The 65,235-nt window shown below is 49.9% G+C and overlaps 1 protein-coding gene across 2 annotated transcripts; it reads right to left on the bottom strand.

Annotated features, from left to right (window-relative positions):
• Nucleotides 1-4,392: 4,392 nt before the first annotated feature.
• On the bottom strand, nucleotides 4,393-47,862 carry FLI1 (Fli-1 proto-oncogene, ETS transcription factor). Of its 2 annotated transcripts, XM_010219714.2 has the most exons (9): nucleotides 47,802-47,862; nucleotides 46,021-46,103; nucleotides 24,526-24,740; nucleotides 20,359-20,513; nucleotides 17,662-17,865; nucleotides 14,182-14,250; nucleotides 7,737-7,799; nucleotides 6,773-6,820; nucleotides 4,393-6,006 (listed from the first exon to the last, which is right to left on the bottom strand). In XM_010219714.2, the coding sequence occupies exons 2-9, from the start codon at nucleotides 46,057-46,059 to the stop codon at nucleotides 5,477-5,479; spliced, it is 1,323 nt and encodes a 440-aa protein (XP_010218016.1). In that variant the 5' UTR covers nucleotides 46,060-46,103; nucleotides 47,802-47,862; the 3' UTR covers nucleotides 4,393-5,476. The 2 variants fall into 2 exon arrangements, with proteins under 2 accessions (XP_010218016.1, XP_010218017.1); XM_010219715.2 differs by lacking the exons at nucleotides 46,021-46,103; nucleotides 47,802-47,862 and adding an exon at nucleotides 39,967-40,023.
• Between the last annotated feature and the right edge of the window lie 17,373 nt (nucleotides 47,863-65,235).

The raw sequence follows: 65,235 nt of genomic DNA on the forward strand, positions 1-65,235 counted from the left end.
TGTCAGTGCATTTTCTCACCCTTACTACTACTGGCTCACCAGGGAACCTTGGAAGACCAGTGGTCTCCCCAGGAGTCTATCCAACGGGCACAGACAACTTGAGACTCAGAAGGTTTTAACATGAAATCAAACCATTGCAGGATTAAGGCCTAGAGAATTTAGCTCTGGAAGTATGAGGCAAGCTACTAGGCTTGGAAATAGCGTGTCTACACTAAACTTAATTTATCTTCTCATTTCACAAACAACATGTTTCTTCTACTGTATTTATTTCAAACATTCATTCACGCTGTGCATAATATTTCAATCATTTTGAAATATATTTACCCTCCTGCCGGCAAATGAATAAGGCATCCTGCTGACTGCTGGAGAGAGGGCCATGAATTGAAATAACTGCTTTTAGTAAACTGAGCTGTCTCCACAAAATCTTTGCTAGTAATGGGGTAGAGAAAGGCACTCCTAAGTAATAATGCAAACTCTGGCAAACTGTTTAGATACTCATACTGACTCGCACTGTAGGAATGTAGCAGACGGCTGCTAAGCAGCACGCAGCAAGGGCCTGGGTAGCTCCTGCGCGCACGCACGTCTTGTAAACCCAGCCACGCACCCATAAACAAGTCAGCAGTGCACAAAGCGCCCGTATGAGCGAGCGCAGCTGAGGTGTCGCAGCCGCCTCGCTCTCTGCCAGAGCAGAGCCGCGTGGTTACACTCACGTGGACTCAGCTGGGAAGGGACAGGGCAAGTTCCTACACCCTCCCACGAAGCTGTGCCGCTTACCGTTGCAGCCCAAGGGATGCTGCCACTAACCCCAAATCAAGCATAACCCTGCGACAGTTTTGTTGGAAACAAGAGTGAGGAGGTTCAAGCCTTCTCTCCACGGCTGCTAGAATATACAGTATGTCTCCTGAGGCCAAGTTGACATTCCTGTGGTGGGAGCATCTGCCTGGGGAAGCAAACGACTTGAATGAACTGCGCTGCACAAGGAAGAAATAAACCCCCCTGCTCCAGGGAGCTGAAGGAGCAAGGGGAAGCTGGAGATTAGAGCCTCACTTCCCACTGCAATCTGCAGACTGCATCACTAATTAGCGTTCATCACGAAGCGCCGGGGCCTTCGCCCTCCTGCATGACTGTGTCCCAGGCAAGCTCGGCAGCCCCCGTGACAACACACTGCCAAAATGAAGATGCTGAAAACCACACAGGAGCCTCAGACTGATCCGAGAGCTCCACCAGTGTCTTCTGTCTTGTTGCCGCTGGATGGCAGCCCTTACCTCCGGATGGACCCAGCTTCCACCTCGCATCTCAGGCAGCAACCCTCAACTTGACATTGGCAGTGCAGCAAACCTAACAGTGCGAGCTACGGCAACGCCGAAACAGCAAAGCAAAAATTTATTGGGACTGCTCCTTGTTTTATGACACGGAGCTTAATGCATTTAGTGACTTGTTTTTGGCACGAGCTCTGCTAGCTGGGTATATTTAGCCACTTCACTGAAGTGTTGGGAGAGTTAACTCACTGCAGTGAATTCAGAGGTGGGATGTAAGTGGGCGGTTGGGGGCTGTAAACATCATGTCTGCAGTGGCATCTAAGGCACCCTTAACAGTCTGAAGTAGGAGGGGTGGGTTAGCAGCACTGAGCTGGGTCTGGGGAGACCTATATTCCATTTGCAACTCTGCTCTGCAACTTCAAGCCAGGCACATTCCCCTTGCAGAGCCTCAGTTTCCCCAGATGTTTAAAAAAAAAAAAAAAAAAAAACAGGCCACCTTGGGAAAATCGAGTTCTAGTTCATTGGTTTTGCAACTGTGCCCAAAAGCACCTGTTCAGCTGAAGCCCCCTCTGATTTCAAAGTGTTTTTGCTATCTTGCAGAGCCTACAAAAACCTCACACAAAGGGCCTGCAGCCACCGCTGCAATGTCTGCAAACCACGGCATCACCTGACAGCGTCTAGCAGCCCAAATTTATGGCTCTTCATGGCATATAGCTTACAAACACAACAAGAGGGGCCCCAAATGAATAAACCCTACAGGGTTACTGCTGTAGCTACAAGCAGACTTCTACCAAAGCCCTGAGAGGTTTCCCACACGCTCCCACCGCTGCCACAGCCCCACCAACCTCACAGCGTGCCCTTGGGCACATCGTTAACGCTGAGAACTGGCGCCTAACCCCCAACTCAGCACACCGCACACCCTTCCAAGGGCAGAAGGGGCACTGCAACCCCAGAGGGGGCTCCCCACGATACCTGAGGGCACCTGGCTGCCAGGGAGAGAGAAAATTGGTGAAAAACCCCACAGACGGCAGGAAAAACAACAACCCACCCCAGGCCGCGCAATGAGGCGACCGATCACCTCAGGGCGCGGCGACTTTTACCTCAGGGCGGCGCGAAACACGCGCACGCGGAGAGGCACCACCCCCCGCCCCTTGCAGCCAATCACGTGAGGCCGCGTGCCGGGCTCCCCCAATCACGTGCGGCCGCGTGCCGGGGCCCAGCCAATCACGCGCCGCACCGCCGCCACGTGTGGGGCACCCCCCTCTCACGTGCGCGGCACCCCTCAATCACGTGCGCCGGGAGCCCATTTTAAGGAAAAGATCAAAAAAATAAGGAAAAGGCCCCCAAAACGCCCTTTTTTTTTGCAGTTTCTGGAAAGGGAGAAGCAGCATCTTTGTGCAGAAAAGCAGCACACAAAATCCGGGACAAATCCTGGGTGAATAACAGCTCTCCAGAGCCGAACAGCCAAATTCTCAGTGATTTCCGTGAAAACGGTTTCCCTGTTGAGGTTTCGCTCCTGAACTTCCACAGGGAGCGGGTTTTCTGCCGTCCCTGCTGGCTCACAGTGCACAGTCATGTGATCCCGACCATCTGGTTTATAAAGTTTCCGATATAAGCCTAAAATACTTGCATTGGGAAAAGCAAAAACTCATGACCTTCTATCTTCAAGATACTTGAATATCTTTCGAGCTGGGCAGTCCAAAACGGGTGTTTCTGCGATCGCTGGTTGTTTTCCAAGGTGTGTTTTCACCAAGGATCCTCCTGGCCAAGCTTTGCCGTCAAAATCGCCTTGTAGATTTGGCCTGAAGTCGGTTTTTGGCGAACTCGGTCTTCGGATTTTCCTTCCGATCCTGGCAGCTGGGCAGGCACGTTGTGTTAAAAAGGCAAATACTCGCTATTTCTGTGGATGAGGCACAGCCGGGATGAATCCGGATCATGCTACAGTGAAAACCAGTAGAGATAAGAAGCAAAACACTCTTACGACACGAAAAACACAGGCCCCAGCGACACCGATTTGCTGCAATAGGAGGTCAATATTATTTTATAGCCATGCCAAGCGTCACTGCTTCTTTATTTTCCTTTTAGCCAAGTTCAATTTAAATTTAAAGTTCCTGCGTTATCAACAAGTCTGAGAGAGGAGGGAGAGAGTGGGACACTGTGATGCCTCGAAGGAAACCACCATTTATTTGTCACATTTTTTTACATCATACTCCTCATACAACAGTTTAATTGTAACAATACATTTAAAAAAAAAACACCAAGATTACTTGCAAAATTATATATATTTTAATATCCAAAACGTACATTGCATATATATAGTAGCAAAAGCCCCAGTTCTGTGGGTAATTTCTTCATACTTCTTATTTTTGCGATTATTGCAGTAATGTTACTTAGAAACACCCCAAAAGCACTAAGCCCTAAACTGATTAGCTCAATATTTTTTTTTCCTTTCTGTTAAATAACGGCATCAGTGCTTCTGTTTAAAGTTATAAGCAGACTATAATGTCCTGGTTTTAGGCTCTCGTGCTGCAATTGGAGGCACGTAGACCAAACCCGGCACCCACGCGCAGGCCCAGAGGTTACGTCTAGACGAGACGTTTGCGATCCTGTTAATTGGTTCCCGGTTAAAAAAGTGAATTAAAGGGTTGTACATGTAAGCCTGACCCCCACCCCATAGACATCTGTTCCAAAAACACAAATGTTTGTGGTTTTTCCCTTCTGTTCGTGGCGCTAAACCACCATTTGCAGCTCACCAAATCAACAGCTGCCAAATTCAGACGTCTGAAAACTCTAAAATGTTTAAAATTTAAGTTAAATGTTTAAAATTTACGTGTAAACCCTTAGTGATAAGTTTGCAGAAGCAGACAGATACTTCCAAAGTTTTCAAATCTGATGAAAAATAATCCCTGAATATTGCAAACGTTGCTTTAAGATGGTGATGCCTGTTCCTGCTCAGCTTTAATGCAAACATATTAGCCAAATGGAGTTAATTTGCAGACAGTTTTGACAGGCTAATACAAGAAAAATCTCTATTGTCGACAAACGCAGAGAAGTCTGGAAGGTTTCTGGCTAGTTTTGGGGTCAGGTAGGGATCCAATTGCAGCACGGAGGCTATCTCCAACAGATACATTACTCATGTCTAATTTTTTTAATTTTTTCTTTTTTAGTAAAAAGTACAAAGCTACAGCCCAAATGTACAGATTGAAAAGATGTACAAATTACATTAAAAACAAAACAAAAACAACCCACAAACAACTGAGCTGATAGTAACAAAAAAACAAACCTGCATTTGTGACCGAGGTCAACTCGTTTTATTTAATCTTTCTTTTAATACTGTGAGATATAGGGAAAAAAAAATAACTCTGCATAACTTATACAGTAATTTGCCTTCTGATTTGTTGACCCTTTGGATGACGGTCTGACAAACGCACAGCGTTCGCGAATCGGTAGCACTTAGCGATCCCTTTAGCCCTTGGCAGAGCTCAAGGACCTGCTGTCATTTATTTTACTTCACTTCTGCTTTCAAGGAATGTCCTGACATTAGGTTACTTTATTTCGTCTGGTCTCTGATGTGTCTGGAGTTAATACACAGTCTAAAGAAGTTGTACAGTCTAGAAAACTTCCTTCAATGCCCTTCTTAAAATATACATGTACATATATATATATATATATATGAATATATATATATTTAATTTCCAGTTGGGTGAAACTCCTCGTTTGCCTTAAAGCTAAGATTCCAGTTGCAGTCCCCTGCAGCCCAAGGTCCTCCTGACTTAATGGTCAAATTGCCTACCCTCTCCAAAGCGAGAAACAAACCCATGTAGTCATCTTTTCCTACGACCCACAGTTGGATCTATGTCTTCTAAGAAGCCTTTGAATTCTTAAAAATTCTGTGATCGAAACGCTAATAATCATTCCAAGTCGTGGTGAACAATCTTCATGGTCAGCTCCTACAGAGGGCATAAGCATTAAAAACCCAAAGAAAAGGCAGAGTACTGGCCCAAAGAAGCATCCATCTCTCAGCTGAAGACACAAGAGACAAAGTTACAAAAGTTAAAGGTTTGATCCAGGAATAACCAATATCCAGTTTTAACTATCCCCCAGGAAGGCCACAGTTATCCATTAAGGGTCCCGGAAAAAAATAACAGCAAATAAAAATCCCAGAAGTAAAGAAGGTGTCCAACCAAACTGATAAGGCCCCTTGAAGATAAAAGCATCTAGTAATAGGTGCCCAAGTGTGGTGATACGTGGGCGTTGGGATGGCGAGGGACGTTGGGGTTTGGGTAGATGCTTCCAGTAGGGGAGGTCCAATAAGGGGAGGCTGCTCCGAAGAAACTGGACGATGTGACGGGCATGGAGGAGGGGTGCGGGGGTACAAAGTTCACCTTCTGCTGGTGGGCATGGTAGGAAGGCATGTAGGAGAGATCCGACGGATACTTGTACATGGAAGATTCGGTGGGATGAGGCTGAAGAGCCTGGGCGATGCCATGGAAGTCAAATTTGTAGGCATACCTCTTGCCGTGCACCTTGGTCATGATGTTCTTATCGTAGTAGTATCGCAGCGCCCGGCTCAGCTTGTCGTAATTCATGTTGGGCTTGCTCTTGCGTTCCCCCCAGCGCCGGGCCACCTCGTCAGGGTCCGTCATCTTGAACTCCCCGTTGGTGCCTTCCCACGTGATGCAGCTGGCGTTGGAACTGTCCGAGAGCAGCTCGAGGAGGAACTGCCACAGCTGGATCTGCCCGCTCCCTGCAAGGAGCAAGAGGAGAGGAAATGACACCGTGCTTCCTGCCCGAAAGCAAGGACAAAGGCAGGAAACAGAAGGACTATCTCGATCCGCACTGGGAACGGCTCCTTGAAGCCTTCGCAACTCTTACGTAGGAATGGATAAACTATTCCCAGCAAACAAGTTAGTCAACCCTTTGTTCTGTTTATGAGTTGGAGGTCAGATTAGATTTCATAATGGTCGCCTTTGGCCTGAAAAATCTTCGGGCTGTTCATAAACAGGCTTTTTCCAAGCACACTGTTCTGCAAAGCTTTTCCCCAAATGGTTGACATGGTGTATTTTAACTCCTGCTTACTGTTTGCCATGGATATAGCCTCGGATACCTAGATACCTAGTTTCCTCTCCAGGATTATTTCTTCCCCAGACGGGGTGACTCCCAGTCTGTGGTTATACTATTAGCAAAGATAAAGAACCTTATTAGGGTCCCTCCTCACAAGCAGTCAAGCCCATTCCAGCAATAAACACTTCTATTTGCAATCAGTGTCAGTACCTACCTAGACAGTTTCTAATGATGTAGTCGTTCTTTTGAACAGCCCTGACTGCTTTGAGGACGGTGATTTTGTTCAGATAAAGACACTTTCCTCGTTTACGGTAAGGATTTTTGTGCTAAAATCCCTGGCCTAGCAGAGGACAACAGCTACTCATCTAGTACAGTGGAACAAGAAAGAACAGGAGAAGGAACCCCTCTGGAAACAAAGGATTGCCTTCAAAGTGGTGGTCTGAACTCACCTGGATTGGCAAGACGGCTACTAGTGGGCCCCAGGATTTGATAGGGATCTATAACAGCAACAATAAAAGAACAAAAGCGATTTTAACAAATGCTTCAGCAAAGATAAAGCAACAAAATCTTCACTATTAATTATTCTTGAAACCTGAGCAATTTTTCACTTTCTTTCTTTACTTGCACTGCTTCTTTTCCTAGCAGTCCTGGAACAGTCCTGTCGTCTCCCTTTTTTCTTTTTGAACAAACAACCACCAATTATTTAAGGAATCCAGAATGGCACCGTGGTTCTGGCACTGGCTGCAGAGTGGCCCATTTTCAAAGATATTAATCTTTCCTGGACCAACCTTCCACATTCTGTGTGTCAACAGGAACGTTGAGTTGCATGGAACAAACCATGTGTGTGAGAGCACAGCAGTAATAAATGAGAAGTGAATATATTCCTCCTAATAAAAAGAGCTCATGAGCAGATGGGATTTGCAAATTCACTTGTTAACAATTCAGTTTGCTCTCCAGTGAGGTCAATGAAATGCTCGCCCAACTCTCCTTCACTGAAGCCAACAGAGCATCAGAGAAATGAGAGTAACAGGACTTTTCTCAGTGGCTCCAATGAGGCCGAGTGTCTCTCGAAAACCCCACGGTACATTTGCTGGGAATGAATCCCTTCCCTTTCTGTGGGGCCTCTGCAGCCCTAATCTCCACCCTTCTCTTTGCTTCTCTCTGTTTCTGGTGATTTGGATCTCTAGCATTTGCTCGTGGATTGAATTGATGCCAAAAGAACCAACTCCCTAAAAAAAGGGGAAGAAAAGGATAGAAAGCAGCTGTGCAAAGCAGGGAAGGGGGTATTTAGCTTTCCAAAAGGCCCTCGGGAAGCAGGAAACACGACTGCTCGCTGCCCACCAGGGCTTGGCCCTGTTATTTGGGTTATTGCACGGATCAGGATGCAACGGAGGCACCGAGCAGCACAGTTACCTGGTTGGGGCCGTTGCTGCTCTGTCGTCTTGTTCACATTTTGCGTCCCTGCAACAGGAGGGCCTGGAAAAACAGAGAAAGGTCTTAGACGTGTGGGGGCAGAAAAGCAGGAATGAACAGAACAAGGAACAGAAAGCACACACCAAACAGGAATGAGACAGAGATTGGGATGGGAAATGTTTTCTCATCCTAAAAGCTGACGTTTTTGAGATTTCACTGGACACGTATTAAAAATCTCACTATAACATGAAAAAGCAAGTAGTCTAGGCAAGGAGAAATACTATGTAGATGTTTTACTCATTTTCCATCTTTTGTTATAACTTATTGTACATATTTACCTCCATGTTTCGAACAGAAAACTGGAAAAAGTAATTGTAAATTTTGACCTTCTTTCACACTGAAATGATTGTCAATGTCTTTTAGAAAGGGAACTTTTTTTTTTTTTGATCAACCCTTTTATGCGACACTTTGTTTTTATGCATTCAAACATTTCATTGAAAATATCACGGCCATTTCTCTAAATCAGGTCCATTAGTACCTGCTCCTCCTGGTCACATAATTCCTAATAGCAGAAAACTCCAAGAACAGTCCTCACATTCAGAGTTCACATGGTTCAGAAAGCTGCAGAGCGAATGAAATATAATCTGACCGCCGGGTTCTGCCACATTTATTCAAACCCTGTAGTATCTTGCTGAGATACCCCATGACCCGGAGTGTATTCCGAGCTCGGAGACACAATAATAACATAAAACAACCCAAAAAGCTCCTGCGTGAGTGAAGCAGACTTCATTTGTAGCATCTTGCTTTCTTAAAAGTAGTAAGAAATCCTCAGCCTGCCCAAGCTGCCCTGGTTGTAAAAGGCCTTGTGTCAATGTTTTGCTTTTCATAATAAATTCTGGCTCTTTTAGTGACTGTCCCCAGCTCTTGCACCGTTCTGGCTCTCACAATGCAAGAGGGCTAAACCCCCAGCCTCATTTGGATCGTTCCTTGCGGAATTTGTGATCCCCGTTGGGACAACTGACATTTGGAGAGGCCAGAATTCATATTACTGCCCCATCCTGCATCGCAGGAGGGATCTAATGGCAAAAGAGAACAGGCATAGAGGGGTTCACATCAGCTCTTCCCACACAAACTCGCAAGAACCTCGCTTGGCTCCTTGACCCTGGCTTGCTGTTTTCTATATGGACTATATATGCACCGTATATGTGTCCTATTGCTCAAGAGGCAGCCACGCGTTTCGGGCCGCGCTGCTCCCCACGGAAAACGCGGCGGGCGCCGGCGCATTCCTCCGGCTCTGGGAAAGCCGCTCCGGCTTTGAAATCGCAGCCTCGGAAAGGAAAACAGAGCAGAGGCGAAGCGGGGAGGAGGGAAGAGGGGAAAGAGGGGGGAAAAGGCGCTCCTTGAATGCACCCGCTTTATTTTTATTGTATTTTTATTTGTGTGGATATACTTGGGTTTTTTAACAAGAAAACACAGGCCTGGGACACAAACCACAACGGGCACCCAGGGTTATGTGCCCGGGTGGCACCGCTCGGCGCTGGGCACCCATCGCGCGTTCCCCGTGTCCCCTTTGCAGCCCGGCGCTGCCTTTCGTTTCTCCCCTGGGATTTCTTGGGCTGTTAGGGAAGTGCTTTGTATTTTAGCAAGGGATGTTGAAAACTTTTCCAGATTGAGGGGGAAAAGCCCTCTCTACAAAGCAGCAGGATTAACTTGGATAATTTCCATTTTTCTCTGATTTTGGGTGTGTAGGGGGTTAGAAACTAGAGGAATAACTGCTACAAACAGGTTGGTTGATGGAGATGCATGGGTACGTTTGGAGAAAACAAACAGGGCATCGTCTGGAGAGATGATCCTCCTCCTCCAGATGGAGAAGCTTTGGCACAGAGGAGGACTCCGCTTTGCTCACGGTGTCCTAGCAAAAACGAGTGTCAAATGCAGCTCCCGAGGGTGTTAAGTGACACTGTTGCAATCCGGCCAGGTGTAGGTTGCTGTGGCCGCTTTCAAGGAGCAAATCCTGCTTCTCCAGCTGGATTTGGCTCAGGCCTCCCTTGCTCCAGGTTTAATGCACCTCAATGAGCCGCTTTTCCGCATCCCGACTGGATCAACGCTCCTTCCCTACCCCTCTAACGTGCAAGTTTCTCTTCTCTCTCCTAAACCCAAATCCAGAAGCTATTTCGGTTTTGTTTTCACAAGAATTCGTGCAACGTGAAGGAACCGCATGAGCCCTCGGGGCTTCCAGGCACGGACTCTGGAGCTGAACGGGTTTGAAGCAGGATGGAGAAGGCAGGCACCTATCCAGAGCATCGAGTTCCTGGGAAAACAGCGTCGTTCGTAGGGCCCGACGCCTCGAGGAGCCTCTGCAGAAGCGCAGGCAGCCCGTTAGTTCCAGGGAAAGTCTTATCTGTCAGGAAAACCACTTGGATTTTGCACCGAAACTTAGGCGGGCTATGGAAATTCAATTAAAAGATTTGGCCCCAGTCCTCTTCTGGTGTAAATCAGCAAATAGCTACAGTGAAGTTAGGGGCCAATTTATACTGGTTAAGGATCAGGTCCCTAAGCCTGTTTTGGACTTAAAAGGCCCAGTGGAACAAGAGCCCTGTGACAAATGTGTGTTCAATACAAAATGGAATTAAAGAGCACAAAATAAATCATCGATGCTTTCAAGAAATGCCATTCTGCAGCTGTCTGGTTTATGTCCAGAAATTCCCCCGCATGAATGTATACTCTATTATGAGGAAGGTAAAGGATATTAATAATGCTTTGCACTTTCACAGCACCTTTCAAGTAAGGATCTCACAGCTTTGCAAACATTCACACTCACGGCGCGCCTGGGAAGAAGGTTAAATAGCATTTTATTTATTTACAGGCAGCGGGGCACTTTTCTGAGGCTCGAGCTGCCTTTTCCACACAAAGTGCCTTTCCCGGCGTCGGAACAGGCCATGTAGCCTATCAAATCTGGATCCCCTGTCCCTGCTTGGAAACAGCCTGGGGTCAATAGCTGCTGAGGTTTAGGGAATCTTCTTTCCAGACGGGATTGGGCTTTTCGGATTTCAGGGATGCAGATGAGGCTGAAAATGTGAAACGGGCGACGGGATCGCTGGGATCCTTCCTGCTGAACGTGTTGTGGTTTGGGCAGCGAGGCCTCCGTCTCCAGGAGGAGGAGAGCTCCTGGCTGGGTGGCTGGAATGTGAATTAGCTTCCCTAAATGGGGAAAGCAGAACCAGGTGTCCTGGGGGAGCCACACTCGTGATTAACCAAAGTGCTCACTGAGGGTCTAGTTTGTGGCAAGCAGTCGAGGGAAAGGAGGGCCGGGGACCTCGCTGCTTCTCCTAGCGGGCTGCGCGCGGCAGCACCATTCGGATATCTTGGAAAAGCCCCAGCGTGGGCACGCGGGAAGCCGGAGTCGCTCCCTATTTGCTTTGGGCCGCAGGCGACGGCCCCCAGTTGCGCGAGCGGGGCTGGAAAAGCATCCCCGGGGCCGAGCGGCCGGGGAGCTTCCTGATCCGCGTCCCCCTGCCCTTACGGAGCCACGTTGGGAAGCGAAGGAGGAAGCACCCAGAGGGCTGGGGTTGCTGTTGCCTTTTTTAATATTGCCTGCACAAGCCCCGACGTACGTGTCCTGAGAATCCCTCCCCAAGGCGCAGCCCCCCACGGACGTGCAGTTTTTGCAGCAGTTGCCCGTTTAACTCGTTCCCGAGGGGTAAATTTACCCCTGTCGTAGGAAAGAGCCCGCGCGTAACCTGCGCGCACGTGCGCGATAACGGCGCTCGCAGCGCACCCTGGGCAGAAAAAGCCCAGCTCTTTTGCTGGGAGAAAAGGAAGGATAATGGTTACTTAGAAAGTGCTCCAGACAAGCTGTCAGGTTGAATTCAGAGAACTGCAGTCTACTCTGGGACAGCGCTGGCTCGGCGGGCTCCCTTGTGAGTTGGGTTTCCTGCCTGCTCCAGCTCGAAGACAACGATTCTTTGTTTCCAGTTTTGCTGGTGAAAAAACACACGGCCGCCTCCGAAGAGGGTCAGGGAGAAAGCAGACAAAACACTAACTCTGGAATTTCAAAGGAAAACAATTAAAAAAAAAAAGAAAAAGAAAGGAAGGGAAAAAGCAAAACGCGAGCGCTGCAGCTACTGTGTCTCCTGCAATCGTAAATCCCGGCTTTGGCCACGCAGTTGCACCAAGAAACCTCCCCTCTTGCTGCTCCTGAGCTAAATATGGATAAGGGCTATTTCATCACCCAAATATCATCAGCAAACGCACAGGATACGAGTGGGGGGCTGCGGAGCAGGGCCTTTACGGACACACGAGCAGGTTTTGCTAGAACTGGGCAATATTTTTCCAGTGACAGCTTCTCAGATGTGAAAAACGGCCTTTTTTTTTTCCAGAGAGGAGGTTTATGCAGGAATGTGAGGCTCTTTTCCTGTGGGATCGGTGCTTACGCAATGGTGCTGCCCGGGTGTCTCTCTTGGCTCTCCCGCCAGCCCCCGTAGCCGTTGCTCCTGTCACCCACTTGCCACCAGGTTGGACAGGTTGGAGGGAGTAGCAAATTCTTGCTATTTTAGAAGAAACTGTTGGGGTAAGAGGAGGGGCTCATGTTGAGCCTGGGCTGCAAAAGAGCCTCTTGTTTCGGTGCCTACCGATTTCTTTCTCCTTTAATGCAAAGCACGGAAGCAAATCCCCCTTCTGCATCCACATTCACACACAACTCGCTTCCGTCTTTGCAGTCCCAGCTCCTGCCTCATCCTCCAGCCCGGGAGGATTTGGCCTTCAAAATGCTCTCGAATGTGAATAACTTCCCATTTCCCTATGGCGAGCTCCTGAAGTGCCACCATTCCGAAGCAAGCGAGCTAAAATCCCACGGGATCTTATGGTGCCGATAATGCGGCCTCGGAGGCTCCTCCCGTGTCTCCAGGATCTACAGCGGGACAGTCATTCCTCCAACCCGGCGCGGAAAAGGGAACAGACCATCTTTCCAGTGGAGCCCCGGGAGCGGGACACAAATCTTTCCATGCAGCAACGCGAGCAACCTCGTTTCGTTTCCCAGAAAACTGCGCCGCAGCCAGAAAATCCTGGTGATTTTCATTAGAGCAATTTCTTTCTCAAAGGCAGCTGAAGACAATTTGTACCAGTGACGCTAGAGACCGAACTCCTGAGTGTTTATGGGGCTGAGGAGCAAAGCAGCTCGGCCACGAACGAGTGCTCTGAACACCACAGAGGGACTCTACCTATGTGAGAGCAAAATGAGCATGTTTTGTGCACGCATTGCCTGAATTTACAGTCTTCAGTACTGCCATGAAAGCAGTTTAGGTCTCCCCAAACCACGTCGGGTCCTCGTGGCGCTCCTGGAGAGCTGGCACTGCAGAAGGGAAGGCAGAGGGAGGGTGGCTCGTCCTTTATTGGCACATGCTGAGCGCAGCACGTCCAGGAAAGACGCCCAACTGACACAAATCAAAGGCTGGGTTCGATCTGCTGAGCTAAAGAAACACTCTCAAGGGCAGTAAAAATGGGAGGGATGGGGGAGAAACACTTTTTCCCTCGAATTTCTATTTGTTTGAGTGACTCCAGGCCCAACTTGCCAAGATAAAGGGTATAAAAAAGCCTCGGAGGAGCACAGTTTTATCCACTGCACTTAATAAAAATTGCAGCTTTCTTCCCTTTATTTTTAGCAAGCACCTGGCCGGGGACAAAAAGAGCAAGTCGAGGATGTGCTCCTGTGTTTGAGGGCACGTGTGTCTGCTTTGTTCAATGAGCCCCTCACCAAGCTTTTATTAATTTTAAATAGATGACTGTGAGCAAGGAGGAGGCTGTCACAGAAGAGCCTCAGTGGCTTTGTGTCTGTAACGTGCTGTGTTTTAGCAACTAATGCCCGTCTCGGCCAAAAAGAACACTCTGAAAATCATTATTTTGCATCAATTTAAGGGTTTATATTCTTTCTGAGTCTAATAAACATGTTAAATTTGGGAAGCAACTGTTATTGGAAAAGTCAAAATGTTCCAAAATTAAAGGCTCGAAAAGATAAGTGCGGCCTTCTCCGCTCCTTGGAACTACCTGCCAGATTCAGGAATTGTTTCTGAAGACCTAAGTGGCCTTTATGGAATTTATTAGGAGAAAATTTTATCCTGCTGAACGACAGACTCACTTAGAAATACTGTCTCAGGCCTTGCTATATGGAGTGTCTGAGATTTCTGCTATTTCACATAAAATACAAAGCACGCAATCAGTTCACCAGGTCAGCTTCAAAATGACAAATCTGCATCTTAGGCAACAGTTTTGGATGGCAGAAGATACGTGGATATCGGGATGAACGTGGATTACTCCGTTTTAACCCCGTTGTCCATTCATAAGAGGCCATGACATTTTCATGCCAATGATATTAAAAGTCTACTTTTAACCCAATCGAAAACATACTGAGCACACAGGAAGCCAGGATATTAATGCAAGAAAAACTGACCTTCTTTGGTGGCGAGACGTGAGGAAGCCTCAGTGTGGGGTGGAGTATTGTAGACCAGCAACGAGCTGCCTGGAATTAAAAGAAAAGGAGTTATTGCAGTTTCACTGTAGTCTGCCACTTACTAGGATGCCAACAGCAAGCTTGGCAAGCAGTTGGGCTCGTGGTTGCCCGTGCTTATACAGCTACACTTGTCACAGCAGTGCCCAGATTACTGGGGCACGGACAGTATTAGAGGATGAGGAAGAAGCTTTGCCCTGTCTGCAGTGGAAATGTTCCTTTCGAAGCATTTCACCTTGATTCCCCTGCAAACGCCTCTGGAAGCGGCAGAGGAGGCCCCGGGAGCTCTCGGAAGCCGGCGTGTAATGCCCATTTCGTGGCTGTCTCGTTATACGTGTTTACCCTGCGCCTTCCCTACGCATCCCGTCCCCAGGAGGCTGTGTCCCACGTAGGGCACGTCACGGACCCGCTCCTGAGCAAAGCCCGGCGAGCTGGATATTCGGCACGTCCCCCTGCACGTCCCCAGAGCCTACGGCGGGAGCAAGGATACACCTTTTTGCTGGGACTACGATATTCAGTGATGAGGATCTTGTGACGAAGCCACACAGGCTCCTGTAATCCCCGTGATCCCAACCAGAACTAACCCCACGTGCCCCTCAGCAGTGTCACAGTGGGCCCTGGTGTCCTGCGAGAGCGCGGGATTAAGCCCTGCCTGCCGTAAGAGCCATTGCAGGTGTTGCCTTTTATTAGCCCTCTGTTTGTGTGGGTTTCTTTCCTTCCCCCCAACGCAAACGAGCCCGAGGACGTGCACGAAAGGTGGAAGGTGCTGGAAACACATGCTCAGAGCACTCGGGAGCATCCGGGTATCCGCAGGCAGCTCCTGCCCGCCGCCTCTCAGGTTCCTTTGCCGGAACGCCGAGCGCAGCCGGCCCCAGCCAGACAGGGCCGTGCTGGGGAATTCAGAAATGCAGTTTGCTATGACTAAATAGGCTGCAAATGCCTGGTTGCCCTGGCTGGCTAAGGAGAAGGGGGCAGGGTGGCGAGGGGAGCACGCCTGGAAGATCAACCTACAGCTACTTGATGCGAAAAAATGCGGCCCGGGCCGCTGCAAAGGGATGGCGCCTCCCCCAGTTTAATTGCTAAAAGTTCTCACCTTTGCCCGCCAGTCTGAGGTTTCTGGTGGGAACACCACAGAAAAGGAAATGTGTTTCCTATTAAGGGTTTGCAATGAAGAAGGAAAAGAGAGCAAGCCAGCGAGACAGCTCAGGACAGAGGGAAGCAGACAGACGGAGGCCAGGCTGCTCCCTCCCTCGCTCTGCTCATTCTTGGGCAAAACGCTGGCGGAGATGAATTTTCTTGTTGTTCTTATTCCCCCTGCTGCCCCCCACGGGGTCAGGGAGAGCAGAGATAAAATCGGCGCTTTCTGGAAACACTGGGATCGGTAATTAAGCGCAAGGTTATTCTCCAGTAATTAATACCAAACACGTTATGTAGGGTGCTCCCCCATCTTTCCCTCTCTTCTTATATTTCTTTTGTATTCTTAAAAAAAAAAAAAGGAGCTGGCAAGAGAATGAAAACCAGACAAGGAGAGTTCTTTGGCCATAGAGCCTCCCCCCTCACCAGGCAGCCCATCCTTTAGAGATGCAGGAATATTTTGGTTTCCCAGTCTTGCAACCTACGTCCCCTGCCCTTAGGGAGGGTGGCTGCACGTCCCCCCGTGTCTCATGTGGAACCCAGGCTCCAGGCCCTCGAGCACTGCAGTTTGGTTTGGCAGTCACATATAGGTCGGAACCACAAGGCAGTTTTGTGCTCCTACCTTTAACCACAGTCTCATTCTTTGCCCTGCAGCCTCTTTTCCTTCGCACGCACCGTGTACAACCGACCCTGGGAGGTGACAGTTCAGGCTTCTTCTGACATCCCTCCCAAACACAGCAGGAAAACCTCCCTTCCCACTGGCAGCTCTGAAATCCCCAAATATCAGAGACTTCCGACTTTCTGACTTGACTTTGATGGGAAACAACTGCACAGCTCTGAGCTGCACCCAAGTGTTGCCTGATGACTTTGTCTCATCCGTATTCAACAACTCACCTGAGCTTTCTACCTCCAAAACCCAGCCTGAGCTTTCGTTGAAGCCTGGCAGATGGTACCTATTTCTTTGCTGCAGTCTGGACTCAGGTGAGCCTATAGAGCAGAGTAAATAGACTCTGTACAGCAAACGGGGTCACAGAATTCCCATCAGCTTTGTTTCCTTCTTGGCTCACAAGCACCTAAGTTTGGGATTCACTGGATGTCCCAAACCCAGCTCTGTACCCTGAGATGTTAAACACATCACACAAGAGAGACTGGGCAGATGTTCTTTAAACTATAGACCTCTAGTTCCTGAAAGGTCTCCTGTGTTTTGTTGCCATCACCTCCTCTCCATCGCTTAAAGAGGAATAAGTAACTTCTTGAGTCCACAAAGTTGCCCGGGTTTTGCTTCATAGCATGGAAGAAGCATCCACCGAGCAGCACATTATATATTTAGGATTATTATTTTGCAGGCATTGCAGTAGCAGATGAAGTTGCAACTGCAATTAGGAGGTAGTCTCTTTAAATACCCCAAGGCATGAGAAATCCAGCCCTTCACACTAACCCTGGAGATGCGTCTGGAGCCGAAGCAGCAGCAAAGTTCAACTTTTCTATCAACCTGCTCCAATTCAGCATCGTTCATTGATTCAAAACCCAGCAAACTTCTTCTTTCTGTGTGAACTTTCTAGTTTTGCCAGCGGGGCGATTCAAATGCAGCAATTCAGTTATTTGTTGTGAATCATTTCCTTGGCTCCACTTCCCTAACAAAATAAAGGTGGGGCTTACAGAGGCACCCGTCTGTGATCTAACTCTTCTCCCATTGTAATCTGTGAAACTCCCACTGATTCTGACGGAGGGAGAGACCCGTGCTGAATAATTCTGAAAAACCCACCCTAAATAAATGCTGTCTTGCTGCTTTATTGCACCGGTCATTTGGAGGGATCTGAAGCTGCTTTATTTCATGATTTGATTTCCCAGTGGAAAAAATATTTTTCTTTCTCTCCCCTCCTTTGTGCTACGGCACCTTCCCCTGATTTGTCAGTCCTCAAAAATGGGTTCGCTTGAAACCTTAACTATTCCAAAGCCTGAAGGCATGGAATGAAAACATTTGGGAACGTGTGGGAAACTATTCCATGGATGGAATAATTAGGTTATGGAATAATTTCCCTGGGACCCATCAGTTAATATGTGGTTTAATCATCACGGCAGCGCTATGTGTTTTTATCACATAGCCACAGATGTTTTTATTATCTATCAGCCTGTCTAATCTTAAGAGTCCCGCTCAGTTCTTCACCTCCCTGATATCTTGTAGCACCACTAGCCCCACCTAAGTTTAAAAATAATGTTTGTAACCAAGTTTTTGCTCACGGCAGCGCGTCCTGCTGCAGGAACGGGCCGTGTCGGGGCGATACTCACTTTCCCTGAGGTAACTGAGGTGAGACAGCAGAACTTCGGTGTTGTAGAGGGTGGTTGTTCGCAGGAAGTCGTCCTTGTTCATTTTGCAGAGCTCCTTGCCATCCATGTTCTGGAAGAGGGAGGTGTCGATCTCCATTAATCCATACTCCTTTATAGCCCAATCCAGCCACTGGCGCACGTGCTCCTGCGTCCATAGGGTGGGATCTGGCAAAGGAGCACATAGGATGCGCTATACGTTAACCTCACGCCCGTAGCGCCCGCGGAAGCCCAACCATAGCGTGAGTGCTCACAGCATGAGCAAGAAATGTGTTATAAAAGGGCACAACTGACTTCCTGGCAGGGTGAGTTCACTTGACAGTCTCCTGCCTGCCTGAATCTTGTGCCTACTGCTCAGGAGCACCCTCGATAGCACCAAATGTGACTTCTCTCCCTTCCAAAAACTAACTCATCCCTTTGAGAGGGGTCTGTTTGTCACCACTTCAGTTCTGCACCGCTCCACGATGACATCAGTGCTGTGTAAGTCACCCCGGCCTTCGCAAGCACATTACAAAATCCCAACAGATGGCATTTGGAAGCTGGAGGACGGCAGTATTTATGGTCAGCAAAGGGGCTCTGAAAAAAAATATATTGCTTAAGCAGAACAGCTCGCCATGGGTCTGAGTCACATTTGTTCACCCTGCTGACAAGAACACAACTCTACCTCTGCTGGCCCTGTAAAACCAGCCCAGCGAGGGGAGGGCGATGTGGATTTGAGACCGTCTCATGCATCATTATCAACTGTCAGCAGAGCTCCAGCTGTGGAATCTTTATGGCTGGCGATGACGTAAGGGAGAGATTGAAGCCGGCTGGAGCTTCGGACCCCGTGCTGATGGTTTGCTGCATCAGTGGTTAAAAAAAGAAAGCACCCTTGAGCTCTGAAAAGCGCGTGAGGTCAGAGAGTGCCAGCAAGAATCTGCACCACTGTTAGAGAGGCCTTTTTTCAGAGCGTATCTGCATTCTCAGATGTTTCCTGTGCTCCTTCTCCCCGAGGAGCCCGTTTGAAAATTGAAGTGGCGAATTCCTGTTCCGTTGCGTTCGGGCAGGACTGTGAAGTCAAGCTCAGGGCCTGATAAATAATAATGACATTTCACCGTTTTCTAATAAACATGGCTTGCTAAAAGCTGAATTTTAAGCATGGAACTCACAGTCATATGTTTGCAAGGGTGCTCCAGAAAAGATGAATTTCCTTTAACATTCAGCACTAGTTAATTTAAATTCTAAGCAGTGGCAAAAGGCCGCAAATTTTATAATGCAAGTATCAAGGGAGGATTCTTTTGTTTAATTGGGAGAGTTATTTGCCTTGTTTTCTAAAATGCAACATTTAGAGGGCAAAATGAACTTGTGGTCTCCTTTTAACAATGATTTTTGAATTTCAGATTTCCTTCAAGCCTATTTATCACTGGAAAAAGACACTGAATGATCTCTGAAAAACTGCCTTCTTAAAACATTGCAGAGAGTTCATTATTATTACTATTGCAAACCTAATGTGACATTGTTCTTGCCTATCTTCACCCTAATGTGCTATAAATCTTTACTCTGGATTGTATTAAAATTGCCAAATGCCTTTCTTGGATAATTTGGGCCTCATATCCTGCAGCCAGAGATCTGGGATGCTGTTCATTATTGTCTTCCAGAGTCTGGTAAATCGCTGTTATTTCACAAGTACCTCAAGGTTTTGATTTGCAGGTGCTCACGAGGAGAAAAGCCCTTTTTTTCACTTTCCTTCAAAGAGGTTTTATATTCTGCATAAATAGCACGTGAAGAGCAGGATAAATGTTCCTCCTTGAGTATCTTCAGCTTTGTTTTTAACGACTAGCTGGTATCACCTAACACCTTTCTAGGCAAGGCTGATGCTGAAAACATACCTGACCCTGTCACCAGTTAGGTTAGCCAGCCTCTCTAAGCAGATCCTAACGAGGGCTTAAACGGCACTTGGAGATTCGCTGTCAATCTTTTATTGGCTTCCCTTCACGCCGTTCAGCTCAAGCTTTTCCCTTTCATCCCAAATAGCAAACGAATGCTTGGGAAGTGTCATCTGTTCGTGGTCAAGCCACGATCAGAGAGCAGAGCTGGATTCCACAAGTACATTTCTTGCTGCCAGCGGCTCGTCTGCTCCAATCAGCCGCAACCCTCAGCACTTTGGGTGAAAAGCTGCACCCCTGGAAATCAGCTTTGGTGCTGAAATTGGGCCAAGACTTGCCTCATAATATTTCCTCTGCTGGAAAGTTCCCGGGCTAAAACTGCTTCTATCCCTGGTGTTTATAAGCTTTGCAAGGGAAAGACTCCTTCTCTTTCCAGGTTCAGACTTCACAGGTTGCCTCTTACAGCAGCTCTCATCCTTGTCTGTCCAATGCACGTGACGTATCCTGACAACTTCAGATTGCAGATATGAATAGCAAATATAGACAGAGAAGTGGTCAGGAGTGGTCCCCTGTCATAATTTTTGGAAGGAAAATGACATTAATCTACTTTTCCTTCAGATTCCAGGTCAAAACATACGCTTAGATATAGGAAATTCAAATTAGCCAGAAACTCCGATTCTTTTTCTTGCTTTTTACATGGTTTGTAAGGAAAAGAATTCCTTAAAGACCAGATAAGCAAGGCCTGTCTGTTCAGCAGACAAGGAAATAAGGCACAGAGGGTTGATGCCAGTGGTACCTGCTGGGACAATGACTCTCCTCTCGTTGGTGGTCATGTTGGGGGGAGGCCCGTTCTTCTCATCCATGTAGGTGCTGTAGCTCATGGGGTTGGGCTCTGTTCCTGCTCCGACGAGTTTGCTGCATTTGTTCACACTACAGTCTACGGGGGACTCCCTAAAAGGTGGAAGGAAACAGATGATCAGCCTTGTTGCTTTTAGGCACTTTTGTGCCAGAAAGAGGTTGGGGATACAGGAATGGGAGCAGAGGAAGGATAAACATCCCGGAGGAGGGAAGTTCGGAGGAGTTTCTTTATATGTGGGAGAGCACAGGTCTTGAGAAAGGGAGAATGGCAGATAGAACCAGATAGAAAGCCAGTGTATATGAGCACCTAACACGTAGGTTTTCCACCTGCCTACTGGTTAGCAAGCACGGAGCCCAGATCCAGCACAGTTCAGGCCGCTGCTTTAATCACACAACCATCCTTCTTGGCTGCCAGGAGCGACGTGGCCGGGGAGGAACCCGTTCCCCGAAGGGTGAGAGCTGTGACACTGCCCCACGTCCCACCCCGCTGGCGAGACCTCCACGTTTGGCCACTAAACAAATTTGCTTCTTAATCTGAACAGGGGGGAGGGAGAAATTACTGCAATTCAGTTATCGTGGCTGGGAGATAAATGCTCCGCCGAGATACTCTGAGGCAGATGGTAATTTTTTCCTCATGTCTTGCTGAGGGAATGTTGCTTGAAAATGGAAATAAGATGTATAACTTACACATGTTCGAATTTAAGGTTTTACTATTTCGCCTACTGTTTTTCCAGGCAGGGAACCAAAATCCGCCCTCGGAGAAGCAAACTGCTGAAGGTCGAACGTCCCCGTGGCAGCCGGGGGAGAGCCGGAGCAGCTGCCGGGACGCCGGCGTTTCCGTGGGGAATGTGCTCCCTGCTAACGTGCCGCTGGAATTCTCCGCGTCAGGTGCTAAACGCTGCCCGTGCGGGCAGAGGAGGGCACCGAGGAGCTGCTTCTTCCCCGAGGGTGTCCCGAGAAGACTCGGCGCTCACAAGAGCGGCGTCCGCGCTCCGTTCCGCTCCGACCCCTGAAAAAGCGTTTTGGGACGGCTGGGTCCGGAGCTAAACTCCGTGGAAATCTGATAGGAGGAGGAGGAACATTCCTGGGAGTAGAATTACCAATGCTTAATTGGGCTGGAGACCAAACTGTCCTTCTCTTAAGAAAAATACCATGAAATGGGAAGATCCTTGCTTTCTTGTCCTCTCTAAGCCACAGTTTCCAAGCAGATCCAAAGGGGGCCTTTTCCTGGGAAATGAGACAGCACTACGTGATTGAGTCAGTTTTGCAGCTCCTGGGGGTCTGTTTCTGTACTGCCAAAGCCCAGCCTGCCCCCAGAAAAGGAATTTAACAGTATCCCAGCAGGAGATAGGTGAGCTGTGGGCCACACAAGGAATTCTGGATGAGGAACAACTACAGGATCAAATGGGAACGGGGTGCCGCGTGCCATGAATAGCGTATTCATCGCGTACAGCTCCTTCCTTCGTTCATGCATTACCCACAGCAGTCTTGGATTTATAGAAAAATTCCCTCATTATTTGAAATGATTTGTGTGACAGCACTTCAGATGCCAAATCATGAGTATTCACGGAGACCCCCTACTTTGGGCTTTGGAAAGGCTGGAATTGCTCGTGTTTGGGACAGAAAAGGCTGCAGAGCCCCAAAAGTAACTGGATATAGGCTGCTTTCACAAGGTCTCTTCAGTTTCTTCACTGTGGCAGAGCCCAAGGAGCACGAAGCTCTACTCGTTCCCTCCGTCTGCCCAAAGGCTCTTCGTTCCAGCAGCTCCCGGAGCAGCCTCTGGGATGCCAAGAGCCTGGTGTTTTGGGAAAGCTGCTGCTAGACTGGCCAACACGGACAAGCAGCTCCCTGGCATGGCCTAATAAATCCTCCAAATAGCTCCGTCCTGGGCTCCAGGTACCTGGAAATAAAGCCATTACTGTCCCAGGGCCTCTGTCTAGGAATTGCCTTTGGCTTTCATTCGAAAGGGCAAAATAAGGGATTACAGCGATGTCCGACCTGACTCAGCTGTGCTCAGTGGGCGATTCCCTCCTCTTTTCCACCCTTTTCTTCCTAGCCTTCTATCCCTCCTCTCTTCCCATCATTTTTAAGCATCTCGCTTCCTTGTAGAGGACCCGTTTGACCCGTTTCATGGTGAGCTTTCCAATCCAGAGGTTCAGCAAGGGCCAAGGCAGGTAACACAGCCGGTGCCTAGAGCAGGGAATCCCACTAGAGGGCTCACATGCTGCTCAAAGGGCATTTTTCTTCTCGCAGACATCATTGCTTCTCCCTTTGTTTTACCCGGGCAAAACGATGATGGCATAAAAATGTTTGCAATGTTTGGCCATGAAGCAGGCTGAGGCCGGAGGCAACTCGTGACACTGCGCCGGAGCTGCCCCTGCTTGCCAAGGAAGGGAAGGGAAGGGGGCACCGTCCCTTCCCATCCCGAGGCTCCGAGCGTGGCTCGTGATGGGCAGAAAAGGCTTTGGGTGCAGGTGAAGCCCAGAATAAATCTGCCCCCTCCGAGGAGGCAGCTGGGAGGCCGTGCTTGGAAAACAAGAGAGGAAGAGGGAGAGTGAGGGCAGGGGGGGTGTTACTGCCTTCAGGTTAGTGGCTTTGGAGCCTGAGGTTGCCGCTCACACGGCCCTGCTTGGAAACAGCCGCGAAAACAATCCCGAAATCTTCCCAAGTCCAGAAATGACAGCGAGGCCCAAGCAGGGCAAGAGCAAACTCCGCCCGTGAATCATCAGCAGCAAAGAGCCACTGACGCAAAGGCTTTTATCTTACAGTAAAATCTACTGTATACTTACGAGGAAAAGGCACGCTGCTGTTTGAAGCCTTCAGCAGCATCCTCTCTTTAGAGAAGGCTACAAGCCGTGGGGCTGCTTTCTGTTTCAAACTGCGCCTTGCAAAGTTCTCAGAAACCAACAGAATAGGTTTCAAGAAGCAAAAACTCCCCCAAGGTACCCCCTGTAAAGATGCAGGGCAAGGGAAGGAGGGCCGACTGCTGAGCACGTTTAGCTGGGCCTGGTTTTTTACACGGGCTTCGACACAGTCAAATTGGGCACAAGCCGTTTATATGGTTGTTTAGTCTCCGAAAACTGAAGTTGAAAATCGCCCCCCTTCTGTTTACTCATGCAAAACGGTCTGACACTGAGCAGGGCCCAGAGGAATCATGAGCGGTGCTCACGACCAAACTCCAACTTCAGCTTTAGTCTAATGATCATATTAAGTGTTGGCTGATTTTCCTTTCAGGGTTTTCGAAATGTTAGACCCTACAGAGGTTAAATTTGTGTATTTTTTCATAATCAGAAAAGCAAGAAGATCTCACCATAGATGCTCCTAGGTGTCAGCCATGTTTTCTGTACAACATAACGTCAATCAGGAGGGATTTCAAAGGCTCATAGAGTGTTTCGTCCATAATGCAAAGCCACTATCCAAACGGCCTATCCTTAAACATAAACCACCCAAGATTGGAATTGCAACTGCTTGGAAACACCTAAATGCAATGTTTTAAGAAAGGGGAGTTGTTTAAATGTTCCATTCATTAGCAAGGCTCTGTTTCAATTCATTTCTCCTTTAATACTTTATGTTTCCAATTGCCCGTATGAGTATTTTATAAATGTAAGGGTTCTGTTTGTGACTTTGAAGTTAAAATTAAATTTAAAACAAATACGGACTCCAAATCCTTCTGTTTAGAAATGAAGTAATTATTGCAATGATTTAAAACTGGGCTAATGTGAAGGTTTGATATGTAAATATTCTGGCTTGCCAGTGAGGCAACGCTCTGCCCACTGGTAGGTTGTGAGTATTGACTGTTATTGCACAGATAAATGTGTCTTCAGCAGCATTTGTGGCACGTTTGTGGGATGCTGGAGCCAGCGATGAGCCGGGGACCTTGTCCCCACAGCTGCAGCGTGAACCCCCTTCCTGGTGCGGGCAACAGTCCTGGAGACTCGCAGGGATGCAGCAGAGCTGGAGGGAACTGGAGGGAGAAAGGAGCCCTTGGCTGCAGGGGGAGCGGGATACTGCCCAACGGGGTGCTTTGGTGGCATGAGGACAACAGGGTGACAGACACTTGGCTTTTCCTTGAGGTGCGGCGCAGGGCGAGCTGCCCGTTCCTTACCTGGAGCCGTTCATGTGGTCGTACTCCCGCTTCACGTTGACCCGCACCGGCTGGTTGATCCACTCCTGCTGCGGCGGCAGGGGGTTGATCTTGTGCGGCTGCCCGTAGTCGGGGTTCCCCGAGGCCGTCATGTCCGCCTTGGCGAGGTGCGCGGCGGCGGCGCCGTACGCCGAGTCGAACAGGGACTGGTCGTCGCTCACCACCGACAGGGCCTCCTGCGGGGACAAACGCGAGCGCTCGCGGGCGGCACCGCTCGCCGGCGGCACCGCTCGCGGCCTCCCTTCGCGCCGGGAGCACCTGCGGGGCCCCGCAGCTGCCCGCCTGAAATTGCCACCTGCAATTGAATTGAATCAGCGCCCGCGGGGGCCGCCAGCCCCTATGCAAAACCCGCGGGCGGCTGCGGGGCCCTTGTGCAGAGAACCAGAGCTCCCTGTTGTTCTCCTTGGAGAAGTGTCTTCATGGGCGAGGTTATACACTACAATAAATACCTGCCCACCGCTGGGCACCCAAAATACCCAAGGAGATGGAGGGTTACATCCCTGGAGCGGCATTCCAAGGCTCCCATATACCTCCCCTCAAAGGGTTTTCCGCCGTGGTCAGATTTTGAGGGAAGCGGTGCAGCTCGCGGCTCTGGCTGGTAGTGCTGCAGGAAAATATGCATTGCTTGACACTTTCTGTTTGTTTTGTGGGCAATATAGGCCTGGCGAGTTACCACGCCGTGCATTTCTAGGAATGCTTCAAAACAGGAAATTGTTATCCCCCTTTTTGCCCTGCCCAAACGCCAAATGTGGACACAAAGTTTGGACTATCAATTTGCTTGCACCGACGCGCTTCAGTTTTCTAAATAATAAACCTCTAGGCTCAGAAAGGTTTGGGGCCAGGTCTATGTCTGGGTACAGCAGCGAGTGGCTAGTGATTCTGCAGGGAGCATTTCTGGTGGTTGCCACATTTGGAGCAGTCCTGTTCCACATTCACAAGACGCAGTCCCGAGCTCTCAGAAATAATAAATTCCTAATTTGTTTGCCCCGCGCCCCCGCAGCAGCACGTAGTTGTCTGGGGCCTGCAAACTTTTTGCTCAAGCCGGGAAAGAAGAGAAGTAACTCTGCAAACTTGGAGTCTCTCGTAGTCAGGGGATTGCAGCAGCTGCACATTTCTAAGCGAAAAGCGGCTATTTTCAGGCCCATGACATCGTCATAAAAAATGTCCACACTTAGAGCCTACTGGGCGAATCTGGGACTCCCTCCCAGCTTGGAAATAACCTGCTTGGAAGCACCAGCGGGTGTGAGCCGGGCTCCAGGAGCGAAGCCCTGCGCCTTGGCTCCATCCCTGGGCAGAAAGCGGGAGCTTCCCTGCACGAGGGCTGATTTTGGGGGGAAATCCAAAGCCTGGGGGGCTGGATGGAGCCATGCGGCCCCTTCTGCGAATCCTTTGGGCTCGCTGAGGAGGGCCATGGAAGCAGGAGCTGGCGAGGCGGCAGCAACGGGTGTTTCCAGCCCAGCTTGGAGCCCTTTCCAGGTGCCCGGAACGCCGAATATTCACCCCGAGCTCTCTGCGTTCACTTTTCTGGCCGTAACCACATTTAAAAGGCATTGCTAAAGATCAAAGATTCAGCCTCCTCCACAAAGGCTGACTTCATACGAGAGAGAAAGGAGAAAAAAACGCTGAGTACTTGAACCCTCCTGCCATGCATGGAAAGATCACTTCCTTCTCTAGAGAACTGGTAGTTTTCTGCTCCTCCTTGCTTCTTATATTGATTTTTTTCCTGGGGAAAATCACTCCAGGTATTTTTTTGTAAGGAGAATGTGACTATAACTCACCAGAACCTGGTTGTGGGACGCAGAGCACCAAAACCTTGGCAGCCCCAGCACCAGCTATGCAGGGCTCGAGGCTAATGTGGACGGTCTATTCCCTGGGCTTTACGAGTCAGCACTTCTCCTGCCAACGTCTCATACGAGCACCGGGCAGATAGCATCGCATTTACAAGAAAGTGAGTCAAATTCAAAGAGGAAAGGAGCCCGTGTGCAGCAAAACCTGATGGATGGCACCCAAAATGAGAGGCAGGAAGGCAGAGTGTTACTCTCCTCTCTCTCCCTCGGTCTTTGGCCTCCCTTTCAGCAAGGCTTTTCCCTGGCGGTGCCTTTTTTTCCCGCTTGCAGCCTCGTGTCTTCGCGTTCGTATTCGGATAGACGCGAAACCGTAACGTGGTAGCTCATCCTAGGAGGAAACGAAGCAGGAAGGAGATAGGCAGAAATAGCAGAAATACGCTGAAACAGGGTGTCGCGCTCAAAATTGGGGCACGATGATTTTGCAGAATTTCTCCAGCGGAAGTTTTCTGGGTATTTTTAAATTCACTACGTTTCAATGGGATGTCAGGACAGACAGATGCGAGGGAGACTGCTAAAACGCAGGGCATATTATTTGGATCTCAAAATGGAAATAAGGGACCTTGAGCATCCCTTAGGCCAGGTTTAATGGCACTCACCAAAGGCTTCCCATGCAGGAAGCAACCAGCATGGGTTTCAACCTACATTACCTTTACAGGTAACCAGGCAGCCTTTAACACCGTCCTTGGCCAGTTTGCCCCACTTACGGCACCACAAATCGCTGCCCACAGCTTTCCTGCTCCAAAACTGCCCATTTTCATTAAAAATACCTTAACGCAGCGCGGGCTGTCGCCGATGGGGAGGCAGCCACTTATATTGTGCTCACTTTGGTTCACCTTCCCTTCCAATGTATTTTTCCTTGTGAAATAGCTGCCTGCCTTGCCCCGAGCGGCCGCGTTCGTAAACAGAGCCACATGGATGTAACTGTGAACATACACACTTGGGTAAATATTATTGTAGCGCTTTTATGGTCTGCTCTGCTGAAGACACATGGAGGGAAGCGGCAAGACGGTTTCGGAGCCTGGCTTGCTGACAAAGCCCACAAAATCCTGTCTTTCCAGCCTAGGTTCTCCCTGCCGAAGTGTTGGCAACGTGGCAAACCTTCTCCCAAGGTTTCGGGAGCAGTGCAGGGAGACACGAGGATCCCGGGTCCCTTCTTGATTTTGCCATGATCCTATTGTCCCCGTCGCGTTCGCAGAGCCCGCGATCGTATCCTGTTTTGGTCTGCGACCCCATTCCCTTCACAATCGCAGGAAGCCCATCAGGAAACGTTCACCGGGTGCTGTTATGTTTCCATCCGCAGAGAACAAAACATGCACTTTCAGCCCGAGATGACTTATTCCAGACTAAGGAAAAACAACAGCATGAAAGAAGCAGAGCGGAGCCTCCAGGAGAGCGCGCGGCGTGGACTTCTCCCCGGGAAGAGGGGTGGAAATCCCGAGTGCTGCTGAACTCCGCCAGCCTATGGAATGTGGAAAGCCGGGCTCAAACCTTACGGAGAGACCGGCCCACGAGGAGCAGTCGGTAACACCCGGAGCGGTGTCCCCGTCCCAGGGCTCCTTATCCATTTCCCAGTGTCCCATCCCAGCAGGGGAGCTGCCAGGGATGCTGTGGGCCTGTGTTTTCCCTCCCTTGGGACGAGCCTGTTGCGCACATGCCTAGAGGAAAAGCAGAGATTCGGGGGTTTCTCCGCTCGCGGCGCTCCAAGGAAAACAGCGGGATTCCGCGCGGATGTTCTCTTTGTCAATGGAGATATTCGTACAGGAAAACCCAGCTTGCGCCGCTGGAAGTTCCCTGGGACTTTTCACTTGAGCTCGTTTCTTTATGAAGTTCTGCACGTTTTAATCTGAGAGGCCGGGCAAGGGCCTGGCAGGCCTCGGGGATTCCTGCCTCTTGGATAAGCCGCTGTGGTTCCAAATCACAACTCGGTACCTGGTGTCTCCGGCGCCAAGAGGCCGAGCGGAGGCTCCTTTTCCTAGGGAAATGCTGCTGGACGGAGAGGCCTTCCCCGGGACAACGCTCCGCACCCTGGCTAAGAGGAAAACCCCGTCGAAAAGCGGCTTAACGATCTTCTAATATTTCCATGCAATTAAAGGCCACATCTGTCTCCCAGACCCCGTCCTCCTTCGCTAATGTACAGACATGAACTAAACAGTCTGTCTTGTCGATTCGCAGGGTAACAAAGGGGCCTATTCATAACACAGGCACTTGGGCTATTCGGCGTGTGCGAAATGAAATAGAGTTTGCATTTGGAGAATAACCCGGGCTGCAGCTAGCAGGAGATTTCTGCTCCAATAAATCAATCAGCTTTACCGGCTAATAAAATAGCCCCCCTCGCCGCTCCGAGCGCGCGAGCCAGACGGCCGCCCTACGGAGAGGCACCCACCGCTCCGGAGCCTTGGCAAAACTGAGAGCTGGAGGGGTGCAAACTTGAAGAAACTATTAAGTTTTTTAGTTGGGTTAAGTGAAAAATAGGTATCCGCTTGGCTGGGATTTCTGCAGCTGCTTAAGGAGGTGCCCTGGGCCCCAGGAGCTTGGGTGGCCTCTCTGCGGCCTCACCTGCCTCAGGTAGCAGGTTCCCATTGAACATTTGTCTGGGGGAGGATAAGAGCCAAATCTGGTCGCTCTGGTTGTTCCAGGTACTCCAAATGCCTCATTTCAGCTTTAACCTTTTCAGTTTTCTTCAAGCGTTTTGTTTCTAAATGAAGAGCAGTTTCAAAAATTTGGAAAATATTAGAAAGTACCAAGTAGGACTTTCAGCAATTTAAATCCCTTTTGCTCTTTCAAAATGAGCAGGCTGGCGAACACTAACCTTTCCTGCGAAATAGGTAGCCTTGTGACAAATTTGCATCTTTCTGATGAAAGGACATGAAGCTGAAAACAAACGCAGTGTTATCTGATGTGAATCCGCCTGTACTTTGCTGCCTGGGCGAGGTTCTGCTTTGGTAAATGTCTTATTTCTGAGCGTCCACAATTTGGGATGAAAAGATGATCCTGTTGCATAGTGAGCAGATTCCCACTTCCATTCCACGCGTGAAGCCAGGGCTTGTATCCATCACGGTGCCCTGGCAGGGCACATTTTATATATGTTATAGGGATATATATGCTCACGTAGGCTCTGCTCTCCCCTGCTCCTTCATTCCACGCTAGACATGCATGTTTGGAGATGCCTGAGGATCTCAGGATCCATCAGGAAAGCAACTTTCTTCAGTATCCCCAGAGAAAAAAAAATATCAGGCGTCTGCATTAAACACACTGAAAAAAACAGTCGAGTTGTGTCTCACACGCAGAGCTTTGCACGGAGGGGGAGATTTCAGGCCACGTTTCTCACCTGTGAAAAAGGTCACCTCTCTTTTTGGTTAGCACACGGGCAAACGAGGACACGAAGGACTCGCAGGAGCTGCCAGAGGTCGAGGAGCCCGACGGTAGTAAAACCAGGCGGCGAGCCCAGCCGGCTGGACGGCCTCCAAGCGCCTCGGATGCCGAGCCCGGAACGCGTTTCCTTTAGGGACATCTTCAAATGCAGAAACATGAGTCAAGCAACCAAAGCAGCGTTTAACTTCCTTTAAGGCTTTGCAGAACGGGGCTTTCTGCCTCAACCCGGGTGATAAGGCGAAAAGGTAAGAAATAGGTGGGCAAGAGCTCGGCACGCAGGAGCAGGCGCCCCGCGTTGGGGTTCTGCTTCATTCTGCTCTGGTCCTCTAAAGACTTAATTCGTCCTGAAAATCAGAGGTGTCTCTCTGAAGTCTAGTAGTTTGCTCAGGAAAGAGCTTGAATTTCTCCCCATCTCAATAGCATGCTAAAGGCATTTGGAATGCCTTGAAGTGTGATAATTGGAAGTAAGAATATACACGAAGCCGAAATAACCCAGGATTAGAAATATATATTACCAGCACTACTTGCATTAAAGTGAATTAATCCACCCAGCAGCACCTGAGCGCACCGCTTTGGTGCCCTAAGTAAAGAAAAAGAGAAAACTGCCGGATTCATTAGCGATGAATCCCATGTTTAGCGGGATGAAGCGCTGCCGGCGAAGGAATCCCGAGGCCGTTTTCCTGCCGTGAGGGAGAGGGAGGTTGATGTGTGTGTTAGTGTGTGGCTGACAGTCACACCCTGGCGCAGCCGCGAGCGCCGTGCGAGCTGCTGTAAGAACAACAGGAAATGGCCGCGGGTATTTATAGCGTTATTGTGTTTACCCGAGCGATGCTGTGCACAGATTAGCGCCGAGGCGTTCGAGGCAGCTCGGGGCAGCTGGACACTCACGGGCACCCCATGCGGTGCTTCCCTTGGGACAAATCCCAGCTCTCCGCTGCCCCCAGAGCCCTTTCCAAGCCCTTTATTCCCAGGTGGGGAAAAAATCCCTTCTTTCTGGGCAAAAAGGGGCTGTTTCCCCACAGGGACCAGCTGCAGGTGCCTTGCCTGGGCCTGGCAGTCTTTCTGCTGCCTTGGCCACGGCAAAGGAGCCTTTTTGAATTCGTTGCCTTTTCTAGAGAAAACCCCCTCCCCGCGGGAGATGGAATCGATACCGCAGCAGCCGAGTATCTCGCTGGGCTGCGAGGCCTCCGCCCGCGCGCCACGGCCGTGCCAGCCTCTATCCATCTCTGCAGGCCATCGCAGGGAGAGATACAGAAGCAGCGACAATAAAATAATGATGATAAAAAGCAGTCTAAGCCAGGAAGCAAAAAAAAATTTAAAAAAAACCCCAACCCTGTTATTACTTCATTGTCAGAGCAGTTTTCCTTATCTTAGTCAAATCTACTGAGGTTTGCTCGGAGCCGTTCAACAGTTGCTCATTTCTTTGTTTACACCCCATGATTTCTAAAAAACGCGATTAAAAGCGATCAGAAGGACCCATCATATGACACCGAGGCCATTTACGGCCGGGGGAGGCTCTTCTTAGCCAATGTTAACCTTCTTGCTGGGAGAGGTGAAGGAAATCCTGCTTTAATTTGAGCTTCCAGCCATCATCCCCGGCCTATCTCTAAGGGAAATCAGAGCATCTCGGCGGTGCTGTTGTTTGCAAATATAATAAGTCCCCTTTTTGTCTGCTCCAAAACCACCCAGCGGCCGAGCAGCGTGGGGAAGGGGCTGCCAATGGCAGCGAGGCCCCGTTTGCCATTAATTCCTGCGATTGAGCCAATATCCAAGGCTCGTCCCCCTGAATGCCATTCAAATCATTATCAGTTCTACTAGCGCTTCATTAGGGATGTGCTCATCACGCCGGGGCTGATTTGCATCCTCTTGTGCCCGCTGCTGCTCCAGGTGTCCCATTGTCACGGGGAGGCAGGAATTAATGAACATTAATGAACGCAGCGGCCTCCTTTGAGCACGGGCCCGCTAGAAGAAACAGAGAAAGGAGCGGGGCCAAGGGCCTATCTGACTTCATCTGCACTGAGGCCTTTCCTGGGGTTTCGGCAGGTTTAATTTTCAAATTAGAGGCTCCCTTTTCGCCGCTTCCTTTTCCCCAGGCTGCCTGTGGCAGTAATTCCCCTCGTGGGTGGCAGCCGTGGGGCCGCTTTGCCCGGTGCCCGCGTCTGCTTGGCCACAGGCAGCCTGCAAAGCCTCGACACGTTTAATATCCAGATTCAGGCTTTATGGGAAACACTGCTGAGCTCTTCCCTAAGGAATAGAGTCACCTGTTCTTGGGCTGAGCCCTTGCGTCTCGCAGAGCTTTGCTAGCGGACACGGGTAGAGGGGGCAAACGGGGACTCCATGTGCTTGGGAAACACCAGGAGCCCAGGTCTCCTCTGCCTCATTCTGCCTCTCTGGCCTTCCCTGGGCATCTTTTTGATTCGGATGAGCCAAAAATCAGCCTCTTCAAGCAAAATTGCCCGCCCAAAGTGAGCAGACAATCCGGCACGCGGGTGTCAGAGCACGGGCTGTGCTTTTCTGCTGCGTTTCACAAGCCACCAGCGCCGTGAAACGTGGAACATGTGAACGTGGCTTTTATCTGCTGAGAGAAAAGATACCAGAAGAGAACGCTTCCCCCCTTATCTTTTCGCTAAATAATAGATGGCTGATTAGGATGCGAGATGCAACGAAAACGTGGGGACAGACAATTTGTCACATACACTCATGGTCCACAATACACATCTCCAGACAGGTTTGCATGGCATGGCAGCTACAAAAGTGCTGCTCACAAGGCAGAATTTCTGTGGTTTAAGGTTATTTTAATTTTTTTTTTGGGGGGGGATAGGTCTGCAGCTGCTAGTTTTGAAACGACCAATCCTTGAGCTGTGAAAGTACAAAAGAGAGGGCAATTCATGGAAGAAAAGGACCATCAGAGCGGGATTCTGCCTCTAGAGCGGCCGCTGTTATTTGAAAACACATCAAAATTTGGCTTACGGAAGAAACCATCTGGTATTTAGGCCTCGCTGCAACAGCAGGAATTATTTTGCACTGTTAGGATGTGTCTGTGGTGTCACCGAGAGGGTTTTCCCAGGAATAGCATGTGGAGCAGGTGCAGAGCGGGACGCTCGGGATAACCCCACGGAGGAGCTTGGAACATTTGTATTCATCCTGGCTGAAAAAAAGCTGCGAGACGATATGGGAATAGTCCATAGCTAAACTGGGAGCATCATATCACCAAGGAAAAGTGTTACTGAAGTTAGGAAAAAATAATAATTTGTCCTTTAGAAAGTTTGCAAAGGGGATTATGGAGCGTGGTCGTGTCTGGAGGAGGGCTGGACTCGGCTCCAGAATTGTTCCCGCTCTGGAGTTCAGATTAAGGGCCTTAACTTTCCTCCACTCGTGAGGAATTTCGGAGCAGAATCTCTGGTTACAGACGGTGCTTAGCACAACAGAGACCGCTCCGGTCTCAAGGCACTACTACAACACAAATAATTCCTAACACTAATGATCGGCCATAATTACATCCTTCCTGAAACAGAGATGACATCTGAGAATAGCAAAAAAATGAAGAGCAGAAAACGGCGAGTTTGTTTCATCCGCTGCCCTGTATTCTACGCGAGTCGGAAAATGCCTCCCCCTCAGCTCCAGAGGTGTAAATCCAGAGGAATTCCAGAAGATTAATTGCAAGCAAGCGTGGATGCCAAGGATTTGACTTCGGAAGGGCTCTGTCCAGTCGCTAAAACCTTTGCCCGCTCGTCCACAAGTGCTGGGAAGGCATCGGATTCTCGGGAGCACCGAGCTGGATTTGGGATGTGGTCCTGAAACCGGCAAAGCGGATGCAGACCGGTCTCATCTTTATCAGGAAGAAGGAAGATCAAGTAAAAGCGTCCCAGATCCTGCTAAAACACACGGGATATCTGGATATCCCTGTGTGAGTTCTTCACTTAACCTAAGTTCATTCTTCCTCTTGCCAGAGAGGTGCCATTCCAGACAATTTTGGTAATATTTGCAGGTTGATACTGGAAATTCTTGCCCTGATCTAGCAAATCACTGCACACATTTTAAATTCGGAATGGTTTTAATGCATTCATTTATGGTGCTTGGAAATCCCACCAAAATCTACATATTTGTGCTGCTGCAAGCCAGGCATGTGCACGGTAGCTCTAACCCAGGAAGGATATTACCGTGCATGAGTTTTCCCAGCAAGTTTGGGCTAGGAGTGTCATCATGAGGAAAATGACTTCTCACAGCAGCTCTTTTGAGTGTGATAATGACCCGAAATAATTTGCGGTCCTTCGGGATCAATTTATGGATGGGCATCTATCTATCTGGCTTTGCAACCCGTGTGTGTATCACTGATGTCTGGCCCAGGTTCGTGTCGTTGAGGGTTTCGTAAAACCTCCCTTTCCAGGTTTGCACAAGGGTGTTTCGGTCCGAGAATCCACGGACAGCTCTAATACCAGGGAATGGCCACCAGGACTCGGTTTCTAGCTGTGACTTGCCGAGTGCCCCATTTCTTCCTATATTTTACCTCCTAGTTTTGCTTTCTTGCCTTGCCGGTTTAGATTAGGGGCTCTTATTCCACCTACGTGCCACGCTTCGGCCTGCTGGGAGCCTCTGGGGAGCACAGCCATAATACGAGGAATTAATCATAGGAGTCACAACTTCTGGTTCTAATCAGGAGTCCATCCGAGAAGCTGATCTGCAACATGACCCTCGTGGACAAATCCGGAGAATTTAATAGGGATTAAATCAATGGAGTTTTTATAGAAATTGAATTAGACTGTATAGAAATCGCTCCATAAACGGAGCACAGCAGAAAAGGCTACACTTGCTCGATTTTCCCCTGGATTCTGCAGAGAGATGTAATTTTCTGTTAACTTTCCTGGGGTAATCCCAAATTATTTGATGACACTGTATTTCCTTCCCTGGCAGTGCTAAATGCCCTCACTTGAAAGCTCCGATCCTGCTAAACAAGAGCAAATGGCACCAATTTGGGTGGGAATTTGCAGCTAGCCATATATGTTTCTCGGGATTAGACCCTGCTGGCACTTATCTCCATGCTCATGTATAACTGTACCCCTGCAGCCATGCGTTGGGTGGCATTGGGTCGCATTCCCCTCTATCAGAACAAGAAGACAAGTGATTAAGGAGCGGCGGTGTAAACGAGATTGCGCGTCTCTAATTCCACATCAAGACTGCAATCACTGCGGACCTGTGATTCTGAGAACCACGGAAAAGCAGCACTTCCCCAAGGATTTTGCACTGATGCTTTCACGGGAGATTTGCAGGGTTGGATGAGCTGCTAAAGAAACAGGGGCTGCAAAAAGAGAGTAAAAACCCTTCGGCCAAAGGGTTTGGTAGGGGGGTTGTTCCCATCCCACCGCGGACACGGCTGAGGGCGATGCCATTTCCACAATATATCCATGAGTGTTTTGGAGAGCGCTTCTGCCCTGCATATTTTAGGCACTAAGTTGTAGTGCCAAGTTCAAGCACCAAGTATCTTCACCCTTACGAGCCACAATGCTCCTTTTCTGCTTTGCAGGGCACGGCTGCAGCCCGTTTCCCCCCATGGGGCTGCATTTCTGCAGCCCAAGTGTTGCCTCGTGGCAGCTGGCAGTGCAAAACCCAAGTGGATACGAAGAGGGCACTGTCACTCTAGGCAGAAAAAAAGAACGGCAAACACGCGCGGCGAGCGCCGTCCCAAGTCCCAAGGAGATTTGGAACAGGAGCAGCTACAGTTTCCTTTGTTCTGTTAAAAGGAAAAAGGAAACACATCAGGAAACCAGACTGTGGAGCACAGGAAGTCTCACTTTGGCTGATAAAAAGGAACTGATGGGAGCTTGGTTCGGGCGCAGTTATAAGTCAATCAAGCTTGGAACAACAAGAAGAGCTATTCAGAAGAAGCCAGAGAGCCGAGCTCTGCTGCTAGCTATAAACATGGTATTTAACCTTTCTAAATCTCCTGCTTACCTGCTTTTTTAAAAAATAAATCTACTATAAAAAAACATTCACATAAGACTTTTCTCATCATACAAAAGTCGGTTTCCAGAACTCACCACACCTTCCACTGAGACCACCACGCTTCACTCCACTTTCTATCTTTCACTCATCAGCTAGCTTTAAAAAAGCACATTTTCTTGCTGATTTGTCTCCTTCCCTCAGATCAAAACCAGCATTAGTTCAGAGCGGCAGTTTTTTGCTGAGTGGGAAATCGGCAAATGAGTAATTAAAGGCTCCCCTGCCCGTTAGGTTATTTTCACCCGCTCGGCTTGATTGACAAGTGTGGGCCAACAGGCCAACGTCCCGTCCCTGGGGCTTGCTGAGGTTCCCTCTGGGCTTGTGAGCTGCATTTGAGGGGGAAGAAAAGGGGGCAAAGAGCTTCCCGTGAGGAAGCAGGACAGATGCACCGGGATTGGCTTGAGCAGCAACACACAGCAAGGTGCATCCCTCTGCTTTGGGCCCGTGCCTTCCAGCTAAGGGAAAACCTTTCTGGTAGCCGGGCGGAGGAGGAGGGAGGTGACATTTGTGGCTTTACTACAAGAGCGGGTTTCTAGATCAGTGTTCCTCGCTGGGGAGATACGCATCAGTCCTTATGTGGCCTGGGTAATGAGAGGGAAAAAAAAAAAGAAAAGAAGTAGTAGATGCATTAACCTTTTGGAGGCTCATGCTGCAGCACCCACTGCTGCTTCTACCACTGCAATCCTGGCTGAGGATAAATCACCTTGAGGTGCCCCCGATCGCCCCGGGTCTATGATGGCACCGCAGGTTAGCGGGGCCCGGGGCCTGCGCTCGGGCAGGTTATTTGCAGGAGGCAGCAGAAAAGCACATTTGCATGGGGATATTTTAGTCTGCGTTTTCAAAACCGCCACTAAATACGCGCTGAGAGGCCCGTGAGAAAGGGTTCGCTCGGAAAGTGGTCCTGGGCATCACCCATGGAAGTGGGAGACTTCTTAGAATGTGAGAAACAGGCTCCTCACCAGTCCTTTTCATATGCCAGTGCTATACCTGTTCATTTATGTTCACACATGCACGAGAGCAGCAGCCAGACGCTGCAAGCAGATGAGTTGCTCAATTCAGAGGAGGATCTGAGGAGAATTTTACCTTGAGGGGGAGAGTTGGTTTTGGACCCGTCTCCTCAGCTCCTGCTTGTGTGTGTTTGTGCTGACGGGACCCAGGGCCTTCAATGGGCACTCAAATAAACCCCAGCAGAGCGACAAACTTTCAGTTTCCAAAGGCAAGTGCTGTGGAAACACCTCAGGTGCTGGTGTTTTAAGGGGAAGAGAATGAAAGACAGCCCATCTGTAAGGTGCTGGGGTCGGATGCTTGCAGCTCTGCTCTTTTAAAGGCATTGGCATCCAGAGGAAAGTCTTCTCTCAAGACAGGAAGGAGAGACTGAAGAGAGTAAATTGTTTGCTGCAAAAATTGCTGTAAGGCCATTTGCACCTTCCGAGCAGATCTCACCTTATCAGTGTGCCATCTAAGCCCTCACTCTGCAGTGTAGTCTTCTCTTCTCTTGATTTCTGCCCCTTTCTCATAGAAATGCAATGAATAATTCTGCTCTGATACACCCAGGCACAAGCAAAATGTTCCTTGGGATATTTGCCGCAGGAAGCCGGCCCTTTCCCTCATCTGACAGTAGCAGCATCACGGAATTAGAAGAAATAACTAAAACAAAAGCCTGAAATCCTCAAGACTTGCATGCTACTACTCAAAGTGACCACATCCTGTTAGGGTGAAATCCACAGTGGCAGAGAGAAGCTATAAAAGGCTCTCAGCACCTCTTTAAAGCCTCAATTTTAGGCACCCCATGTGCCTAAAATGGAATCAGTTGTGCTGCAGAATGTGCATTTTTTTTGTTGTTTCAGACCACTTTTCCTTCCCATACCAGGAAAAAAGATCTAGTGCCACCCTATGTGTGACATCAACGCCGAAATGGGAGGTGTCAAGGCACTTGTAAGCCTTGGAGGTTTCAGAGGGTTTGGCTCAAAACTGCTCTTGAGGGAGAGCAACGCGGAAAGATCCCGCGGACAAACATCCATGTAGCTTTTCCAGCTAAGATTCTCGCCCTAGGAGTCAATGCCTTTTTGCCAGGGAAGGCCAGGGCCGTCTGAGAGCGGCCGTTGAGGCTCTCTCGGAGAGGAAACAAGTTCTTAGCTGGAGATACCGAGTTTCAGGCCGAGAGCAACCGCCTGCAGTTCACGAATGACAAGGAACAGTGATTGCAGCAGGAGCCCTACCCCACCCTGGGCCCTGGCAGCACCAGTCGCACAGAATATCAACAGAATATGGAAATGAATTAATAAAGATGAGGATTTGCAGCACTTCTTTCCCTGTAAAAGCCCTTAGGACATTATTCTGGAGGTCGCTTGCCAAATCAGCCAATCCAACCCTCAAGCTGGGGATTAAATAGTTTGAAGAATGCAACAAGAATCGCTACCCACCCCTTGGGAATTAATGTATATATTCCTTCTGGATAAGCAATGATTTTGAGGAAAGAAGGGACGTTTTCCCGACCCGATGCATGGGGTCAGCAACACCGCGTGTGACGTAGGGCAGCGCAAAACGTCCCAACGTCCCTGCTTAAACGTCCCCTGGGAGGGCAGCTTCAATTCACCCCCGTGTTCAGCATCCACGGCAGAAGAAAACGCAGCCCGGGCTCATCCTGGCCTAGGAATTTGCCCTGCATTTCAGCAGGATTCCAGGGAAACTTTCCCAGCTTGGCAAAGCAGCCATCGGAAGGCCGGTCAAGACCGTCAGATGCCCCCATCTCCAATTCATGTGCTGGGCTGTATAGCACTTATCTTCTATAAAGGCGGGTATATAGAGATCTATTTCGCTCTCCAGTCGCCTCTGTGTGCCTTTTGCTGTATGATTTCCCAATCCAAACGCACAGCTCGGAGAGAAAACCGCACATGCAAACATCAGGCAGGCAGATCGGGCGTAGGGTTGCGTCCCAATTGCTTCCCCTGGCCACAGTGCAGGTTTGCTCGAGGATGTCCCAGAATTTAGCAAACCCACCCCGAAGCGCGGGTTATATATAGAGCTCAGCACATTCAAAACACTGCAGCATCTCAAGCCACATCCTCTCCTGTTGCCCTTCACCTACGAGAAACCAAGCAGGGTGGCCTAGCCCCTTCCTTGCGGTGGTAAAACTGCAGCAAATTTGTCAACACGCTGGCCTAAGGCTTTTTGGAACCCTGCTCTTTTTTCCCCTCCGGGAAGAAAATCCGCAGGAAACCGAAGGGCACCCGTAGAGCTCGGGGAGCACCAGGGTTCCGGGGCGCGAGGGAGCCAAGGGCTGCAGAGCAGCGAGCGGGTCGCGAGTTCCTCCTTTCGCCACCGCCTGCCCAACGTGACCGGAGGCCTCGCTGCTGCTCTTGCAGTTCCTCATCTCCGCAGCGGCGGGAGGAAGAAGGGGGATAAGCAGCAAGGGTCCTTTGCAAGGCCTTCTGCCGTCCCCCTCCCCTTCCAATTGCCTCTTTCTTCCCTCTTTTCGTTTTCCTTTCCTGCCGGTCTCCTCCCCTGCCCTCCCCCCTTTTTTTTTTTTTCAGTTTGGAGGCTCCTCCAAACCAGTGCACTTGTCGCAAGCTGCAATCTTAAGGGCGAAAGTTTCAGTTCCTGCCAGTTTGCAGCTTCTTTCTCCCCAGGTCAGCAAAAACAACAACAACAGAACGACAAAAAAAAATAGACTTTTGGGAGACTTCTTAGCGACCAACACCCCACCCAGGCGGGCGGGCAAGGGGCATCTTTCGAAACCCTCCAAGCCCAACTCGCCCGCAGCGTCTCGCCCTCCGGCAGAGCCTGTCAGGAGGGCGCGAGGGGCCCCCCAAAGCCGAGACCAAGGGGCAGGGGCGGCCCCAGGGGCAGGAGCCGCTCCAGGGGGTTCGGACGGGGCTGATTTTCGCCTTGCGAAGGCCCGAGGACGGCTCGGGTTTGGGGGGAGAGGGGCCCCGCGAGCCCTCTCGCTTGCTGCAGGGGCTGGTTGCGCTCGCGGTTTCTTTGGCACCCTCGTCGCTTCCCCTTGCCTCGTCCCGAGCGGGGCCGCCGCTTCCCCCTGCGGAGGCTCTCCCGAAAAAGCCGCGGCTGGAGAAGCCGCCCGGCAGCGCCGCGCGAGGGGAAAAGCGCCGGGAGCAGCAGCGGCAAGAGGAGGAGGAGGAGGAGGAGGAAGGGGAGAGGGGCGGCGGGAGCCCCCGGCCGCGCTTACCTTGATAGTGCCGTCCATCTAGAAAAACGTCCAGCCGCTGCCCGCGCTAGTGCCCACATTGACCCGGTTTAGGCTGCGCCCCGGAGCGGCTCAGCCCTCGCGGCGCCCCGCTCTGCTCGCTGCCCTGCCGGGGAAGTCACTTTTCTGCCTTCACCCCCCGTTCGCGCTCGCTCCCTCCCTCCCTCTCTCCGTCTCTCGCTTTTTTTTTTTTTTTTTTCACCCGGGCTCTTGCAGCAGAGCGAAAAAGAGACAGTTAACCGGATGAAACGTTTTTTTCTGCTAATTTTGGGAAGTGAAGTCACTCGAGGAGGAAACTTTCGTCTCCCCGCTGGTCCTGCCTTCTCGGGAAAAAAAAAAAAAAAGCTACATATATATATTTTACACACAGGATATTTGCTGCGTTCAGATAAGACGGGCCAGAACAATAGGTACCTCTGGGAGCTCCCGCTTGTCGCCGGCCAGCGGGGACCTCGCCTTGCTGCATTACCGAGCACTGCGGCTCGGCCCCCGGTTTAGTTTAACGTGGGCTTTTTTTTTTTTTTTTTTTTTTCTTTTTTGTGCTTTTGGCTGGAGCGGCTTCAGCCTGACTCACTGAATTTCCGTCTCTTCCCCCAGATTTTTGCGCTAATGCGTTTTCCAGTCCCGGCCTGGAATTAAAGGAGCGGGGGCCGGTGAAAACGGCTGAGTCGGGGCTGGGGGGACAGGGCTAAAACGCTGATTTTAGAGCCCAGAGCGGCCCCTCTCCCGCGGCTCCTCCCGAAATGCGCCTTGAGGAGAAGAGGAAGGAAAAAGATCACGGAGAGAACGGCGGCGAGACTGAAAACATCGGGAATTTCCCTGGGATCTATCGGGATCTCCAGGGAAGCCGCTTTCACTGCGGGCACCTTCCCCCGGCTCCCGTCGCACGGCGCTTTTCCCGCTAAGATGCTAAAAACTGCCCCTGCGCCGGAAAAAGCTGCCGAAGATACCCCAAAAAGCCGACCAAAAATGACAATAATTGGCAGCCCCGGCGAAATTTCAGTCCGCGGCTGCTGGGGACTGAAGGAGCCCAAACGCCAGCCCTTAAACCTCACTTTAGACCTGGCAAAGTCACTGCCGTGAAATCCCCTCTTTCATTCCAACGGGAGCCATCATCACCAGCAAAGAAACGCGATTTCCGTATTTTTTCCCATTTTTCCCTATTTTTCCCCGCCTGCCCAGCTAACGCGTTTAACCCCTCGCGTTTTCTTTTTTTTTTTTTTTTTCCGCAAACTGCTGCGGTCCCGGGAATATATATATGCATATATAATAAATACGTGTAAGAGCGGAGTTTGCAATAAAAAGGGGGTGAAGCCGAAAGTGTCAGAGCAGGAGGACCCCCCTGGGGGGCAGATCTCGGGCCGGGGGGGTTACCTTGTCCTGCGCCAGCTGTGTCCAGCCTTTTGGGCCTTTTAGTCCAACCACGGGGGGACGGGGGGAGAAATAATCAAATTACATCCGAATTCCCGCGCCCCTCGCAACGGGCAATACCCGAATGCCGCTCGTGTTTCCTGGCTGGTGCCTTATTACTACTTTATTTCGCCAAGAGCGAGGCTGGCGGGGGGCTGGAGGTCCCCCCCCCCCGTCGCCCTCCTCTTCCCTCCCCCGCAATTAGCCCCATCAATTCGGCCCCAATTTGCGGGGTTTTGTGCGCGCAGCCCCCGCAGCCCCGCGGCCACGGGGAGGGGGCTCCGGCCTCGCCCCCCCCGCGCTCCGAGGTCCCCGGGGGGGTTGCTGCACATCTGGAGCTGCTGGCGGGGTCACCCCCCCCTTGCCGAGGGCCGCTGGGGCTGCAGCTCAATTAAAAGAAATCACCGTTAACCCTTCGCTCTCCTCACCCCCCCCTCGGTGCGCTCTGGATCCCTCTCCGTGATTTTCCCGTTTTCCTTTTTTTTTTTTTTTTTTCCATGTAACCCTTTGGTCGGAGGCGCGCGGCGCCCATCGCCGCGCCTCGCGCCGCCTCCGATATCCCTAGGAACGGGAGCCTCTGTGGAAAGACACCTGGGGTGGGATTTGGGACTTGCTCCCCAGAAACGTATCCGGTTTAGCCTGAGCTAATGGGGGTAAAACTTGCGCTTTTCAGCCAAAGGGGGAAGCGGCGGAGTTTTCCCGCGGGATCGAGGCCCCCCTGGGAACAGCTCCGGGGATCGGGAAGCAGCAGGCACAAAGTTCCTCACTAATGGTGAACCACTGGGGAAAATCCCGTGTTTTGGAAGCGGAGCAGATGCTGGGAGCCCGGGGAGCTTTTCCCTCCATGTCCCAGGAAAAGAGCCCTCCCCCAGCCCGCAATTCTGGAAAAGCCAAATACTGAAAGAAAAAAATAAAATCCACAAAATCAGCCAGGCTGCAGCGCGCTCGCTCCAAACGTCTGGCCCCTCGCTCGAGGCCATAATTAATTTGGGATTTATTTTTATTGGAGAAGCCAGTCTCGTCTGACCTTAGCCAAACACGACCGGGGAGCCCCTTGATGCGCTTCAGTGGAACGGCCGATTTCTCCCGAATTTCTCTGCTGCTCTGAATTTGCTCCTCAGACTCCATCTATGTGAAGATTTGCAGGAAAGATTTAAAGCATTTTTCCCCTCTCGCTTTTTTTCTTCATTTTTTAATTTTTTTTCTGCTCTCCCTCGTGCTCCTGGGCAAGGATTGGGCAAAACCGCTGCGATTCCCGGCTTCCTTGGAATAATCTGCTCCCATGCTCCGGGACGAGGAGCTGAAACTCTGCAGGAAGCCGATAACTGCCCCAAAAAGGTGCAGAAACGGGCAAAGCGCCGGGGGACACCGTGTCCCCGCACACCTGCAGGATGCTCCGCAGCCCTCGGCCCTGATTCCCGCATGATTCGTGGGGCATGATGCGCATTGCGAAATTTCTGTCCAAAAACCCCTCAAAAACCCTAAAATTATGGAATACTCTTTCCTGGCAAACTGCTGGCTGCTGCTGCTGAGCGGGAACGGGAACGTGTCCGTGTCGGGGGCTGCTGGAGCCTTCCCACTCCAGTGAAAATCTCCCTGGTTTGTTCCTCAAAAATAAATTCCCTCTTTAGGGCTTCTGTAAACTTTCCCGGCCGAGTGCAAGCGCAAGAACAACGCAAATATTGTTCCCAGCCACCCAGGCTATTTTACCTCCATGAATATCCCTCTTTGTACCGTCCCACAAACATTAGGGCTGCATGAAATCCATTTTTAAGGCGAAAACGGCGCTTGCACGGGGGGTTCCTTCCTCCCATCTCCTGGAGCAGTCGAGTCCATCTTCTCGCCCGCTCCAAGCCCTGACCCAACCACACGCTTAAAACTCCAGCATTTCGAGGTCACGCTGCTTTGCCCAGGGTCCTAATTCTTTCCATATCCCGACAGGCAGGATCCCAGGGCTGTCTTTTAAAATTACATTTCCCAATTACGCTACATGTTTCGCTCTCCAGGCAAATCCGCGTGTTTGCACGAGATTAGCGCCCTCTGATAGACTGCGAATTACTGAGTACTCGCAGAGCAGCGCGTCCCACGCCGGTTTAAAGGACACAAATACATCGCTAACTGTGTGAAATAGAGGGCGACGATCAATTTGTAATATTTGTGACTTCCTCGCGCTCTGTTGTGCTAAGGCCCATGCGAGCAGTGTGTACGAGAGGAGCGGGGCTGTCAGGTGGTTATATAGGACCCCGTTGCATACGTCCTACGTGCAAATCAAGGTAAATCAAGGTGTAAATCAAGGTTACGGCAGCGAGGGGCTGAACGGGACTCAATGCAAACCCTTCTCCTTAAAAGAAACCATCTGAAAAGGCAAAGCCTCCTCTTCCTCCTTCCCTAACCTCTCAGTCCTCACCCCTTTCGCGTGTTGTCCTGAGCAGAAAGGTGAGGGGGTCCTGGAGGTCTCACAGTTGCACCCTTTTCTGCTGCAAATTTGTTCCTCCTGGAACACCTCGTTGACCTCTTCTGAGTCTGGGACTCAGAACCTGCTGCTTTTTCACCTTCTTCCTCGAGGAGGAACATGGGGAGCGGGCAAGAGAAGGCAGGAGCTGTCTAAAACAGGACCACCACGTCCACCCTGGCAGAGCCAAGATTCTTGAAGCCTTTGGGAGATATTTCCTTTGTCTACAAAGGATTTCGGGTCAATTCCTAGGAGAATTCTGTCAAAATCCTGTTGCTTTTTTTTTTTTTTTTTTTTTAGCACAGCAACAAGCCCTTTCCCCAATGACATTGGTGTGAATGAGACTTCCCAGGCAAAACACCAGGCGGCCAAGTCCTAGCCCCAAATAACGGCAGCTGAGGATGAAGGGTTGTAATAAAAGGCAGAGCGTTCGGCATCGTGCAGCTCACTTATCTCCCCGCCACTGAAATGCTGGGTATACGTCCTTGGAAGCTCTTCCTGATGGATAAAACACATTTATGTGATGAAAACGTTGCCCAAGCACTTTGCCTGTAGGATCCTACTTAACAAGAGGGCTGTTTTGATGCTGTTACGGCTTGACTTATTCAATCTCTTTGTGAATGTTAAATTATTTAGGCCTGGAACTTGCTGCCTCTTAATTCAAAAGGAATTTTGCTACAAAATCTGATCATCAGCGTTCGCTGAAACACTGAGCTATGCATGTGCTTTGGGAGACATGAACTGAACATCAGATTTGACAATTTCCAGTAGAATTTGCTCCAAACTGGTCCAGGAAGCTGCTAGTTCACCCAATCAGGGAATACAAGTAAAGCCACATAACCTGCACTTGCCCCACGAAGAGCATTTCAAACACTAAAACTCCTAACCAACTACCTGCAAAATGAGTTTCAGCCTGGGGATTATACCCAGGAATTATCCAGTGAATCATTCCCAATAATGTGCATGTAACAGGAATATCACAGTCAGCTTGTGGATCAATGACTGAGAGAAAAAAAGAGACAAAATTCCTGCAATAAATTATTCATTACAAATTATCCACCCAGCTCTAGTTAACACCCTTCTGTGTTTCTTCAGCCTGGGAGAGGGGAGACTTGTGTTTTAGATTTTCCCTAAGTGCTGTTGCATGCAGAGTTTGCCTTAAACGTGTAACCCAGATGTCTCGGGCTTGGTTTATTTACATTCTTGGGAACTGTTGTGGAAAAGAAAAAAACTACATGATGTCAAATATAATATAGTCCTCCAGTGCGCTATAAAGGGACAAGACTGTGCCAGCCCTTTTCAGAATTTGTTTTAATCACAGGAAAAAGAAGGAGGCAGAAGTGACCATTGAAATACATTCCAAGATTCATTTTTTTGCTTAATCAAAAGATATTCAACCAACTATCAGAGTGCAAGATCTAGTAGTACCTGGCGTTACCCATTATCAGTAAAGCTTATAAAAATCAGCCTAGCTGCTGAAGTGCATGGAAGAACTGTTCAAGAGAAGCCCTGAATAACACAAATCCCAATATTATACACTGTTACCTCATGTGACGATTCATTTATTTAGCCACTGAAAGAGACAGTTTGGTTTAATTCATTAAATATCTTTTTTTTTTTCCTGCCTTGAAATCCACTTTGAAATGTACCTGCTGAAAACAGAACTATACGCAACATCTTGTATATTGAATTTGGTGGCTGGCTCAGCAGCGAGCTAGGGGGATATTAAATGAAATTTCGTCTTGGTTTAAGACTAAACGGTATCTAGGAAATCAGAAAATTGGAAACCAATTTAGGAAACCACTATGATATAATGCTGGTAGCACACCACCACTATCATATTGGTTTCAGCCTAGGAAACCACTACTATAATGTAAGTCAGGACACTCTCACTATAATATTACTTATAGTATAATCTACCAAACCAAGCACCAATGTTCTATAAAAACCAAGAGCCCTCTAACATACTGCTGGTCCCTGATGATTCAAATTTTGACTCAGCCCAGAACTACCAGTGAGATACTTCAGATTCTAGCCCAGCTCCCCGTGAAATTAAATGACATTTTTCTGCTAAATTCAGTGAGAATGGGAATGAGATTTTCAGGGTAAGACTGTGAGTTTGGGAGGATTGTAATTGTGGACATTACCTGTTTAAAGATGCTGTCATGTCTTACCTTGACGTAAGACGAAGTGTCCGGAACAGTCTGGAACATCCTTACTTGTTCAACTGATATCTTTAAAAGGTCCTAAAATTGACCTGAAATAAAATAATAAATAAATACATAAATAAAACAACTCATAAATGTATATACACAAGAGTGAAAAAAAACCACCAAGCACTGTTTAAAAATGTTAGTGACAAAGCTTAATGAGAAGTGATCAAGCATTTGAGTGTACACTTTAAAGAAATGACATAGAAAAACATCCACCACAATAATTAAATGCCAAGTGACAGACAGGACATCATAATTAGGATTTTTTTTTTGCTATATATTAACAACATTTTTTTGCTGTTGTTTTGGGGGTTCCCTTCCCAGGAAAGAGCCTTTTTCACTTTTGACCAGAGCTGAAGGAAATGTTTGACATATGATTAACTGAATTTCTTGGCCAACAATTAAAAGGGAGCAGAAACACTCATGTTTTCATGTCGAGACTAGTTAACCCTATTGACTTGCATCTAAGGGGTTCACTTGGCTAAATGAGGGCAGTTGCCTTTGGTGACTCATTGGAACCACACGAGCCATCCGCCTGCTGGCCCTTGTTGATTTAAAGAACCTTTTTTAAGCAATAATAATTAAACAATAATAATACAAATAGCGAACAGAAATATCATTCCAAACAGCAATAAGAAACCCCAGCGTTGCCAATCTCAGCCTTTCTGTTTGGGATAGTGCCCTAACTTTGCCAAACAGAGCAGTGCTTTATCTTGGACTCCTTTCGCTGCGGTGCATCTGTTTTTCTGCACTTCTAAGACTTGACGATCTCCTCAGGAACAGGGTATTTTTTGTGCCACCCCCTTTCCCCCCGGCAGCTCTGCAGAGATTACCAACGATCCTGAAAAACATAATGGTGTGTGGGAAAAGAAACGCGTAGCCGCTAAAATATCTACAATATCTCACAGCTCTCTATTTTTTCCCCTATCTGCTCCTCTCGGGATCTTTAGCCCCTCGGAAAGCGATGTAATTAGTCCCTCGTTAAGAGGCTTGAGCCCCCGTCTTGGTAAGTGCAGCGATCCCGGCGCTCCCGTTTTCCCGGGGTGGGAAGGCAGAGCCAGGGATTCATCCAGAGCCTGGAGCGGGAAGAAAACCCCGCTTGGAAGCTGTATTACAAAGCCAGAGGCGTGAAGAGTCGGGCGCGATGCTTAAGCGGGGGCAATACCCCTGGCTACAAATAAATAAAGAAAAGAAAGAAGAGGGGGAAAATAAAACCCGACAACTCTGGAAAATAAAATCTAAGTTCTCTATCTGCACGTAAGCCCCCATTTTTATTGATTTTTTCGAGCATTTATTAGGCGGCCAGCTGGCACAGAAGGGCAGCCGCGTATAAACCGGGCAATGTGTTTCTGATAAGCACGATTTTCCCTTTCCTTGGATTCCTCCCTGCTAACGCATTCCAGTTTCCTTCGCTCCTGAACTTGCGACGGGGGGTGGGGGCAGCCGGCGTGGAGGGACAGGGTGATTTTCCTTAGCCAGTAAATTTTCTATAGGGTCAAGGATTCACATAGCGGTTTCCTCTGCTCCCCTCTTTGCCCCTGATTACCCTCCCCTCTCCCTATAATTACACATGTTCATATAAATAAATACATCTGCATACGTGGAGTCAGCCTGCAAACGCCTGTTGTGGATTATTTATCCATCACGTCGCCCGGGCGAGACATAAAAGGGCCTCTTAAGCCGCTTTCCGATGCACCTCTTGCTTACTCTCACGATTGCGACTATCATTTTAAAGGACTCACCTTTTATACCCTTTCCCCTCAACCAGTGGCAGGCCGGCTCGTAAAGATCCAGATTGAGAGCGAAATCGAAATAATAACAAAAACGAACTCCCCGCCGGTTCTGGGCTGCTGCCCTGCGGTTTTGCAAGGGAGAGACTCAACGTGTCGGGTCCAAAGCGGCGCTGAGGCTGCAATTCCCAGCCCGGGCAGGCGGTTCCTGCGGGACGGGCTCTGCCTTCCCCCGCTCCCGTGTCCTCCGCTTTTCATTCGATTCCCGGCTCGTCCTTATCGATATTCCCCCCCTGCGGGCGGCTCGGGGCTCAGGGACACGCGGCGCTCGCGCTGCTCGCGACTTTAAAGAGCGGCGACGACAACGAAAGTCACAACTTTCTTACCAAAAAAAAAAAAAAAAAATCCCGTGGAGGAGTGAAGCCGAAAAGAGACGCTGAGTGGAGCTCAAGTGCTACTTTAAATCCCCCTTTTTAAGTAAGGAAGTTTCAAATATCCGTTTTTAAATCATCATTCCTTACTTTGGGCTTTTTGCGGGGGTCTTTTTTTTATATATATCTTGAAAATACTTAACCCGTTGCCCCCCCCTGAAGCAGGAGTGCGAATATCCCACGGAGCTCTGCGCTGCGCTCGGAAAGCGAGATGAAACCACCCCCAAACTATTCACCGTTGCACCCAAAACGCAGCCAGCCAAACCCTCCAGATCCTTTTGGCTATTTAATAACACCCTACCAGATAGTAACACGTTTAGCGAGGGGAAGAAAATGACATCTTCAATCCCGGGATATTTTTTCCCCCAAAATTCACATTTCTGGCGCACACTGCTATCTCAGAAGAGTTAGCAGGCTTTTTTTTTTTTTTTTTTTTTTTTTTTTTTTGCATTAACCTAGGGAAAGCCACGCATTTCAGTAAAACATCGCTTTTCAAACGTAACCCTCCGAAGGGTTACCAAAACTATTCGGAAAATGTCCTTCCACTCTCCGTTCTGTTTCTCCCTTTCCCGGCTTTGCCCCAAATTCCAACATATTGAAACATTTTTCTCCTTAATAAGAGGAACATATAAAGTGAAGGGGTGAAAGGGCAACCTGGGAGCCGTGCCTAGAGCTCCGAGCACAATTTACTCGCGGGTAGACGAGGCGTTTAGCATTCCTCCCAATTTCCAAGGAAAACACACTCAGCCCTGGACCGAGTGACCAGGGACCTCGCCAGAGCCACCCCCCCTTTTTTTAATATAGAAATTCTTCGGATTCCTCGTTATTATTGTTGTTTTTGGTGGGAAGGGAGAGGTTCCTGGAGCAGGTAAGCGGCAGGGATTTTCGGGGGAAGATCTCGGGAAACAAAACCGAGGGGAAAAATGAGAGCTCAAATGATAGGGGGTGCTTGCGAATCGCTCGGGGGAGCGGCCATCGAAAATACGGCTGGGGGAAGTAAAAATTAGTCAAAACCCATCATTTTGGTCCTTAAAGGGCTTTAAGGATCGCACGCAGCCTGGTTAAGGCTGCCGTTTCCAAGCCCTGATCTCGTTATTCGGTGGGGACGGCGACGCCTCCCTCCCGCACGCCCAGAGCCGGGCTAACTAGCGACGGCAGCAGATCACATTTCAAAGTCATTTTTCATCCTTTTCTCACGTTTCCACGTGTGAATTACACAGAACACGCAGTTGAAGGGGAACTCACTATTTTGTTAGGAAAAGCTTTTTTTTTTTTCCCTGTTTTGCTGGTTTTGTTGAGGTTCTGCTGGCAAAATTTGCATCCCTTCCCGTGCATTTCCCCATCGCTTACTTCTTATTAAATAAATATATATATAAGCAAAGGTGCCCCAAATTTTAACTTACTTCCAGCAGAGATATAACAGGGGACCCCAGCGTGCACACACCTAATAAGTTGCACTGAAATAAACTTTAAAGGCCGGTGTTAACAAAAAAGTTAGGGCGTAAAGAGCTTGGAAGCACAGGGAAAATGCTTCCCCTTGGATCCGGAGCCGCCTTCGCTACCTCTTGTAATGAAACCCCCCAGTTGAGCGGAGAAGCCCATGTGGCCAGTTGCAGTCATCTTGGGAGCTTTACTAGCCCAAAAGAAAATTGCCGGCAAATTGGAAACAGCTGCGGTGCTGAAGACAAGGCAAAAAAAAAAACCCTGCCCCAGAGCAGGGAAAGTTACAGGAGTTTTGTTTATCCGAATAGCTCCGTCGCAGACGTGACATTTCACGTCCTGGTCAACAAACCGTAGGTGACTTGAGTGTAAGCAACATTTCGGCGTTCCTCGCGGGCGCTGAGTTTTTAAAGGTGCCTATGAAATCCCTCCCCGTCGCACACACACACGTTTCCAGCGCCCTTCCGTGCCCGAGCCCCCTTTAACAGGGTGCTAGCAACACAAACAGGGACTTAAAACCCACAAGGAATTTTATCCAGGCGAGGGGGGAAGCTGACAAGTGCTCACTTCTCATAAGCCCCTCGGACAATTGCTAGAACAAATGAAACGGGGGGAAAGCTCGGAGTCCTGCAAAATGTGCTCTTTTCATGTTTTCTATTTATTAGAGACGTTAAGAGAAAACAGACTCATATGAGCCCCAAATGTAGGCAGAGTATTAAAAGAGGCATGTGTATGCTCCAGCAATTACAGCTGAATTTGATTAAAAACGTCATGAGCACTGCAAAAGCAGGGGTTACCTGATACACTAACCCTGAGGTTGCTTTAGGATGAATTATAACACAATTCATTTTATTTTAATAGGTCACTATAAGATTAACTGTTTAAGGATGGAGCTGTGCTATAAATGTTTACATCAAACCAGAAATAAGCAAGCTTTACTTTCTGGTTGTTTAGAAATAATGTTTATTACATTTTAAAACTTCTCAACATGTTAATTAGAAATAAGGGGAAAGAATGTGTAGTCAAAAGGAGTTGCAGTGCTTGACATGGAACCACACACACACACACTTGTGTCCTTCAGTTTCTCTTTCCTGGGAGGAAAATGTGGGGACTTTTAAGGGACCATCGTCCTTTCCACACGCTATGGGAAAACAAGGACAACTATTTTTATTCCTTCTTCTTCTCAATGTCTTGGTGCAAAATTTGGACTTTGAAGCCTGGGCACAAGATATCGAAAAGACCGGCCAGGTCTGGGGTCATGATTCTGACCCACTCACACTCTGGAATCAGTTACCAAAACATCTCACCTTTTGTGTATTCCGGAGCTATCTGTGACAGCAGCACAAAATCACATAGACACAAAGGACTTTGACACGTCTTCCCCTTTCTGTCCCCAAAGCAGGGGCTGTGTCTTTGAACTTGCTCTCGCTGGGACAGACACATCACAGGGTCAGCTCCAAGAGCCTGAGTAAAAATAACCTCATAAACTTCCCCCTCAAAAAAGAAAGGGTGAAACCCAGAACTGATTTTTCATCTGGGGTACTGCTGGGGAGTTTGTGGATGAGATAAGAACCCCTATGTCTGTGGCTGCAAATATATATATATATATATATATATATATACACACACACTATCTTCAAGCATCATCTAATGCAATATGTATTTGTGCAGAAAATCTAAGAGGCAATTGACTTTAATTATCATTAATCATAACAGTACCACATAGTTGAAATGAAAATATTACTTCTCCGGGAAATTCCTACCTGTTGGAATTTATTGTCATTCAGAATCCAAGAGAAGGGCAACTTCAGAATTTTACCAAAAGAAACTTCACTAATACTTACTTTGCGGGAGGCTGAAGTGGCCATCTCAAAAAAAAATATCATTTTGGGAAATCAGAAAGGCCTGTTTCATGACAGGATGTTCCACTTTAACAGAACAGAAATAAAAGCTTTTTGATAAATTCTACTGAAATTTAGCAACAACTATATAGATATTTTTTGGAAAAAAAAATCAGCTTTGTCAAATCACTATCTGCCAAAGAAAACCACCTTTAAAATGGAATATTTTTCACGTAGTTCTAATATTAATGATGTGATTATTATATTAAAATATTGTCGACAGAGAATTATGACAATTAAAGATTCTTTTTTTGTAACAAAGATGAAATGAGGGGATAGGATTAAAAAAATAACTAACTAAAGCCCTGCGTGACTGGCATAAGCATCTCTCACCTTTGCTGCCCTGCCTGGGCTGGGGTGGTCGTGGTGTTCACGCTGTCTGTCTCCTCTAATGTTACCTAGGAATTAAAAAAAGCGTGACTTTTGTTGTTTTCTGCTTTACAATGTCATAATCAATAATAAAACAATCCTATTTTATTTCCCGTTGTTTGTAAATATTTGGAGGAAAATACTTTCAGTTACGTAAGGGTCTCGGTAAAGTCGGCTCAGTCGGTGACTAGGCTTGGTAAGTCACGTAGGTCATGTGGATTGTTTTGTTTTGTTTGTTTTTTATTCTTTTTATGACTAGACCTCAGAGATGGGTGACGTTGAAATTCAGCTCCGTCGGGGCCTACCTGCGCGGCCACCGCCAGGGCTCTCCTGTGAAAATGACGTCCCCTGCGGTGGCCATGCTCCCCAAACATGGACCCCATGCCAAGGGGAAGGGGTTCCTGGGGTTTCTGAGGGGGTAAAGGGAGAGGGAGGGCGCCATGGGGACATCCATGTCACCCTTCACAGGCCAGACAAAATGGCGGAGCTGTCATGAGGGTGACTCTGCCACCCTGTCAGCCTTGGGAGTGGGAATCGGCTCCTGTGATTGGCTGCGCTCCCCAAGGAGGCGGGTAAAGGGTAGAGGCAGCCAATGGGGAGTGAGAAGAAAGGGCGCCAAGGCGCTGTACCTCAGGGACCACAAAATGGCCGCCCTGCGGCTACCCTGAGGAGGAGCCCTTTAAATAAATATTCCCAATATTTGTTATCCCACATAAACCCCTTCTGCTGTGTTTGTCTCCAAGCTCCAGCACAAACACCTATCTAGCAGCCTCCAGGAAAATAAAACAAGTCTAAAAAAATTAAAAACAAGCCTCTTCCTCCAGCAGTTTTGTCTTTTAATTAAAAGAGAAGCAGCGGTGGCTCCAAGCTTGCTGCAAGCTGTGCTGTCATTTGCCTTTTTTCATTATCGATTTTACATGAGCCGCTGGATTGCAGCGGTGATGGAGGATGAGTAAAAACCTGAGGGCATCCAAGCTGCAGTATTAGCCATTAGGCATTTTTGAACATATCCCACCTGTTATTCTAGAAATAAATTAAAATGGACAGAGCCTGTTTGTGTTTTTATTTTCCTGAAATTTATGAATTCCGGGTGATGCTCAATCTCATGCAGAGCTCCCCTTCCCCATGTGGCCAGTGTGGCTGGTAAAAGAGAGAAGCAGGAGGGAAGGGAGAGAGAAAGAAATCAGCTGTGCAAAATAATGATTTTTTTTTAAAAAAGCATAAACAGCTGAATGTACGAAAAGCAAAACGAGGTGAATTGAAAAAAAATGCCTAAAACAGGAGCTTGAGGCAGGTCCAAGTGTTTTGCCATGGAAGCATGTTTCCCATTCCACTTCTCTGCGGAGAGGGTTTCTCCTCGAATTAGATGAACCATAAAATAAAAAGGAAATTTGGAACAACACTGTAAAACGGTGTTTTACAGCCCTTTCCACAAAAGGCTTTTCCTTGAAGAGTTCTTATACCTTGGGTCTTGTCTACGCACTATCATCAGACAGCTTGGAATATACCAGTCAAATTAAAGCATTTCAGTGCCCGCTTCTCCTGAGTGAGGCTCTTTCGGTATAAAGGTGCTTTATGCTGGAATAACTATTCCCATATGGAAAGGAGTGATGATTTGGGAAACCTCTCTGGTTAATATTATGAAGTGCTTGCTGTGAGCATTCGCTACATCGTGAAATGGCTCCATGTCAGTGCCTAGGCCTGCTTGCTGATGGGTGCATCCCTACCGGAAAACATAAATATATATATGCTGTAAAATGCTGGGTTCAAAAAAACTGTATTTTGACAAGCAGTTTATCGGGCAAAGAGACTGTCTGCCACAAAAAAGTAATTTTGTTCCCTCTGCAGGGCATGAGATAGGAGGAATGGTTGTCAGGAATCAATGCCAATTTGGTCTCCAAAAGGCAAAAGGGACAGATTTCTGCAAGGGAGCTTGCACTGGGTTGCACTAGGTTTACACCAGGGTCCCTGAGATCAGAATCAGGGCAAATCTGTAGGAAATGCGGAGTAAATAATCACAGACATGGGCTTGTGGACTGCCCTGACAAGGGCTTTCTCTTTGTGTCACATCCTGTACCTATGCTGGTGACCTGGCGCAAACTTCTTGTTTATGCAGCTCATCAAAGAGCAGAAGCTCTGACAGGCGAACGCGGCCACAGCCATTTCGGAGGGCAGTCGTGTTTAGATTTGTTTCCTGTCTCGGGTGGTTAGCGCGAGTTAGATGCTGCAGTGTGACAGCGGAGAGAAATATTTCCTGAGCGCTCCCCTCTGCTTTATAGAAACACACAGCCCTTGTTTCCCAGCTCAGTAACTAAGATATGAAAGGTCTCTCATAAATTACATGTTGTAAGGTAAAGAAAGACCATATTTCCTGAAGGACATGGTTTGCGAAATTCTTCTGGTTTAGAAATGCATGAAGAAACCTTCCAATGGGCTTTATGGGGAAGAGTATACAACTTCACTTTTCCATTCCCTGGCCATGCTCGGAGACAATTTTTTTTTGAGCTGCCTAGAACAATATGAATTACTGTTCCCTGATGTAACTAGCCCAGATATTTTTGTCTTTGAAATACGTTACAGATGAACCTACACACTTTTCCAGTTACTATCGCAAACCTTGCCCACATGAGGATAAAAGGTGATTACAAAAATATCCTAGTGACCATGTGAACAGCTACTACCTCGTCCTGTTGGTACTAAGCCACATTGCTCTAGGTGGCACATGAACAAAGACCAGATGATGATCCAGGCCCCACAGAGCTTCTAGATTTACACGACACGTTATAAAACCCCGCAGCGTGATGGACTGACCCACGAGCTGCTGCCGAAATCCCCATGTGCTCTGCAATCCCCGAAAATCAAGCGATATATTTTCAGAGCCTGACTATGGATAGAGGAGCTTAAATGGGGGCTCCTAATTGGAAAATATTCCAAGTCCATAAAGAGATCAAGATGTTTCCCTTTTCCAACCCAGGCACAAAAGCCCCCTGCCCGATTCCGAGCGAATCCCCTCTCCGCGCTCCCGTTTGCTGCGGGAACCGACGTCGTGACACTGAGTCACACATCCTCGGGTCTTTGGAGGTGTCCGGTTGCTCCCTCAACTTGTTGACTCTGCTCCAGTCACTAGCCCTATTTCCTGGACTTATCTCCTGGACCAGATTTCCCCTGCTCTCTCTCCCTCCTGTGGCTCATAAACACTTGAAATCTCCTGTAAACCCAATCTGGGCTCGCAGCTTGCTGTGAGTACAAGCGGCAGCAGATAGCAGGAGATAAGGAGCGAGGCCACATAGTCTTTTTCCAGCCTGCGCTGAGAATTCACTTTTAAATCTGAAAATTGTTTGCTTAAGGAAGAGGAAACGTGCGTGTGTGCGCTGGGGAGCAGCGAGGGCAGGGAAAAAGAGGAAGAGAGCTGTTTTGGCGACCAAATTGGGCTGTACGAAAGGGAGGATTGATGGAGATTGATGGAGGAAGCTCCGTGCCAGTGCAACAGGCACTTGTAAATCGTGCGCTCCGATTATCCCGCCCGGTTCCTAAAAGCTTGGCCATTCCCAAAGGGGAGGCAGCGTTTCCGAACTGGAGGAGCTCTCCGTGTTGGGGGCCACGCAGGTATTTGTGGGCTGGTAAAGTGCTCGGAGCGAAGGAAAACTCTGGAGCTGCGCAGCCATAAACACTTTTATGGAACTGTTCCTCCAGCAGGTGCCTTTTGCTCTATCAGCCAGTGCAGCAACGTGGATTCCCATCGCCAGGCAAAGCTCCCACTGACTTCCATGGGGGAAAAATCCTGCTCCAACTAAGCGCATCGGCCACGGCCGGAGCGTTTCGCTCTCAGCCGTGCGAATTTCCTTTTGATCTCGGAGGTGCCGAGATATCCCAACATCCATGGATCAGATAATGCCGCAGGGCCTGCGGCAGCTGAGGCCTGAAGGGGATGATAAAGAGAGAAAATGTAAATTTATGAATTGATCTCCCGATGCTGCTGGAGTCAATAAAACTGCAGTCGGCTCCGCTCGCTGCAGGATTCAGCCCCCGTTTGGTGATTGCGTTTGGCACATGTCGCTCAAGGGGCTCTAGTGAAAATCGAGGGGCCGAAAGAGGAGGACGAGCTGCAGGTTTGGCTGCTAAAGAAGCATTGGGTGCCTTGACTTGCAGCAAAACGAATGCCCAGAGAGATTTCTGTGCCCTTAGGTGGGGATGGCACCTGCAACCCACATGGTGGTGGGAATCAAGCCCCGATTTGCCTTGTCAGGCGCGATTTAAGAGCTGCAGCGCTTCCCAGATCTGCCCCTGATGAGTTACAGGAGGCTTTTTGGGGCTTCCCCGGCCAGCGCCCGTCGGGGTGAGAGGTTTCAGCTCCCGTTCTCCATCCGAGGCCGTTTCCTGGCTCCCGCGGCGACACTTTGATTCATAGGGCCCAGCCACCCGTAACCACCCGGGGAAATAGAAGTGGGGCCGGGCGGCCCCGCTCATTCGTTTTCCCCTCAGGGGGAGGACAACAGGCCCCAGATAAGATCGTTTCATTGAAGCCAGAGGCCGTTTTCCACCCGCTCCGTCTCCCGAGGGCCGTCCCGCTGGGATAAACGGCCCGGCAGCCGCTGTGCTCAGCAGAGCCGAGACCTTTGGGGCCAAAATTCCAGGAAAAAAAAGATTCATTGGGGGAAATAGCACGTCCACGTGCTCTTGTGGGGATTTAGTATGTTTTTTCCTGGGAATTGGAACATTCCGCTCTGGCATAGACTTAGCAAATGCCTCAGTTTCCCCATCCCTGTTCCTCAAGAACTTGCAGCATCTCCACCTGTTTGAAGATCCACGGGGACCGAGTTCGACAGCAGCTTGGGAAGAGACGGGGCTTCAGACATGCTTCCCTCTCCCCTTTTATCCCCTTCAAAAAACAGAACTTTCATGGGCTCTGTTTTTCTGTTTTTCTCAAAATCTGGAAGAATTTCCTTATCTTGGGGACATCTACCCTTTCAGGTGCTGTTTGGGCAGGGTTAGGCCATGGGGTAGTGAGCCCAGGGGAGCTTCGTGCCATGGCGGGTGGTGACATTGCTCAACGGCACCGAAACCTTTCATAAATACGCCCCAAATTCAGACTTTTTCCCTTAAACGAGCACGCGCAAATTCCAAGGGTCCTATTTGGACTGTTGTCAGATGCTTATATCCCATCCCGAGAGACATTTTGATGAACACTCCTCTAATTTCATTTCAAATAGCAGAAAAGCTCAATATTTGGGGGTTTCAGGTCTTGTGAAAACAAATACTCCCCAATATTCTCATTTTTTGGCCCCTCTCCCCCCCACTTTTGTTTTTTTGGACATTTTGAGCTGAAACAGTCAAAGCTCCAGGATCACCGAGCAGCCAGAAAGTGCCTTTTTTTTTGCTGTGCTTTGCAGAATCGCCCGTCCTGGGGGAATCAGCCCTCAGCGTCTGGCTAATATCTGCCCATTCCCTCCTCCAGCTCCAGCCGGGATTTTCCTATCGGCTTCAGCGGGACCTCGATCCGACCCGCTCTCGCAGCAGACAGAGCCTCTTTTTGCCCTCCCAGAAGCTGAAAAGCACCTCGATTTTCCCTGTAAATGCAGCTGAGGGTAAGCGGAGAGCTAAAGAGCCCGAATTGCTGACACGAGGGTGTCCACACGCGGGATTGCGCCAGCCCCGCGATGCTGCTGCAACCCAACGAGCTTCCCTTTTTGCGGGGACAAAGTGCTTGCAAAGTGCCACCGTGGCCCAAATTTGCCCTTTTTAGGTATGTTTTGCCCCGAGGACGCTCCTGGCCTTGCTCTGAAGGCCGAAATGGGTTTTTCTGCTGATTTTTCGGCCCGTTCCAGGGCGGTGGTGCTGGATCGGGAGCCGCGGACGCGCTGCGGTGCCTCCCTCGCCTCGTGTCCGTGGATTTTTGGAGCCTCGGCCGCAGCAGGGCGATGAGAACACTTCCTTACCACCCAGGGCCGCCGTAAACACAACACGGATTATGTCATGTGCAGATGAAACGGGCCATAAACGTCCAGCGCAGGCACCCCAAGGCAGGAGGGCTGGGGATCCGCACGGAGAGGCCTTTGGGAGGCAGGTGGCCGAATCCCACCGCGTGCCACGGCACCGGGGACAGGAGGACCTTGGCATCCTGCTCCCACCTGCATCGCCCTGCGGATTTTGCGGAAGGCATCCGAATAAAGACAGAAAGCCGCGACCTGCCGTTTTCATAAAGCCTTTCCCTTCTTTTTCCCGGTTGCTTCTTGGTTGTTGTTTTCGCTTTACGGGGCTGGCCAGATGTTCCCAACATCTGGCGGCGGCATGTTTGTTTCCGAGGCTCTTCTGTGTTGTGTTAGCGACATCGCGGCGGAGCCGGCGGCGGGGACGCGGCTGCCACCCGCGCCAGATGTCCCCGCGCCTCCCGCGTCACCCCGGCCGCTGGCACCGTGTCACCCCCCTTCCCGCCGCCCCATTGAAATGGGGCGGCCTCCGGGATTTCCCGGTTTTCCGGAAGGAGAGGGATCGGCAGCAGGGGCTTGGAGAGCAGTTTGCTCCATGATCCATGGAAAGCTCCTCTCCCGCCTGTTTGGAGCGCCAGGTAACGTCACACGGAGCCTTCTGGACGTTGCCCCCCTTAAGAAAACCACGTCCTTCTCTTAAGTGCAAAGATTTCGCAGATTTGCCCCGCTGAAAGACAAGAAAGATGGCTCGGAAGTCCCAGCTCAACACATTTTCCCAGGAACAAAAGAGCCGAGCAGTTTTTCACCCCAAAAAAAAAAATTGGCATGAAATGAAACATTTGTTTTTCCACTTTTTAGGTTTTTTTTTTTTTAATGTGTGTGGGAGAAAAAAAAAAGCGTCCTGGAGCAGCTCCATGTATGAGCATCACCCGCGTGTCGCAAGCGCGCGCGCTGTCAGCTCCCCAGCTGTGGTTTTGAACCGCCGGCCTGTGGTGAGCAGGAAAGTCCTCCCTCTCGAGGGCCGTTTTCGCAGCCCGTTTTTACGGAGCCGCCGGCGCCGCTGCGGATCCCCGGATCGAACCTCCCGGCTCCTGAGGAGAGGCAAAATTATCCTCAATAATAAAGTTCCTGATCAGCCGGCGGCCCTGCTGTACCCAAAACCAAAGGCCTTTGCCCATCAGCATCAATGATATGGGTTTTTTTTCCCAAGATCAGTGCAAAGAGCCACAAAGCTCTCCAAGAGAAACAGCGAGGTGTCCTTGCCCACGCGGTGGCTGTTTCCCTGTTCCTGTTTTCCCTGTTTTCTTGAGCCCCCTCGTTTCTCCCTGGGAAGCGGGCCGTGATGGGAGGTGCAGTGATGTTCCCGCTTCCCTTGCGGCTCCCTTGCTCCATGGAGAGTTGGGAGAGCGGGATTTCGGGCCGTGTAATACTCCCCAACTCTCCGTAACACTCTGAAATGGTGGCACCTTGTGGCAGCTTGGAAACATAGCACTGAAAGTGAGGACAGAGGTGGCCTTGGAATCCGGCTGCTCCGCTATTTTGATCCCGATTCTCCCTCCGGCGCCGCATTTTGCCTCCCTTGTGGTATCTGGGAGGCAGTCGGCTGAGGACCTGAGGCCACAGGAGATGTTTTCCCTCATCCTGGACATCTCATCTCATTTTGGAAGAGCTGAGACCTGGGCCTTGGTGGCTTACCTGGCCTGCTTGCGACACTAGAGGTGTCACAGGGGCAAAAACCCACTGGTGAGTCTGGCTTAGACCCAGTCCTACCTGAGACCCAGGGCAGCGCTGGGGATCCTCACCCAGCCAAGCAAGGGTTACTCAAACCGCCTGATCAAACCAGTTCCCAGAGATGCACGTGAAGGTTGATCCATCGCGGGGCTCGGCGGGAGCCAAATCTCCTCATGGAGAATCCGGACGGCCCTTCTGCAGAAACGCGAGTTTTTATCTTAGTGCATTAACTTGTCAAGAGACGGCAGGACAACTCCCATCCTGTCCTCCTGCTCCTCCGCACCGCGACGCTTCCCGGATTGGGATGCAGCCCGGGATGCTCCCGGGGCTCACGCGGCCCTGGCTGCTTCACGGCTTTGGAAATATCTTGGGGAGCTGCAGCCCTTTAATAGAACAGGAAGCGTCACGTATTACACGGATATAAATAACTCAGTAAAAGCGGGTTGCAAGAGCATCTGGCCTTGCATATGCAGAGGGCACCGGTGGGGATAATTCACCTCCTTTGGGGATGCCAAGTGGTGGTTGATCCGCAGGGCCAGGCCTTGGATTCTCCCTGGGAATAAGCCCTATTCATGATGGATCAGTGGGATAAAAAGGGGACCTTGTGGGGTGCAAGATGCTTCTCCAGTGACTGCTTGGTGCTTTTATTCTCATGCTGAGACTGCCTGTGAGTGCTGTTACCCAAGGAGGATTCTGACATGTAAGCTCTGAATAGCTTCCTCCTGGATTAGAAATAACCGTTGGCACAAGCTGCCACGGGAAGTGATGGATTCTCCATCTCTTGAAGTCTTTAAATCAAGACCGGATGCCTTCTTGGAAGAGATGTATGGCCCAACACGAGTTATTGGGCTCTCTGTAGGAATAATGGGATGGAATCATATGGCCTGCGTTAGACAGGAAGGCAGGCTGCATAATCTATGGTCCTCGCCGGCTTTAAGATCTAGGAAAAGTTCAGATCTGCAGCCAAGGCACGGGACTCTTCACGTGTCTTTAAAATCAAAGCGCCCCAGGGCACGGCAAAGCCGCCGAGCTGCCTGCAACGCTCCCTACGGATTTATTTGCGCCCGTACCTGCAATGAGGCCATTTTGCAGGAAATTATCCCCCCTCTCGAGCTTCGGAGCAGAAAGCCCCTGCGAGAGGAGCTCTGCAGGCGCGGGCGGTAAAATAAAAAGGAAACCGAGGCTCCCTCGGTCAGAAAAGTAGGGTAGACGGCGCGGGCTCGAGGTTCAGCAATGAGTCAGTGCCAGCCGGGCCTGCGCGAGCGGCTCCGGCTCCGTCGCGGCGCTGCCCCACACCTGCCCGCTCGGCGCAGGTGGCGGTTGCGGTGGTTGGAGCTGCAGACAACCCGCGCGGGCGCCGAAAACCGGCCCTGCAGACCGGGGGAGCTCGGAGAAGAGGTTTTTGGCTCCACCTCTGCTTTTCGGTGGGAGACGAATGCAGAAAGCGGGCCGGAAAATCCGGTAGCGACGGAATCCGCTGGGTGAAAAATGGAGAGGAGAGGGACGAGCCAGATCCGCTAACAGCTCCGTTCTGCTCCAGACCTGGCAAAGGTGAACTGAAAAGTCTGGAGACCAAAGGGCAACCGAGGAGTTTAAAACCCCGGCGCGTGTTTTCCAGCTGCGTCGGGTGCGTTAACACAGAGAGAATATATTGAATAAATTGCCCTATTTCTGGCTGCAGCCCAGGGCTTGCAGTGCCGGCCCGACGGCACCAGGCGGCTCCCGACGATGCTTTTGAGGCTGCTGCAGGCTGCAGGTTTCCAGCAATTCCAGGGATACGGCAGAGGCCGACAGCACCGCTGCATAGGGAGGGAAATTGCAACCTGTGTGCAGATATTCGGGAGAAAACACCGTTTTAACCAAAAGTGCTCTGAGACGTAGGCGATTTGCTGGGAGGGCTCCCCTGTTTTGTCTGCAAACCCGGAGCGCAGATGTTGCTTTGCACAGGGGTTATCTTTTATGTGAAGCCTCCGGCTGACAGTTTAGAAATCTCTTGACGAGATCAAGCTCCACCTGAGAAAACAAGCGGCCTTCACACCCCCTCCTCCTCCCCTCCGCGTTAGCGACTCCCTTTCCTCTCAATGGCAGCGTCGGCGCGTCGCGACCCGAACGCCGCGGCCCCGTGCGAGAAGCGACAAGCGGCCCCGGCGATAAAAGGAAGCGAAACCGCTGGAAACGTTTTGCTTTCGTCGCCCGAGCAGAAAGCAAGAGAGGCAGAAAAGCGCGCGACGGTTGGAGACGTTTCTCCGCGGCGCGAGCGGGCTCCGCCACGGGGCCTGGGCTCCCTGTTATTAAATTGCCCGTAATTCCAGGCGGCGCCCGCGGGCTCGCCGAGAGGGCCGTATCCATCACGCCGCAAACTAATAGCCATCAGGGCGCATAAAGGCTAATGGGGAGGCACGAAAGCCAGAGCGCAGGTGAGCGCCGAGGCCGGAGGAGCCTTTTAGCGACGGCGCCGCTAAATCATCCCGCTGCCCCGGCCCAGACGCCTCCGCTCGCGGCGCGGAGCCTTTTGGGCCCTGCAAGCCATTTTGCAAGGACATTTCCAAGAGGATGGGCCTAAAATAACCGCCCGGGCGCTCTCGCCGGGTCCGCGACAATTAAGGGCATCTCGTTAATTGGCTGCTTTGTCTTTTATTTAGCAACGGGGAAGCGGCGCCTTCCACCCCGGCCCGCCTCGTGCGCAAGCGCCGCCGAATCCCGGCGGCTTTTCCAGCTTTTCCAGCGCGGCGGGCGGCTCGTGACGGAGCCCCGGGGGGCCGCGGCCTCGGGGGCACTCGCAGGATGCTCCTTGCCCCTTTTCCTCCCATTTCCTGGCCTGCTTGGGAGCTGCCCGGCACGCCGCGGAGCCGGCGGGGGGGACAGGCCGCGATAAGGGCCCCGGCGCGCTGCGGCGGGAGCTTCCTCGCCGCGCCGTGACTCAGGGATAACGCTCACATCCTGCGGCCGCCCGGAGCTAAAAATACAGCCGGGAAAGGGCATGAATGGGAGCGCCGAGGGCGCCGCGTGAATGGCGGGGAGGCCGCGCGCGGGCCCGGAGCCGCCCGGAGAAGGGTCTCATCCCGGGGGTCTCATGCCCAACGGGACCCAAAAAGAGGGGCTTTAGCACAGCCCGCGCCGTGGAGAGGAGCGTTGCTGGCGCCGTCGGCATCCCCAGGGCCTTCCCGCTCCCGTTCCCTGTGTCCCAATGCAAGGCAGAGGCACCTGAACCTGCTCGCCACCCACCTCCTGTCTGCGCTCAAGATGTTTCAAAGCTCTCCCCTTTCTATTTCCATCCTCACCGTCATCCTGCTTGGAGAGGAAGGTCTATTATTCCCCCCCCTCCTTTTCTCCCTGCAAGAAAATGGGACATTGTTTCTTCTTTCTTTGATTTAAAAGCCAAAAACAGTTATAGGAAACTGTTCAGCAGATGTTTTACAGTATGAACCTAGGGGGAAAAAAAAAAGAAAAAAGAAAAGCTCTCCGATTTTGCTGGAGGATCTATATTTAGCTTAATGCTTCCTCCGATTCAGGGTTTGTGTTGGCATCGCCGAGGCGTAGGCCTGAGCGCTTTGATTGGAGTATTTATTTTATTTCTCCCATTCGCCGCATCCATTAAACCCTGGAAGCGCCTGCGGGAGCTAACGAAGCCCTCGGAGGGCGGAGGGGAGCCCGGGCGGCTTCGCGCCTCCCGCGTGCACCGGGATGAGCCGGGCAGCGTCCCGGCTCGCTCCGGCGCCGCGTGGCACCCGCGGCCGAACCGAAGCAGCCCCCGGGCCGGGATTTGTGGAATCTCCGGGATTTGTGGAGTCTCCGGGGAAGATAACGCGCCGGGAGACGCGGGACGGGCTGGAAAGCTGCCGCTTCCCCTCCCACCCACGCGCTTCCACTTTCGCTTCGCACGTGGCACCCAGCGCCGCCGGCCAGGGCCGCATCCGCAGGGATGTCAACAACCCCTCCGTTGCCAGCCTTGTCCCCCGGCTGCTCCAGGGGCTGGTGGCATCGTGCTGTTAAAAAAAATGCTCCACCTGGCAACAAAAAGGTCGTTTTTTACGCCATTTCCCAGCTCTACCAGCTCGCCATGGCACCCAAATGCAATGAAATCCCTGTCCCTTTTTGTGCCACTGGAGGTTTTTCCTCCTCCTCACCCCACCCTAGATTTTCTGGAGGTCTTTTCAGCTGCTTGAAGGTCTTTCCAACCCAAAATGCCAACGTCACCTCACCTTGGTCCAGGGCAAAGCCACGTAGCGCCTGGATGAGGACATGGAAAAGAGAACGGTGCCGAGTTCCACGCTGTGCTGCTGCCGAGTGAAGCTCTTGTGGCCCATGCAGCCCAACCCAAAACAATATCTGCCCCTTTCATCTGCTCAGGTTCCCCTTGGTGACTCGAATTCGGGCACCTTCGAAGGACGGGGTCAGCCAGAGCAGCCAGCGCAACAGGACCCAGATTTCAGATATCACCCGGGGTCCTTAATCAACAGCAATAACCACTTATCATTTCGTTATCATCACAGCTGAATCATAATAAGCTGGTTATCATTTTCAGATTGTCTTTTTTTCTTCTAGGAGCTGTTTTCTCTGCAGTGTTAATCTTACTTTTTAAGAGGAGATGCAAAGGGAAGCGGCTAAGCGATCTCAATTCCGTCTCTGCGTTCTGGGACCGCCTTGAGAAGCAGTTGGCTTTTCAAAAATGCCAACATTTTCATCAGCATTTTGCATTGCGCTAAAGCAAGATGAGGGGAGCGTTTTAACGGATAAAAAGAAAATAAAAATATCTCTTTTCACCCCCATGCTATTAGTAAGTTAAGTAGTACAGAGCGAGTAATTAACTGGCTGCTGCATCCGTCTGGAAATCTGGCCAGATGTGCTCTAGCAGTTGTTGTTAGTTCACAGCATTTTGTTTATTTATATGCTCGAACGGGAAAAGAGCCCTTCTGAAATCTGCTAGATGAAATCATTTTGGACAAGGATTTTAATTTCCAGATTGGCGGGGGGATATGTGTGAAGAAACCCTGTGTGTTTCTGCTGCAGGTATCAGCCAGTCTAATAAAAGATATCCTCGCCCACCAACAGGTCTCATTTTTCTTACTGTGAGCACTGGTAAATGGTAACTTTTCCAGGTAGCATTTTCACAAAGGAGGAATTGATTTACCTTTTTTTTAGCGTTCTCAAGCATCCCCATGCACCCTTCCACCACGCAAACGGGCCAGCACCTGCAAAAGAGGAGATTGGACCCATAACCTTTCTGTCTGCTCTTAGAAATCTGATCGTTGCTGGTGCTTGCACGGCAAAACTGACAAATTTGCATCGTACGGGCGCAGCCTGGCAATGTTTTGGCTAGAACTTCCTTAGAGATGTTGCTTAACTCCGCGCCGAGCTGAGTGGAAACTTCTCACTTCCTCTTCCAGAATGCACTTGCGACGGGAGCTGGGGCTATTTTCAGTTCCATCACACACACACACACACATATATGTGTGTGCATGTCTGTATTTATAGTGATATGTAGACAGGGAAGCTGGATTGCAAATCCCAAAGGAAAAGGCAGGAACTTTTTGCACACATCAGAGCACGGCCAGCCCCTTCTAACATCTTCAGACCCATGGTTATTTAAAGCTGCTTGCTGCACGGTTCTGCTGCCCCTTGGAGAAGCCGGATAAACCGCAGATGA

Source organism: Tinamus guttatus, unplaced genomic scaffold, assembly GCF_059628265.1.
Source record: "Tinamus guttatus ecotype Peru unplaced genomic scaffold, ASM5962826v1 Tinamus_guttatus_pri_ptg000143l, whole genome shotgun sequence".
In the NCBI taxonomy this organism is placed as follows: Eukaryota; Metazoa; Chordata; class Aves; order Tinamiformes; family Tinamidae; genus Tinamus; species Tinamus guttatus.

Bases quoted from the DNA above. Each gene is read 5' to 3' on its own strand.
- FLI1 (XM_010219714.2), bottom strand. From the start codon at position 46,059: ATGTTCCAGACTGTTCCGGACACTTCGTCTTACGTCAAG. The intron at 20,514-24,525 runs GTAAGGAACGGG...TCCACCTTTTAG, and splicing joins GACCACATGAACGGCTCCAG to GGAGTCCCCCGTAGACTGTA. The intron at 6,821-7,736 runs GTAACTGTGCTG...TTGCTGTTATAG, and splicing joins GCAGCAACGGCCCCAACCAG to ATCCCTATCAAATCCTGGGG.